The sequence below is a fragment of the Hypanus sabinus genome, chromosome 12, assembly GCF_030144855.1.
Source record: "Hypanus sabinus isolate sHypSab1 chromosome 12, sHypSab1.hap1, whole genome shotgun sequence".
Classification (NCBI taxonomy): Eukaryota; Metazoa; Chordata; class Chondrichthyes; order Myliobatiformes; family Dasyatidae; genus Hypanus; species Hypanus sabinus.
The window spans coordinates 106,815,146-106,874,654 of record NC_082717.1 but is presented as its reverse complement, the minus strand read 5'-3'; the positions used below and the strand labels follow the sequence as shown (position 1 = coordinate 106,874,654).

The 59,509-nt window shown below is 44.2% G+C and overlaps 6 protein-coding genes across 7 annotated transcripts in view; 4 read left to right on the top strand and 2 right to left on the bottom strand.

Annotated features, from left to right (window-relative positions):
- Positions 1–5,673, top strand: part of LOC132403239 (zinc finger protein 239-like) — a 6,514-nt gene extending 841 nt beyond the window's left edge. The window contains exons 1-2 of one of the 2 annotated variants that reach the window (XM_059986667.1): positions 393–417; positions 3,834–5,673. In XM_059986667.1, coding sequence (XP_059842650.1) covers positions 4,439–5,455 — 1,017 coding nt within the window. In that variant the 5' untranslated portion in view covers positions 393–417; positions 3,834–4,438 and the 3' untranslated portion in view covers positions 5,456–5,673. Of the gene's footprint in view, positions 1–392; positions 418–3,833 lie in introns of those variants that run through there. The other variant, XM_059986666.1, reaches the window with a different exon arrangement.
- A 9,488-nt stretch (positions 5,674–15,161) lies between these two features.
- LOC132402421 (histone H3-like) lies at positions 15,162–15,573 on the top strand. The gene has a single exon (XM_059985278.1). It carries the CDS (start codon positions 15,162–15,164, stop codon positions 15,570–15,572), a length of 411 nt encoding a protein of 136 aa, XP_059841261.1. The 3' UTR covers position 15,573.
- Positions 15,574–28,494: 12,921 nt separating this feature from the next.
- Positions 28,495–32,477, bottom strand: LOC132403247 (late histone H2A.2.2-like). The gene is made up of 2 exons (XM_059986674.1): positions 32,092–32,477; positions 28,495–28,794 (listed from the first exon to the last, which is right to left on the bottom strand). The coding sequence occupies exons 1-2, from the start codon at positions 32,471–32,473 to the stop codon at positions 28,775–28,777; spliced, it is 402 nt and encodes a 133-aa protein (XP_059842657.1). The 5' UTR covers positions 32,474–32,477; the 3' UTR covers positions 28,495–28,774.
- An 11,688-nt stretch (positions 32,478–44,165) lies between these two features.
- LOC132403250 (late histone H2A.2.2) lies at positions 44,166–44,646 on the top strand. Its single transcript, XM_059986678.1, has one exon. The coding sequence runs from the start codon at positions 44,170–44,172 to the stop codon at positions 44,557–44,559; it is 390 nt and encodes a 129-aa protein (XP_059842661.1). The 5' UTR covers positions 44,166–44,169; the 3' UTR covers positions 44,560–44,646.
- A 4,502-nt stretch (positions 44,647–49,148) lies between these two features.
- Positions 49,149–49,564, top strand: LOC132403261 (histone H4). Its single transcript, XM_059986689.1, has one exon. It carries the CDS (start codon positions 49,164–49,166, stop codon positions 49,473–49,475), a length of 312 nt encoding a protein of 103 aa, XP_059842672.1. The 5' UTR covers positions 49,149–49,163; the 3' UTR covers positions 49,476–49,564.
- A 7,536-nt stretch (positions 49,565–57,100) lies between these two features.
- On the bottom strand, positions 57,101–57,716 carry LOC132403254 (histone H2B type 1-O-like). The gene has a single exon (XM_059986682.1). The coding sequence runs from the start codon at positions 57,536–57,538 to the stop codon at positions 57,167–57,169; it is 372 nt and encodes a 123-aa protein (XP_059842665.1). The 5' UTR covers positions 57,539–57,716; the 3' UTR covers positions 57,101–57,166.
- Positions 57,717–59,509: the final 1,793 nt, after the last annotated feature.

Sequence of the window (59,509 nt, the reverse complement as noted above, 5' to 3'; positions counted from 1 at the left end):
GGACATACGGGGTTGCACTCCACTTTGGCACTTGTTGTTAAACATGGGAATGGGTGGTGTGATTTTTTTAAGGTCCCAGAGATGGTGGAATATGGGATCAAGGTGTGGTGTACCACAGATATATGTTGTGATGTGGGAAGCTGTTTGGGCAATTATTGGGGAGCTCTGGGTACCTAGTTTGCAAGATATTCTGGCACCTGAGGCAGGGATGATTAAGTTGCGTGGGTCCCTGGTGAGCTTTTTATTTAAAACAGGTTTAGATCTGATCCCTGTCAGAGCTCCCCTCATTCTCCCCTACAGTAGGAGGCAGTAATGCAGCTTCCTGAGAGGTGCAAGCCGCTATTAGCACAAAAGAAGAAGGAGGCAGGATCGGAGCTCCGAGTGGGTGTTTCATCAGCATCGGTGTCTGCACCACAAGTGAGAGACAATTGCTGTGAGCTCCGGACACACTGTGGCCCTGCAAATCCAGGACAGACCTGGTCCTTTCCCCTCGATCCATACCCAGGCCCTGGATAGATGTGTCTCTCGCTAATGGGTTTTTCTGGTTATAGAGGTGCCATGGGTGACACTTCCAGTGTTTCCCTACCGGTCTGGAAACACAGGTGGAGGGAATAGGAGTGGATGGATCTCTCCAATACTGTGGAGCTCCAACTATCTCAATCCAAGGATTAGGAACTTGGAACAAAATAGTTCCAAGATAGTCTCTGATAAAGAGTCTACCTTCCACTTAATAAAAATACCAAAAAAAAAGCACCAAATTCTTTCCATGAGCTTTAGTTCTTGAGAAAAAAACCTTTGTTCTACCTCCTCTTGTTCTGGGCCTTTGTACTTGTGAGAACATGTTTTGTACCATTCTCTCTGAGTGAAAATGATATCAAACTCCTTTGTCCTGGGTAACAAGTGACCTGTAAATTTCACATCACTAAAGTGCCACACTCTAATGAGAAAAAGTTCACCAGTGTTATTCAGCAGGGTGAGGGGGGAGGTCAGAGTAATTAGGAAATCTGCTCGAGCAGCCATATAATATCATGTGATCTTTGTAGCACTGAGGCATGTGATCTCAACATGAAATAATACTAGTGGAGAGAGGCAAACTGAGCCAATTCACAGACTGAAGACAGTCTTATAGGGGAGTATTATAGACCAGCTAATGGGGAGTGAGAATTGGAGGAGCAAATTTGTAAGGAGTTAGCAGATATTTGTCGTAAGCACAAAGTTGTGATTGTGGGAGATTTTAATTTTCCACACATAGACTGGGAAGCCCATTCTGTAAAAGGGCTGGATTGTTTGGAGTTTGTAAAGTGTGTGCAGGATAGTTTTTTGTAGCAATACATAGAGGTACCAACTAGAGAAGGGGCAGTGTTGGATCTCCTGTTAGGGAATGAAATAGGTCAGGTGATGGAGGTATGTGTTGGGGAGCACTTTGGGTCCAGTGATCACAATGCCATTAGTTTCAATATAATTATGGAGAAGGATAGGTCTGGACCCAGGGCTAAGATTTCTGATTGGAGAAAGGCTAACTTTGAGGAGATGCAAAAGGATTTAGAAGGAGTGGATTGGGTCAATTTGTTTTATGGAAAGGATGTAATAGAGAAATGGAAGTCATTTAAAGGTGAAATTTTGAGGGTACAGAATCTTTATTTTCCTGTTAGGTTGAAAGGAAAGGTTAAAAGTTTGAGAGAGCCATGGTTTTCAAGGGATACTGGAAACTTGGTTCAGAAAAAGAGAGAGATCTACAATAAATATAGGCAGCATGGAGTAAATGAGGTGCTCGAGGAATATAAAGAATGTAAAAAAGAATCTTAAAGAAATTAGAAAAGCTAAAAGAAGATATGAGGTTGCTTTGGCAAGTAAGGTGAAAATAAATCCAAAGGGTTTCTACGGTTATATTAATAGCTAAAGGATAGTGAGGGATAAAATTGGTCCTTTAGAGAATCAGAGTGGACAGCTATGTGTGGAGCCAAAAGAGATGGGGGAGATTTAGAACAATTTCTTTTCTTCGGTATTGACTAAGGAGAAGGATATTGAATTGTATAAGGTAGGGGAAACAAGTAGGGTAGTTATGGAAACTATGATGATTAAAGAAGAGGAAGTACTGGTGCTTTGAAAGAATATAAAAATGGATAAGTCTCCGGGTCCTGACAGGATATTCCCTAGGACCTTGAGGGAAGTTAGTGTAGAAATAGCAGGGGCTCTGACAGAAATATTTCAAATGTCATTAGAAACAGGGATGGTGCCGGAGGATTGGCGTATTGCTCATGGTTCCATTGTTCAAAAAGGTGGATAAATTAATGGAAAGTATTCTTAGAGATGGTATATTAAATTATCTGGATAGGCAGGGTCTGATTAGGAACAGTCAACATGGATTTGTGCGTGGAAGGTCATGTTTGACAAATCTTATTGAATTTTTTGAAGAGGTTACTAGGAAAATTGATGGGTAAAGCAGTGGATGTTGTCCATATGGACTTTAGTAAGGCCTTTGACAAGGTTCCACATGGAAGGTTAGTTAGGAAGGTTCAATCATTAGGTATTAATATTGAAGTCGTAAAATGGATTCAACAGTGCCTGGATGGGAGATGCCAGAGAGTAGTGGTGGTTAACTGTTTGTCAGGTTGGAGGCCGGTGACTAATGGTGTGCCTCAGGGATCTGTACTGGGTCCAATGTTGTTTGTCATATACATTAATGATCTGGATGATGGGGTGGTAAATTGGATTAGTAAGTATGCAGATGATACTAAGATAGGTGGTGTTGTGGATAATGAAGTAGGTTTTCAAAGCTTGCAAAGAGATTTAGGCCAGTTAGAAGAGTGGGCTGAAAGATGGCAGATGGAGTTTAATGCTGATAAGTGTGAGGTGCTACATTTTGGTAGGACTAATCAAAATAGGACATACATGGTAAATGATAGTGCATTGAAGAATGCAGTAGAACAGAGTGATCTAGGAATAATAGTGCATAGTTCCCTGAATGTGGAATCTCATGTGGATAGGGAGGTGAAGAAAGCTTTTGGTATGTTGGCCTTTGTAAATCAGAGCGTTGACTATAGGAGTTGGGATGTAATGTTAAAATTGGACACGGCATTGGTGCGGCCAAATTTGGAGTATTGTGTACAGTTCTGGTCACCAAATTATAGGAACGTTGTCAACAAAATAGGGAGAGTACAGAGGAGATTTACTAGAATGTTACCTGAGTTTTAGCACCTAAGTTACAGAGAAAGGTTGAACAAGTTAGGTCTTTATTCTTTGGAGCATAGAAGCTTGAGGGGGGACTTGATGGAGGTATTTAAAATTTTGAGGGGGATAGATATAAATTGACGTGGATAGGCTTTTTCCATTGAGAGTAGGGGAGATTCAAACAAGAGGACATGAGTTGAGAGTTAGGGGGCAAAAGTTTAGGGGTAACACGAGGGGGAACTTCTTTACTCAGAGAGTGGTAGCTGTGTGGAGCGAGCTACCAGTAGAAGTGGTAGAGGCAGGTTCGATATTGTCATTTAAAGTACAATTGGATAGGTATATGGACAGGAAAGGAATGGAGGGTTATGGGCTGAGTGCAAGTATGTGGGACTAGGTGAGAGTAAGCATTTGGCACGGACTAGAAGGGCCGAGATGGCCTGTTTCCATGCTATAATTGTTACACGGTTACGTAGGAAAATTGTTGGAGAATTTGATGGTCAGTCCTGATGCCTGATCTGTGCCCAGTTAGATAATGACTTCTTTGAACTTAGGCTGAACTTTGCTGTAAAAGTGTGATGTCAGAGCTCAGCATAGTGATTAAAATTATCTTATTTGAAATGTTGACCTTCTCCCATTGATGCCTTTTGTGAATCTTTTTACAGGTTAGAAACGGCAAAGAATGTGTGAAGTGGAATCTCAAGCAAAACAACAAGGGATTCTCTCACTCAGTCGAACTGCAAACACACCAGTGAGTTCACCGTGTGGAGAGAGGCCAGTCACCTGCTCTGTTTGCGTGGGAAGGGACTCATTAATTCTGCTGACCTGCGGTCACATCAGTGAACTCAGTGGGGGAAGGCCAGTCACCTCCTCTTTTTTGGGAGGGGATCTACTCAGTCATCCAGCCTGAAGATACATCAGCAAGTTCACACCACAGGGAGAGGGTTCACTTGTTCTGACTGAGCAAAGTGATTCACTCTGTCATCCAAGCTGACAATACATCAGAAAATTCACACCAGTGAGAGGCCTTTCATCTGCTCCTTGTCTGAGAGTAGATTCACTCACTCAGTCGACCCACAGACAAACCAGTGAGTTCACAAGGGAGAGAGATTTTCAACTGTTCCGTGTGTGGGAAGACATTTACTCAGTCATCTGATCTGTTAACTCATGAACGAATTCACTCTGGGGAGAGGCCATACATCTGCTCAGTGCAGGAAGGGATTCACTCACTCATCCCACCTACAGACACACGTCAGTTCACACTGGTGTGATGCCGTTTACCTGCTCAGACTGTGGGAAGAGATTTTCTTACTCATCTCAACTGAAGTCACATCAGCAAATTCACACTGGGGAGAAGCCGTTCAGTTGCTCAAGCTGTGGGAAGGCATTCTCTCAGTCTTCTCATCTGAACACACATCAGCGAGTTCACACGGGGGAGAGACCGTTCACCTGCTCAGACTGTGGGAAGAGATTCTCTCAATCATCACAACTGAAGGTACACCAGCGAGTTCACACTGGAGAGAGGCCATTCACCTGCCCAGAGTGTGGGAAGGGATTCTCTCAGTCATCTCAACTGAAGGTACATCAGCGAGTTCACACTGGGGAGAGGCCATTCACATGCCCAGAGTGTGGAAAGGGATTCTCTCAGTCATCCCAATTATTGGCACACCAGTCAGTTCACACTGGAGAGAGGCCTTTCATCTGCTCAGACTGTGGGAAAGGATTCACTCTGTCATCCCACCTACTGACACACCAGTCAGTTCACACTGGGGAGAGGCCGTTCACCTGCTCAGAATGTGGGAAGGGATTTTCTCGGTCAAATCAACTGAAGGTACATCAGCGAGTTCACACTGGGGAGAAACCATTCAGCTGCCCAGATTGTGGGAAGGGATTCTCTCAGTTACCTCAACTGAAGGTACACCAGCGAGTTCACACTGGGGAGAGGTCATTCACCTGCTCAGACTGTGGGAAAGAATTCACTCAATCATCGCACTTTTTGGCACATCAGTCTGTTCACACTGGGGAGAAGCCATTCACCTGCTCAGACTGTGGTAAGGGATTCACTTGCTTATCTCAGCTGAAGGTACATCAGCGAGTTCACACTGGGGAGAGGCCATTCAGATGTTCTGTGTGTGGGAAGGGATTCACTCAGTCATCCAACCTACAAACACACCAATCAGTTCACACTAGGGAGAGGCCATTCACCTGCTCTGAATGTGGGAAGGGATTCTCTCGGTCATCCAACCTTGTGAAACACTACCGAGTTCACACTGGGAAAAGGGTTTAAATAAGTTGCTTGCTGGATATTTAACCATCACAGTTGTTGAATCCAGAAAAGTTCAAAAGTGACTGTCGAGGTTGAACTCTGCAATTGTTGTTGCTACTTATCGCACCCAGTTCTGCACCCTGGTCACTGGGCATGGGAGGAGTTTCTTCTGCTGATGTTCACCTTTACTGGGACTGGAGTTTCATATTCTTGATCTGTGACTAATAAATCAGTTCTATTTTAAACTCCGTCTCAGGTGCCTAGTGAATTTCAACACACCTAGTGTACATTCGGGGGTCAACTCAGCCCAGTTGGTCCCTGCCAGTGTTTTCGTTCCACAATAATCCCTTTAAATCCATCCCTGCCATTCGTCCCTTGCTCTCCGTGTGGTGATGGGTTCCAAACAGTCACCAGTCTGTGGGAGTAGAGGTTGCCCTTGAATTTCTTGCATGACTTTCTGCAGACTGACAAAGAAGATGAGCTGACTGCAGTTACATCTGACTTTTTCTTCATCCCTCAAATCTCTGGGCTGAGGAAGAATAACATTGGTCATTAACATCCTGATCCTCAGATCTACTTAACATTATGGGTCATTGCAATGCTTCCAAAGGGCTGTGTCTCATACAGCTGGGTTGTTAGAATAGAGCACTGTCTTCCAAAATATGAAAGCAAGATGGTGAAACATTAGTTGGATATTTAATGGAGCAGCGTCAGAAACCAAAGGTTGGTCAGCACAAGGCAGAGTTCAGGACTCTGGACAGTGAAAGGGGTAAGAGCATATGATGAGGAGCAGGAAACTGAGTGGGCGTTTATGGCAATGAATGATAGAGTAGCAACATTTGGAAGATGATTGAGGAAAAAAATTGCTTTGACTGTTGACACAAAGAGTGCCTTTTGACATCGAATGCATTGCTTGTGGGAGCTCTGTTAAACCGGCTACTGAGTTCTCATAAAAACATTGACTGGATTGGTGGCATTTGGCAGGGGGGAGGCTATGCTTGTAAATACAATGAATGGCACTGTTCTTACCCAGAAATCTCTGAGCTTCAGAATTTCCTATCACTGCGAATCAAGTGTGCAGGGACTGGGTCTGTTGGATCCATCTGTTTAATTTGAATTGTTATTTTCTTTCCTCTTCAACAATTAATTCTCTGCCTATGCTTTAAGTAGCCTTTGTATGCATACAGTTTAAGATGCCTCTCGTGGCTGTACAAAGTATAATTCAGGAAGTTTCTTTGTACTTTATTAAGTGAGGAAGTATTTTCTCATTTTTTTGATTTTTACTGCTGTATTGACGAAGTGGTTTCTAACTGGTTTAATAGTTTCTATAGATGTTATTGGTATTTTTCTTATCTTTGGGTATGATAGTAGCTGTTATGTTAGGCACCATCTCCAGTTTCGCTTTCTTCAAGTACTAGACCCCTGTCACTGTTCTGTTCCTGGTCTATCAACTTTATATAAAATGATCATGAAGAAACAGTTTTATGCCTTGTACCTGACTTCCAAAGGTTTAAAGACCAAAATCAATCAATTAGCTGAGCTGGATTTAGAGCTCAGACCAATGCAAGACAAAGAGGGAATTTTTAGTGTGCAACAAAATGGGTAAGAACTTCCTTTTATATCCCAAATTGTCTGAGAAAAAAATAATTCTGGCTTTTTCATTATCAGATGGAAATTAGGATTGAGGACTTCCTTGCTATTTTTAAAAATAAAATTGAAAAAAGAAAAGCAAGCTGGTAGAGCCATATTTAAACTTGCTAATTTATTATGCAAGTCATTAGAGTGTCAAAAATTAGTCGTACAAGCAGTTTGGCACAGAAAAAAAATTAATAAATTTGTGCAAGTTAGTGAGTTTGTGGAAAAACTTAAATGTATCTCAGCAGTGAATGGGGGAGAAAACTTAATCTTGGTTTTCAGTAAGTTGTGAAACCTGCTAGAAACTCTTACCCAAGTAGAACATTTAGGTTTGATAAGTTAGTGAAAAAGTCCAAATGAAAAATGCCAAAATGTTAAGTTTAAGAAATAGAAAATGGTTGGTGCTGATTTGGAGATAAAAACATGAGGTCGGTTTGATCGAATGTGAGTGAGTGGAAGTTAGCAGGATGAGTAAAGTTTTTTGGTGATCAAAGGAAATGTGAAACTTGCAAAGAACTACAAAGACAGCATGATAGAGACAGTAAAAATTTGTATAATTGCATATCTTTGCATGAACCAAATTAGTGAAAGAACACAAAGGTAATTTGATTGAAGTCACACACAGAAAATGCTGCAGGAACTTGTGTTTTTGTGTGTTGTTCAGGATTTCCAGCATCTACAGAATCTCTTGTGTTTTTGTTTTAATTGATGTGCATTGCTCGGGGCTCAAAAACAATGTCTCCGGATGAAGGGTTTCGGCCCGAAACGTCGTCACCACCTCCTCCCATAGATGCTGTCTGGCCTGCTGAGTTCTGCCAGCAGTTTGTGTTTTTATTTGTCAAGACTTCAAGTGGACAGTCCTGCTAGTGAAGCTCTATGGGTGGTCCAACAAGGGAAACGCTCACTACTGAAGCCCCACTGGAGGACTGACAGCCTACATTAAACAGCCTCCCTATACAGTGTCACATCCAAACTCCAGAGAATTACAGGTTGCATGGGCTGTCCGAGAGAGTAACATCATCTGAACTCCAGAGAATTACAGCCCACATGGGACAGTCAGCGTAACACCATCTGATCTTCAGAGAATTACAGCCCACATGGGACAGTCAGCATAACACCATCTGAACTTCAGAGAATTACAGCCCACATGGGACAGTCAGAGTAATACCATCTGAACTCCAGAGAATTACAGCCCACATGGGACAGTCAGCGTAACACCATCTGATCTTCAGAGAATTACAGCCCACATGGGACAGTCAGCATAACACCATCTGAACTCCAGAGAATTACAGCTCACATGGGACAGTCAGCGTAACACCATCTGATCTTCAGAGAATTACAGCCCACATGGGACAGTCAGCATAACACCATCTGAACTTCAGAGAATTACAGCCCACATGGGACAGTCAGAGTAATACCATCTGAACTCCAGAGAACTACAGCCCACATGGGACAGTCAGCGTAACACCATCTGAACTTCAGAGAATTACAGCCCACATGGGACAGTCAGAGTAACACCAGCAGAACTCCAGAGAATTACAGGCTATATGGGACAATCCAAGAAAGCGATCACCATCTAAACAGAATTACAGCCTACATGGGACTGTTTGACACAACGATACCATCCAAACTCTGGAGAATTACAGGATTGACATGATATAGACTCCACAGTGGACCCTAGTGACTCAGGTGAGAATGACAGTGATGAAAAAATATACGGCACACTTCAAAATATTCACCAGTGCTAAGCATTGCTGCAGATCCAGAACAAAGATACGTCCTCTTTACTAAACATTCCAGCAATACCGATGTTGACTTTATACCTATGACTGACTGTTTATATATACACGATCATCAGATCTCCTTCGTCTTATATTAAACTGAATCGTCTGTGTCAATACAATTAGCAAGATATAGGGAAAATCATATCTGACCATATTCATGTCTTATTCTGGGATATACCACATCCAATGTCATGACTAAGTTACTAAAGCTTTTCATATGTTTTTTATATAAGCTACCTTTTGCTTGAGTTCAGAATGTACCATTCCAGGAAGGAATAGTTTATGAATGGGGAAAGGATTCTGGAATTTTTGTTCATAATCAGAAAAACATTACAGTTCATCAGAGCTCTTGTCAAGTGAAATTGAATGAGTCTAAGTTCATTGAACAATATGTACTTTATGTACGGATATAGAGCTGACGTCACTCTTCTATATTCATCATTATCATTTAATGTGTTTCCCTGCCTTGAGACATACACACACCTTGCCTTTACCCCTTGAAGCTAGAAGTAAATGAGACAATCTAGGAGATCATTTAGCATCAATTTTATACCCATCTCATGGTTTTGCGTGAAATATCAGAGATTAAAAATCTTGCTGCAGTCTTAGAAAGGCTAAACAATGACACTGCTGAAGCCTTGGGGAAGGTAGCATCAGAAATGGTCGCCAGGTGCAAGATAGTTCATCAAAATCATGTGGCATTAGACCTCTTAGCAATGGGAGAAAGGGGGAATGTGCATCTATATATCTATATACATATTTGATATTTCATAACCCATTTTAAATTATTTTATATATAACGTTCCTTAAGGTTGTTACCTTGTTGTTGTTACAGCTGGGGTAGTAATGCAGACAAGCTCCCATGACCCATTAAATGGCGTGTGTCTCAAATAGCCTCTGACAATAAAGTCAGCTACTGGTCTTTACATGTGGCTTAGCGACTAAACTTGGCGGAACAGTTTCTACTGACAGAAGGGGCAAAGGTGGGTTACTGATGCCTTAAAATCGGTTGCTTCGGGTAAATGGGGCTCATCAGCTGTGGCTGGAAGCTCCTCTTGGAGCAGGAAAACTCTGATCTCAAACCTCCACTGCCTTGCGGCTATACCCACTCGTGGAGAAAGCTTCGGGAATAAACCCCAAGGGCAAAATCCAGAGCTGGAGTCCCTCAGGCAGTCTTACATCGAGTTCAATCTGACTGGTAACTCCTACGATGCTGCTGTACCAAACTGTATTGGTCTCTGCTGTTCCTTTATGTTCATCAGATGCTGGAGTGGAGGAGCTTGCTATATGGGCAACGGCTTGCTCTCCATATTGTACTGTTACGAGCTGCTGGGAATCCTGCAAGTATTGTAAATAGATCCCTGTATCTTTCCTGGCAAAAGGGGGCTTCACCTAGAGACATTTCAATGTAAAGTCCTTAACTGAGGAAGGGAAATGGAAGCTGTCACCGAGGGAGAGGATTACAGTATTTGAAAAAGAGAACAGCATGAGAAAGAAAGATAGTCAGAGCCCATCAGAAAAATGAAAAAAGTAAGTTTATCCTGAGATTTTTTTCTAAAAATACATTCAATAAGTGGGCGTGTCTGCTGAATTACTCTTCAAAAATCAGGAGATAACAGAGACCCTCTGGTCAATACCGAGCAAGATGACTGACTAAACTCATCCCATTGCTAACTATTGGTCCATATCTGTATTAACTTTCCCTATCCATGAAACTGACTAATGTGTTTTAAATACTAATACTGTACCAGTGACCACTTTCATCTCAAATCTATACCCTTTGGGTTTTGTTCCTCTGCTCTTGGGGAAGAAGACTATATGCACTCACCCATCTATTCCCTCATCATTATATGCATTTTTGTAAGGTCAAACCACAATTCCTACACCCCAATCTAAATATTAACCCTAACACTAACCTGCCCAACTTCTCTCTATAACTGTGAATATTCACTGCTCGGCCAGTAGGCCTCCTCCTTGGTTTTTTTTTGGTAACCTTGCTTTCTTAACACAGCATCAGCCATTTAAGTCCAAAAACAGATGTAAGTAAATGTTTCAACTAAATTGCTTTGTTTAGTTTCTGGTCGTAAATGGAAGTCAGCCTTTAATTATTAAGAGGTATAGTGACTGGAAAGCAGTAATCAGCTTGGAGATTAAAAAGCAATCTTTATAGAACAGCTTTGCAAATAAGGTCTGTCTAAAGCATAGACACTCTTTGTCTATGAAAAGATGCTTGGTCACTACGTATGCTTTATTATTGCTCAAGAATAGAGTATAAGCCAATGTGTTATTTAATTTGGGTTGATTCAGACAGGTTAACTCTTAAGTTGCTTAGTTCAAGGAAGCAGAACAGACATAACATTTAGCAAATTAACAACTGATACGTTTATAGTTGGGAGTTTTATATTAGCTTTACAGCATTAATTGTGAACTGTGAATATTAAGCTGAGGTCTATGTCTCCAACTGCTTTTAGGCTATTTATGTTGAAAGGATATCTGGGGAAATATCATATGTGAAGTCACCCAATTGGTGGAAAAGAGGTATAAATGGAGAGAGCAGTTCAGGCATATTAGGAATGTGGTAAGGAACGTCATAAATCGTAGAAGAAACAGAATGAATGAGAAGCAATTCCCCCAGCTTTGGTTTCTGTGGCAGAAGATTCATTTGTCAGGAACTGATTGATATGTCTTTTTAGTTTATGTAGGAATTGTACCTTTGTTTTTGGAAATCCTTAATGCCTTATCCTTGTTTAAGAAGTGCTTTATGCTTTGGAAATGTTTTGTGCTTTAGAAATGGTTTGTAATTTGGAATTGTTCCACCATCTGATGTTTCAAGATTCAAGATAATAATTTAATAATTGAAGATAAGATAGGAATCCTCTGTGAGAATTGGGAAACGTTTAAGATAGAAATCACATGAGTTTTCTAAGTGTTTGAAGATTGTTATTTGGATTTAAATGGTTACCAGTGGAAATAAATGAACTGTGTTTAAAATTATATCATTCTCTACAACTTTCACCATTTCCAAGAGGGATGCTCCTAGTAAATGCATCTTTACTTCCCTACCACCTTCTGCTTTCTATGGGGATCACTTCCTCTATGATTCCCTTATTCATTCATCCCTCCCCACTAATCTCCTCCCAGGCATTTATCCCTATTAGCGCCGTAAGTGGTATACCTGCCCATTCACCTCCTCTCTCATCTCCATTTCAGGGAAGGCAACACTTCACCCCTGAATCTACTGGGGTTGTCTATTATATCCAGTGCTCCAAATGCAGCCTCCTCTACATTGGTGCAATAACTGAGGGGAGTCTGTCGTCACGATAAAGAAGGTTCTGGTCGCCAATGGCATCAATGCAGAAAAGTTTAAAAGTCAGATCAAGATGGTTATTAAAAGGAAATTGAAAAGCAGCTCGCTGGTTCACACTAAGGACGCACGTGCCTCTGGTTCCTCGAAGGCTGCTAAAAAAGACAGCTCCATGAAAATAGTGGAAAAAGTGAAGAAGCCAGTGGCCAAGATGCCTTAGACCAAGAAGCAAGCGATTGAGAAACCTACGGCCAAGAAATCAGTAGCTAAGGAATTTTCCACTAAGAAAAAAACAAGGGGTAAAGAAACCAATGGCTAAAAATGCGACAGCTAAGAAACCAGTGTAGCCCCCAGTAAGCCTCAGGCTCGCTCAGCCTTAGCAGTAACATAAAAGAAGAAACCCCTTACACCAGTAACTAGGAAGAATGTGCAGAACCCCACCAGTCCCAAGAAGATATTCTATCCGGGGATTTTCTGATCACATCCACGATATCCTGAAGTGGGAAAGAGAACAACCAGAGGTTGGAAAAGGGAGAAGATCCTGAAAACAGACTACACAGAGTTAGGAAGGAAGTTGAGAAGCAGGACCACAAAGGTAGTAATCTTGGGACTATCGCCTGTGCCCCGTGACAGTGAGTATAGGAACAGAATAAAGTGAAGGATAAATGTGTGGCTGAGGGATCGGAGCAGGGGGCAGGGATTCAGATTTCTGGATAATCGGGACCTCTTTTGGGGGAGGTGTAACATGTACAAAAATGATGGGTTTCAATTGAATTCCCGGGGGACCAATATCCTGGCGGGGAGCTTTGCTAAGAAAATTGGGGAGAGTTTAAACTAGAAGTGCTGGGGCCTGGGAACTGAACTGAAGAGATGGAGGAAGAGGTGTTGACTCACAAATAGAGAAAGCTTGGAGACAGTGCTAAAGGGAGAACAGGCAGATGATAGAGAATGGACACACTCAGACCGATGGTTTGAGATGTGCCTATTTTAATGCAGGGAGTATTGTGAACAAAGCAGATGAGCTTAGAGCATGGATCAGTACTTGGAGCTATGATGTTGTGGCCATTACAGAGACCTGGATGGTGCAGGGGCAGGAATGGTTACTTTGAGTGCCAGTCTTTAGACGTTTCAGAAAGGACAGCTAAGAAGGCAAAAAAGGTCGGGGCGTGGCACTATTGATCAGAGATAGTGTCACAGCTGCAGAAAAGGAGAAAGTCATGGAGGGGTTGTCTACGGAGTCTCTGTGGGTGGAAGTTAGTAATAGGAAGCGGTCAATAACTCTACTGGGTGTTTTTTTTATAGACCATCCAATAGTAACAGAGATATCGAGGAGCAGATAGGGAGACAGATTTTGGAAAGGTGTAATAATAACCGGGTTGTTGTGGTGGGATATTTTACTTTCCCAGATATCAATTGGCATGTCTCTAGAGCGGTGTGGGAGAGGGGTTAGATGGGATGGACTTTGCTGGGTGTGTTCAAGAAGGTTTCTTGACACAATATATAGATAAGCCTACAAGAGGAGAGACTGTACTTGATCTGGTATTGGGAAATGAATCAGGTATGGTGTTAGATCTCTCAGTGGGAGAGCATTTTGGAGATAGTGATCATAATTCTATCTCCTTTACCATAGCATTGGAGAGGGATAGGAACGGACAAGTTAGAAAAGTGTTTAATTGGAGTAAGGGGAAATATGAAGCTATCAGGCAGGAACTTGGAAGCATAAATTGCTAACAGATTTTCTCAGGGAAATGTATGGAAGAAATGTGGCAAATGTTCAGGGGATATTTGTGTGGCATTTTGCATAGGTACGTTCCAATGAGACGGAAAGGATGGTAGGGTGCAGGATCTGTGGTGTACAAAGTCTGTTGTAAATCTAGTCAAGAAGCAAAGAAGAGCTTATGAAAGGTTTAAAAAACAAGGTAATGATAGAGATCTAGAAGATTATAAGGCTAGCAGGAAGGAGCTTAAAAAGGAAATTAGGAGAGTCAGAAGGAGCCATGAGAAGGCCTTGGTGGAATGGATTAAGGAAAACCCCAAGGCATTCTACAAGTATGTGAAGAGCAAGAGGATAAGACGTGACAGAATAGGACCAATCAAGTGTAACAGTGGAAAAGTGTGTTGGAACCGGATGAGATAGCAGAGGTACTTAATTAATAATTTGCTTCAGTATTCACTATGAAAAAGGATCCTGGCAATTGTAGGGATGACTTACAGTGGACTGAAAAGCTTGAGCATGTAGATATTAAGGAAGAGGATGTGCTGGAGTTTTGGAAAGCATCAAGTTGGATAAATCACCCGGACCAGACGAGTTGTACACCAGACTTCTCTGGGAGGCGGGGGAGGAGATTGCTGAGCCTCTGGCGACGATCTTTGCATCATCAATGGGGACAGGACAGGTTCTGGAGGATTGGAGGGTTGCAGATGCTGTTCCCTTATTCACAAAACAGAGTAGAGAAAGCCCAGGAAATTATAGACCAGTGAGTCTGTAAGTTGATGGAGAAGATCCTGAGCGGCAGGATTTACGAACATTTGGAGAGCCATAATATGTTCAGGTATAGTCAGCATGGCTTTGTCAAAGGCAGGTCGTGCGTTATGAGCCTGATTGAAATTTTTGAGGATGTGACTAAACTCATTGATGAAAGTAGAGCCATATATGTAGTTCATATGGATTTTAGCAAGGCATTTGAAAAGGTACCCCATGTAAGGCTATTGAGAAAACAAGCAGGCATGGGATCCAAAGGGACATTGCTTTGTGGATCAAGAACTAGCTTGCCCACAAAAGGCAAAGTGTGGTTGTAGTCGGGTCATATTCTGCATGGAGGCTGATGACCTGTGGTGTGCCTCAGGGATCTGTTCTGGGACCTCTGCTCTTCGTGATTTTTATAAATGATCTGGATGAGAAAGTGGAGGGATGGGTTAGTACGAGGGGGTTAGGCAGCCTTTAAAAGCCAGACGCGGAATCCCTCTGGCATTCCAATCCCAGTACTCGGACTGCTGAAAGAGAATGGCGCAGACCAAGCAAACGGCGCGCAAATCGACCGGAGGGAAAGCTCCCCGCAAACAACTGGCCACCAAAGCGGCGCGGAAAAGCGCTCCAGCCACGGGCGGAGTGAAGAAGCCCCATCACTACCGGCCCGGCACCGTGGCTCTGAGGGAGATCCGGCGCTACCAGAAAACCACCGAGCTGCTCATCCGCAAACTGCCCTTCCAGCGCCTGGTGCGGGAGATCGCTCAGGACTTCAAGACCGACCTGCGCTTCCAGAGCTCGGCCGTCATGGCCCTGCAGGAGGCCAGTGAAGCTTACCTGGTGGGGCTCTTCGAGGACACTAACCTGTGCGCCATCCACGCCAAGCGAGTCACCATCATGCCCAAGGACATCCAGCTGGCCCGCCGCATCCGTGGGGAGCGCGCCTGAATCCGGCCTCGGCACCAAGCACAACAAAAGGCTCTTTTCAGAGCCACTAACTCAGCAGTGGAAAGGGCTGTTATTTCCTATTCACTCAGCTTTTGTGTTATCGACACGCCGATTTCCTCTGACCTCTCCTGTGTGTGATTTGTGTAATATAAGACATCCCGGATTTTACACAGATTCCAACGCGGCCGAACACCATCAGCACCGAGAGTCAGCAGTTCTGAGCAGTTAACGGTGCGCGAACACCAGAGAGAAACTTCTCCCTCGCCGTCAGGGTATCTCTGTCCCCATACCCCTGCCGTGTACAGCTGGTTGTTTTGGGGAAGGTTTCCAGGCATTTGTGGTTGTTACTGTTTGGGGAATGAGTTTTAATAAATGTAGCCTTCGAGTCCCATTTCTCGTCGAGACCGTGATCGGGCCACAACAGTCTGCAGACACTGGAATTCCGGTTCTCTCAACTTTTTTTTTCACGTTGCAAACTCGCCTTAGACCGAGTTTGACCGCGAATATAAACTGGAGCGACTTTTGGAAGCTAAATGACCAGAAACATTCAAACTGGTGAGTTAATTAAGACTTAGGCTGTTACTATAAAATAAACCTTCACCGAATTAATGGGTCAATGCTTATTTTTGTAGACTACGGTTCAATAAATAACCTTTTCAAATTTCAGGCCATCCGGGATACTGAGGGACTTTCGCAAACACGAGGAAATCTGCAGATGCTGTAAATTCGTCTCAGCCCGAATCGAAGACTGTACTTCTCCCTACAGATGCTGCCTGGCCTGCAGCGTTCCACCAGCATTTTGTGTGCGTTGCTTGAGGTACTTTCGGCACTTTTCGTTCCGCTCTCTGATTGGGTTATTGCGCTTACCACAAAAGAATGGGAATTTAATCTCCAGACCCTTAATGTAACAACGACCGTTCATGACCCAATACTGTTCATGTTGTGCTCAGTGATTTCAATCCCGTGGCATAATTGTCAGTAATTACCTGACAACCTCGTCCCTTTGTTTTAAATTTAATCGCATAACACTGCTCTCCCCGGTCACTGCTCTCTCCGTGAGTTGGTGGGCGGCTCTGAGAAGAGCCTTTGTTTTATGTTTGGAAGAACGAAGAGTTGCTCAACCGCCGAAGCCATAGAGAGTGCGGCCCTGGCGTTTCAGAGCGTACACCACATCCGTGGCAGTGGGGTGGGGGGGGGGGGGGGGGAGAAGGAAGGAGGGAGGGAGGGAGAGAGAGAGAGAAAAGACGAGACAGGAACTTCAGGAACTTTTAAGTGTAAAGGGCAGAAAGATATTGTGAGAGGACAGAGACTTTAAGGACAGCATATCTCACAGAAGGATACGTGGAGGAAGCTGTAGAGATAGGTATAGTCACAATATTTAAAATATGTCTGGGCAGGTACATGGAGAGGAAAGATTTGGAGTGAAACAGCCTTACTGAAGACAACTGGGTGCAGTTGAGTTTGGCAGCTTGGCCGACATGAATGAGTTGGGCCAAAGGGCCTATTTCTGTGCTGCATTTATCTGTGTCTCTGTTTTGGGGAGGTAACCCAGGGAAGCTGTTCACAGGGTCCTGAGGAGTGTTATTGAACAGTGGGACCATTCGGGTTCCTGCCTCCGTCATCTCCTGGCAGCTCATCAGCTTTTCTGTCTGTGAGAAATTTACCTCTCAGATTCCTTTGAGCCTCCACCCAGTCACTTTGAACCTACAGCCTCTAGGCTGAGAAATTACTAGCATGGAAAATAGACTCTGATCCTTTCTCCATTAATGTCACCTCTCAGTCTCCTTCACTCCAGGGAAAACCCCAGCCTTTTCAATCTCGTATAAGTGAAGCCAACCAGTCCACATTGTCTGGATTTTTTTCTGCAGTCTCTCAATTGTAGTCACATCTCTTCAAAGATTCACAGTTCATTTATTTAATACAGATTAAAGCTCTGAGATGTGCCCTCCTACAGGCAGCAACAAAAACTAAAAAAAAACACAATACGACCCGCTGAGAAAACATGAAACACCCAATGAGAGCAGATTGTACAAATGGCAGAAAGTGAGTGCACAACACAAAGAACATCAAACCAGGAGAATTCAGTTCAGTTTAGTTCAGCACCATACCTCCAGCCAATGCAAACCACAGGATCATTCTTTGCTGAAGTGCCCCAGTCTGCATCAATTGTCCCAATCAAACTGCTCAAAAGCAGTACCCAGGAACACATGCAACATGAACGTCAACTCCAAGACAAGTCCACGACCTCTCTGATCAATCCTGCCAATGTGGATTCCAAGACTGCTTCACTTTCTTCCAACAGTGGCTAGTGAGAAAGAGAGAGGAAGACCAGGCAAACACCTACCTGTCTTCATTGGCTTCAGCCTTGCTTGATGCTTTAATCAGAGAGAAGTAATGGTGTTGATCATGGGCTCCAGGCTACCAGGCCACACATTCTGCTCCAAACCTCATCGAACTCTCTCAGAGACAGCAAAGTGCCAGATCACTCAATTGGCCCAAAATCACACCACCAAACTGTAAATCACAGGTTCCAATCACACACAGCTTCGTAGTAGAATCATATTTGAAAGTGGTAGTAAAGGAAGTAGTTTTGCCAACTGTCAGTCGGACATTGCTGTTGGTCACGTTGTTTGCTGGTGACATGTTAGAGCAGCAATCAGGTTTGGTGTGGTGACCAGAACAGGATACAATGCACCAATTTTGTGTTATCTGTGAGCTTGGAACCCAGCACCTATCCCTGCCATTTATCACTGATCACAGATATCCCGCATCAGAGGCTACCATCCAACATCACCCTCAATGTCACAAGTCTATCTGATAATATGGTAACTGGGATGTTATTGTTACAGTTGTACATGATATTGGTGAGGCCACAACTAGAGTACTGGGTACAGTTTGGGTACAGTGTTATAGGAAGGACACCATTTACATGGGAAGAGTACAAAATTTATGAGGCTGTTGCCAGGACGACAGAGACTAGCTTATAGGGTCAGGCTGGACAGGCAAGGACTTTATTCCATAGAGCACAGGAGACTGAGTGGTGATCTTATTAAACTGTATCAAATCATGAGTGGCTTAGTGGTTGTTCTGTCATTTTTCCCTAGGGTAAGGGATTAAAAAACTAGACAGCATAGCTTTAAGGTGAGAGGGGAAAGATTTAAATGGGACCGCAGAGACTCAGATGGTATTAAGTACATAGTTCAAGATGCCAGAGGAAATAGTTGAGGCAGTCGCTATCACAACATTTAAATGTCATTTGGAAAAGTAGATAGGAGTACATAGATGGGTTTGGGACAAGATCCAGACACAACTTTCCACCAACAATATATGCCGCTTATGGCAAGGTTTGCACACCGTCACAGACTTCAAAGCTAAATCCAGTGGAGTTTCCAACATTGCTGCCTCTCTCCCAGATGAGCTAAATCATTTTTTATGCACAATTCGATGCTGCCAATACTGAGGTCCTGAGGAGACCTACAGTTGATGCGACCTGCAACCTGGTCATCTCTGAGGCTGAAGTACACAGGTGTTTCCAACGAGTGGACAGTCGCGAGGCTGCGGGACCAGACGGCATCCCAGGGCGGGTACTCAGGACGTGTGCGGCATAACTGGCAAGTGTGTTTACAGACATTTTTAATCTCTCCCTCTCCTAGTGTAGAGTGCCTCCTACAATTGTTCCAGTACCTAAAGAGACCAATGTAACATGCCTGAACGTCAGGTGTCCGGTCACACTCACCTCAATAATAAGCAGATACTTTGAGAGGCTGGTTTGAGAGGCTGGTTTGAAAAGTTATGGAGACCATTTATTCAACATTTTCATATGATGTAATATGACCCTGTGCCAAGTACATTTGATTTCCTAGCTTTTAGCTTATGTATTTTGAGAGGACCGGAAGTGACGGCATTGATGAATACTTATTTTTGTGAGATATTATAAACAGCCCACTTTTTTTTTCTCCTTCTCTTTTGTTTGTTTTTCTTTCTTTTATATTACTTATTAGTTATAGTTATTAGATTAGATTAGTTAGTTTTGCATTATATAAATTTTTTTTTGTTTTTTTTCTTTCTTTTTTCTGTTTTTTTTCTATTATACATTATGAAATATTTAGATTTACTATGTCCATACATATATCTTATGGCTTATGTCTTGGTAAACTCATTTATATTGTAACTATTATGTATGTTTTTTTTTCATATGTAATGGAATGTGTATGTTGGTAATTTCTTTATCAATATATCATCTGTATTCTGTCCATATTACTAATATTAATAAAAAGATTTAGAAAGAAAGAAAGAGAGGCTGGTCAAGAATTACATCTGAAGCATGCTACCATCCACACTGGACCCCCTACATTTTGCCTACCGATTGACAGATGGCGCATTAGCTTCAGCTCTACATATCACCCTTATACATCTGGAGAAGAAACATGCTTATGTGAGAATGCTGTTCTTGGACTACAGTTCACCATTCAACACCATAATTCCATCCAGGGTCGACAAGAAGCTCAAAGACCTCGGCCTTCACCCTGCCTTGTGTAGCTGGATCCTGGACTTCTTGTCTGATCGCCAACAGGTGGTAAGAGTGGGTTCCCTCACCTCTGTCTCTCCGACTGTCAACACAGGTGCCCCTCAGGGCTGTGTATTAAGCCCCCTCTTTTACTCTCTGTACACCCATGACAGTGTCATCACCCACAGCTCCAATCTACAAATTAAATTTGCTGACGACATTACACTAATTGGCCTAAGTTCAAATAATAATGAGGCAGCCTACAGGGAAGAAGTCATCACCCTGACACAGTGGTGTCAAGTAAACAATACCTCCCACAATGTTGCAAAAACAAAGGAGCTGGTTGTGGACTACAGGAGGCATGGATACAGGCTAACCCCTATAGACATCAATGGGTCTGGGGCTGACAGGGTGAATAGCTTTAAGTTCCTCAGTATAAACATCACTGAGGATCTCCTGTGGTGTGTACATACCAGCTGTGTGCTGAAAAAGCACGACAGAGTCTCTTTCACATCAGATGGTTGAAGATGTTTGCTATGGACCCCCAAATCCTAAGGACTTTCTATAGGAGCACAATTGAGACCAGCTGCATCACTGCCTGGGATGGGAACTGTACCTCCCTCAATTGCAGGACTCTGCAGAGAGTGGTGTGGACAGGCCAGTGCATCTGTGGATGTGAACTTCCCTCTATTCAGGACATTTACAAAGTGCATAAAAAGGGCCCAAAGGGTCATTGGAGATCCGAATCACCCCAACCACAAACTATTCCAGCTGCTACCATCTGGGAAATGGTACCACAGCATAAAAGCCAGGACCAACAGGCTCTGGGACAGCTTCTTCCACTAGGCCATCAGACTGATTAATTCATGCTGACACTACTGTGTTTCTATGTTATATTGATTATAAATTACTATAACTTGCACATTAGACAGAGACGTAACGTAAAGATCTTTACTCCTCATGTATATGAAGGATATAAGTAATAAAGTCATTTCAAATGCAGGCAAATGTGACTGCCTGGATCGGCATCTTGGTCAGCATGGATAGGATGGGCCAAATGGCCCATTTCAATGTTGAAATACTCAATGACTATCTCCTCGTTACTGAGACAGTTTCAGATCCTGTGCACTTAAAATTGTGGACCAGCCTTCCATGAGGGAATTTCTCAAAGTTCTTAGTGAAATCTGTGTGAACCACATGACACAAACTGCCGGAATCAATACACTTGTTTATCTCTAAAAAAAAGGCATTAATTAAATGCCAACTAATCAATCTGTTCTGACCATGACTAATCAACCCTTGTCTTTCTAAGTGGAGATTATTCTGGTCTCTCAGAATATTTTTCTAATATTCTTCCTCTTGCAGATTTGATAATAACTGGTTTCTAATTAGCTGTTTATGCTGGCTGGTAGTGTAGCAGCATCAGTGCCAGACTTCGGAGCGAAGGCTCCCAAGTTCGAATCCAGCTGGCTCCCTTGCACACTTTCCATCCGTGCTGGGTTGAGCGTTGAGCTAGCAACTCGGCCTCATAAAAACAAGAAAGCCTGTGAAGCATCATGACGGCATCCGGATGATCCCACTTGGAGTTAAGGGCAAAAAAAAATTATCTGTTTGCCCCTGTTACTGTTCTTTGATAAAAATCCCACATCTGTTGTCTTCCAGTCATCTGGCACCTCATCTGTGGCAATGTGAATTCCTTTTAATTTCTAAGATCTGCCCCCACCCCCCAATGTTATGTGAAGAGCCTTTGAAACATCCATCCTTATTATTGCAGCACCCACTAGCTGCTGGAGGAACTCAGCAGTCCAGGCAGCAGCTATGGAAAAAGAGTAAAGTATCAACGTTTTGCGACTGGGCAAAAAAAAGATGAGAGCTCAGACCAAGAAGGTGTGGGGAGGGGAGAAAGAAGTGCAAGATGGTAGGTGATAGGTGAAACCAGGAGAGGGGGAGTGGTTAATTAACAAGCTGGGAAGTTGATTGGTCAAAGGGATAAAAGGTTGGAGAAAGAGGTATCTGATAGGAGAGAGTAGAAGACCACGGAAGGAGCACCAGAGGGAGGTGATGGGCTGGGAGAGAGGGGAATGGGGAATGTGGGAATGGTGAAGGGGGGGTTGAACTACCCAAAGCTCAAATGGGACTGCCTGGATCTTCATCTTAGTCAGCAGAGATGGGATGGGCCAAATGGTCTTTCCATGCTGAAATAATCAATGACTCTATCTCCTTGTTACTGAGACAGTCTTGGATTCAATTGCTTTAACATTAATGTTTCTGCCTTCTTGCTCATTACTGCAGTGACGGTCTCCTTCATCAATGATGCTGTGCCATCTCCTCTTTTCCATCCCTCCCTATCACGTGTGAACTGCGGAGTGGTCAGACTTCAGGGTGAAGACAGTGCAGGCGGTGCACATGTGATGGGAGGAAAGCCGGATATTTTTCAAACATTGTAAATTTATCTACATTTTCAGCTCCTCTGGCAGCTCACTCCGTATACTCACCACCCTCTGTGTGGAAAATCTTCCCCTGTTGTCGCCTGGATAACTTTCCCTGACCGCTATACCACTGACTTTGGTGTCATCTACAGCTTTACCAACCATTGAGCTCGGCCAGTGGGTCTGAGATTGTTGCTCCCTGTGAGCATGGGGGCCGTGGGAAGGATGAACAACTAAAATATAGCACCATGGTTCAAGGAACCATTTATGATGGGGGAAAGAGGAGAAACATAATTGTGATTGGGGATAGTATTATCAGGGGAATGGACACATTATTCTCCCATGACAATTGACAGTCCTGAAGGCTGTGTTGTCTTCCTGGTGTCTGGATTCAAGACACCTCATCTGACTTGCAAAGAAATTTGAAATGGGAAGGAAAAGATCCAGTTGTCATGGTCCATTGATGTACTGCCAATTAGACAACTTGAGCAGCTGGGGACTACAGTAAAATGCAGAACCAAAAAAGGTAATAATCTCTGGATTATTACTTCAGCCATGTTAAAACTAGCACAGAGTTAATGGGATTAGACAATTAAGTATGTGGCTCAAAGACTGGTGTAGGAGATGTGGATTTTGAGTTTGTGGGGCTTTGGCTCCAGGATTGGGGAAGGATGGAGCTGTTCCAGTGGTCCCAGTTCCATGCTGGGACCAGGATCCACATGAGTCACTGTGGATAAGGCTTTAAACTAAATGGCAAGGTGGTGGGGTGGGTTCTACTGTTTGGAAAAGTGAGGATCAAGTAAAAGTGAAGGGAGTTCAGGAGAGATTACAGAACTTTCCAGAATTAATAAACTGACAAAAGGTTCAATTTCAAAATAAGTTTCAAACCAGTGCACAAAAGAGAACAAAATGCATGAAAAAAAGAAATAATAATAATAATAATAATAATAATAATAATAAAATAAGCAATAAATATTGAGAACATGAGATGCAGAGTCCATAGGTTTATGCACCAAGTAGTATTTTGTAGGCTCTTCTGTTCAAGGGTATTGGAGTTTCCATATTGAAAGGACAGGCTAGTGGGCAGAGAGAGTGGTATGGCTCCACTTGTTAAAAATAATTAAATCAAATCCTGAAATGGACATATGGTCAGAAGTTGTAGAATCCTTGCACTGAACTGTTGTTAATAAACAGCATCCTGAAGTAAGTAAGGCTGCAAACAAGATAAGAGTCTATGGTATATTGTTGAAAAGATTAAAAGCAGATTATTTTCTAAATAGGTTTCAAATCAAGCAATCAGAAATACAAAGGGATCTGGGTGTCCTTGTGCAGGATTCCCAAATGGTTAATTTGCAGGTTGGTCGGTAGAAAGGAAGGACAATGCAATGTTGGAATTCCATTTTGAGGGGATTAGAACATATAGAAACATAGAAAACTTATAGCACAATACAGGCCCTTCAGCCCATGATGCTGTGCCGAACATGTAAATACTTTAGAAATTACTGAGGGTTACCCAAAGCCCTCTATTTTTCTAAACTTCATGTACCTGTCCAGGAGTCCTTAAAAGACCCTATCGTATCTGCCTCCAGCACCGTCGCTAGCAGCCTATTCCACACACACCCCTCTCTGCGTAAAAAAACTTACCCTGACATCTCTTCTGTACCTACTTTCAAGCACCTTAAAGTTGTGCTCTCTCGTGTTAGCCATTTAAGGCATTGGCTAGAGAGACTTGGAGCACTGTGTGTAAGTTTGGGCCCCTTATCCAAGAAATAAGAAGGAAGGGTGGCAGGGTGGAGATACATCTCTGCCAATGAAGGTGTAATATGCTCCTTCCCTCTGCTAGCCTGCAGGCCGCCCTTGGACAAGATGTAGCACCTGTTTTGCCCCCTGTTCAGGACCATATGAAGCCATGGGAGCAAGAGGTGGATGGTCCTATGTGCAGCTGGTGCATATCACGTCCTGGCTATATGACCACTGATGCCAGGCAGACAAACTCTGAAGAGTATTAATAAAGGTTGGTGTCACATTCTTGTAAAGACACTGACAAGAAGACAATGGCACACCACATCAGTTCAAAAATTTGCTGTGAACAATCATGGTCATGGAAAGATCACAATCACCTACACCAACCATAATGTAAGAAAGGATGTGCTGGCATTGGAGAGATTCATGAGAATGATCCGGTGGGGAAAAGGTTAATGTATCAGGAGTGTTTGATGGCTCTGGGCACAAACTCGCCGGAATTTAGAAGACTGGGGGTGGGTGGGAGGGGATCTCATTGAAACCTTTCAGCATTATAGTGGAGTAAACGGAATTACCAAGGCATGAGAGAGGAGCTGGCCGAAGTTGATTGGATGGGGACACTAGCAGGGATGAAGGCAGAACAGCCATGGCTGGAGTATCTGGGAACAATTCAGAAGGCACAACTGCTGGTGACAAGAGAGTCAAAGACAGCATAAAACCAAAGAACAGCATACAATACAGCAAAAATTAGTGTTAAGTTGGAGGTTTAGGAAGCTTTTAAAAACCAACAGAAAGCAGCTGAATAAGCCATAAGTGAAAAGATGAAATTTGGTTTGCCAATCATATAAAAGTGGATACAGAAGTTTTATTATTCATATTCATGAAGAGCGAAAGAGAGGACAGAGTGGATATCGTACCACTGGAAAATGATGTTGAAGTGGTGGTAACATGGAAATAGAAATGGCAGATGACCTTAATAGTATTTTCACTGTGGAAGACTCTAGGAGTATATCTGAAATTTGAGAGTGTCAGGGATCAGAAGTGAGTGTGGTTGCTATTACTATGGAGAAGGTGCTTCGAAGGCTGAAAGGTTTGAAAATAAATAATTCACCTGGACCAGATGAACTATACCTCAGAGCTCTGAAAGTGGTAGCTGAAGAGATTGTGGGGGCTTTTGTAGTGATCTTTCAAGAATCACGACATTCTGGAATGGTTCTGAAGCACTGGAAAATTGTAAATGTTTCTCCACCCTGGTGGTGGACCTGAGGAGGGCTAAGGCACCAGTGACCCCTGCTTCCATCCAAGGGGTCAGTGTGGACATGGTGGAAGATTAAAAATACCTGGGGATATGAATTGACAATAAGCTGGACTGGTCAAAGAACACTGAGGCTGTCTACAAGAAGGGTCAGAATCATCTCTATTTCCTGAGGAGACTGAGGTCCTTTAACATCTGCCAGACGATGCTGAGGATGTTCTACGAATCTGTGGTGGCCAGTGCTATCATGTTTGCTGTTGTGTGCTGGGGCAGCAGGCTGAGGGTAGCAGACACCAATAGAATCAACAAACTCATTCATAAGGCCAGTGATGTTGTGGGGGTGGAACTGGACTCTCTGACGGTGGTATCTGAAAAGAAATTGCATGCTATCTTGGACAATGTCTCCCATCCACTCCATAATGTACTGGTTAGGCACAGGAGTACATTCAGCCAGAGACTCATTCCACTGAGATGCAACACTGAGCGTCATAGGAAGTCATTCCTGCCTGTGGCCATCAAACTTTACAACTCCTCCCTCGGAGTGTCAGACACCCTGAGCCAATAGGCTGGTCTTGGACTAATTTCCACTTGGCATAATTTACTTATTATTATTTAATTATTTATGGATTTATATTGCTGTATCTCCTATTCTTGTTTGGTGTGACTGTAACAAAACCCAATTTCTCTCAGGATCAATAAAGTATGTCTGTCTGTCTGTCAGTTTTGGTTACAGGAAGGATGTGGAAACCATAGAAAGGGTGCAGAGGAGATTTACAAGGATGTTGCCTGGATTGAGGAGCATGCCTTATGAAAACAGGTTGAGTGAACTTGGCCTTTTCTCCTTGGAGTGATGGAGGATGAGAGGTGACCTGATCGAGGTCTATAAGATGATGAGAGGCATTGATCATGTGGATAGTCAGAGGCTTTTCTCCAGCGCTGAAATGGCTAGCATGAGAGGGCACAGTTTTAAGGTGCTTGGAAGTACAGAGGAGATGTCCATGGTAAGTTTTTTGCACAGAGAATGGTGAGTGCATGGAATGGGCTGCCGGAGCAGTGATGGAGATGGATACAATAGGGTTTCATGAGACTCCTGGACAGGTACATGGAGCTCAGAAAAACAGAGGGCTATGAGTAACCTAGGTAATTTCTAAGGTAACGACTTGTTCGGCACAGCTTTGTGGGCTGAAGGGCCTGTATTGTGCTGTAGGTTTTCTATGTTTCTATGACATTAGTCAGACTGTACTTGAAATAACGTGAGCAGTTTTGGGCTACTTATCTAAGAAAGGATATGCTGGCACAGCCTCAGAACAGAGGAACATCCATTTAGAACAGAGATGAGAAAGAATTTCTGCAGCTGGAGGGTGGTGAATCTGTGGAATTCATTGCCACAGGTGCCCATGGAGGCCAAGTCTAGATGACAATGCCCCTCTCTTCAGTGAGAACAGCTGAGAACTATACAATTCAGTCCACACCCTCTGGTACTACAGACAAATTAACACTTTGTTCCTAATGCTGGGTGTGTACAGGCCTGTGTGCTCACTGCATAGTCTGGAGAGTTTTTTGTTGTGGCGGATGGAGCAGAGGTGCTCGACAAAGCGGACCCACAATCTGCGTCGGGTCTCACTGATGTAGAGCAGGCCACACCGGGAGCACCGGATGCAATAGATTACACCAACAAACTCAGAAGTGAAGTGTTGCCTCACCTGGAAGGACTGTTTGGGGCCCTGTAAGAAAGGAGGTGTAGGGACAGGTGTAGCACTTACGTTTGCAGGGATAAGTGCCAGGTGGGAGATCCGTGGGGAGGGACGTGTGGACCAGGGAGTCGCAGAGGGAATGATCCCAGCAGAAAGCGGAGAGGGGTAGAGAGGGAAAGATGTGCTTAGTGGTGGGGTCCTGTTGAAGGTGGCGGAAGCTGCGGAGGATACTGTGCTGGATCCAGAAGCTGGTGGGGTGGTGGGTGAGGACAAGGGGAACTCTGTCCCTGTTGTGGTGACGGGAGAATGAGACGAGGGCTGAAGTGTGGAAGATAGAGGAGATGTGGGTGAGGGCATCATTGATGATGGCAGAAGGGAGACCATGATCCTTAAAGAAAGAGGACATTTGAGATGTCCTGGAACAGAAAGTCTCATCCTTGGAGCAGATGTGGCAGAGACGGAAGAACTGGGAATAGGGAATAGCATTTTTACATTTGGCAGGGTAGGAAAAGGTGTAATCAAGGTAGTTATGGGAGTCAGTGGGTTTATAGAAGATATCAGTGGACAGTCTGTCTCCAGAGATGGAGACCGAGAGATTGAGAAAGGGGAGAGAAGTGTCCGAGATGGATCAAGTGAATTTGAGGGCTGCGTGGAAGTTAGAGGCAAAGTCGATGAAATTGATGAGCTCAGCATGGGTGCAGGAAGCAGCACCAACGCAGTCATCAATTTAGCGAAGGAAAAGTTGGGCAGCAGTACCAGTATAGGTTTGGAGCATAGATTGTTCCACATAACTAACAAAGAGGCAGGCATAGCTGGGGCCCATGTGAGTGCCCATAGCTACACCCTTGGTCTGGAGAAAGTGGGAAGAGCCAAAAGAGAAGTTATTAAGTGTGAGTACCAGTTCCGCCAACCAGAGGAGGGTGGTGGTGGTGGGGAACTGGTGAGGTCTATTATCAAGAAAGTAGTGGAGGGTTTTGAGGCCTACTTGATGGGGAATGGAAGTGTATAAGGATTGGACATCCATAGTGAAAATGTAATGGTCGGGACCTGGGAACTGGAAGTTATTGAAGAGGTGGAGGAGCAGGAGTCACCCACCTGGCCCCTCACCCTGCCCCACCATACCACGTGAACCTGGCTGATCAGTCCCAGGCCTCACCGCCTCTCCAGTTCCACATCACTCAAACCTCCTGATCTTTCCAAAATGTATCTCCATTCTCATTACATCCCTCCAGTGACTTGGCCTTGTTACGTATTCAGGCAACAATAAATATATGAGATCGGCAAGGGTTTCTTATAACAAACAACACGTTTATTAAACACAGAAAGCAAACCCCCCAAAAGTAAACAAACACTACCGTAACCGGAAACAGCTGCTGAGCGGCTGTTCAAACAGTTCTTTAAAGTGGTATTCCAAAAGTTCGATATGCTCACAGTCCATTTAAAAGGAGAGACTTTACAGGACGATTTAAATTCTCTTTCACGTCGCTTGCTTCGATCCCCGACGTCGAACTTCCCACGAAGAATTTACGAAACAGAACGGCTTAAAGGCACTGACCTTTCCTTCTCCACTACCTTCAATCCTTTCTAGGTAAACCTAGGGATTAACACGAAGATAGTCAACGAAATCCTTCCAAATAAGGATCAAACAAAGGTCGCCCCCGTTTCACCGTAGAAAGCGATTCTCCTCGATCTTTAACTTCCAACTTTGAATCTTCACTCTCCTCTAATTCTCAAACTAACAGAATCATAAAGAACCTGCTGGCAATGACCTTTTAAACTTTAGACATTAAATAAAAACTTCATCCTTCAACTGAACTGCGTCATCACTTCAAACACGCAGTGGCATGAAGTCAACTTGGCAAATCCAGCCACGAACTGCCCCTCCTCACAGGGTGGGGTCTACCTTTTATAACCTGTAAAAAAAAACCTGTCACATGATCTCTACTGGCGGGAAATGACGTCATTCCACCATCACAAGACCATCACCTCAAGTCCAGTACAGCTTCAACCCCAGTCACATGACAAGGGCTCCACTGTCATGTATCACGAGTACGTAACAGCCTCCACACCCTCCGGGATAGAGAATTCCAAACATCCCCTCCCCTCCATGAGATGATCCTGCATATTAGCTTTAAATGGCTCTCTGACCTTGTAACTTTGGAAATATCCCAACAGCTCTCCTGTCAACACTCCTAAGGGCTTTGTGTGATTCAGGAAGTTCACCCCTCACTTTTCCAAATCCTGAAGGACTTGTATCTGGTTTCTCAGTGTGAGCTCAACAACTCCCTGTACATTTATATTAATACTTCCCTTTTTCTGATCTCCAACCCCTGTGATAAAAACCAATGTACCAGTTCCCTCTCACTTGTCAAGACTGAATTCCATCTCCCATTCCACTGCCTGATGAATATCATGTTCTGTCCAAGTCAATTTTTCTCACTCTCTACACTTCCACAGATTTTCATGTCACTTGCAAACTTATCAATCACATCACCTACTTTAACATCCAAGTTGTTGTCTGTCACAAACATAAAGGATCCTAGCACCGATTGTGTGATACACCACTGATCACAGACTTCCAGTGAGAACAAATCTCCACCACCACCCTCTGCCTCCCATAAACCAAACTGATTTCAGTTCCAGTTTGCCACCTCACCTTCTATCTCATGGGCTCGAATAGTTTGGACCAGACTCCTGCCAGTACCCCCAGCTGAACTTTGTCTTTTTGTGTGATTTCCTCCTAGCCATCAGTCTGTGGCTTTGTATTGCCATGTGCTCTTATTTGTTTTCATGCCCCATGTGCTCCTGTCTCTGCTCCTGCTCTACTCCAGCCCCTGTATTACTGAGTACTCCGCCTCTCAACTGTTTCTCATTATTACCTATTTTGCTGCACTTCTGTCTCATTGGGCTCCACCTATCATCTGCCACTCTGTTTATTGCTCAGTGTATTTCAGTCCCGTGTTTTCCCCTGTTTGTTGCCTGATTGTGCCAGTGAATTTTTTTGAGCCTTTCCAGCATTCGTATCTGTCCTCTGTCTGTCTGAGTATCGATTCTGCCTGTTTCCGGTTTTTAAATTTCTCTGAATGTTTTGATCTCTGCCTGAACTTTGACGCCGACTTTGTTGCCCCCGCGGATTTGCTACTCAGTAAATATCACAGTGTGCACAATACTTGGGTCCCTGCTTCAGCGCCCTGACAACTCTGATGCCTCAAACGTTAAAGTCCTCACCGAGGTCTATGTAAACAACATTGCCCTCATTAACATACTCTTTTCTACTCACAACGTTGATTGTGTGAGCCTCCAGAATCAGTGGGCACCACAGCAGAAATAAACAGTCTGGAACAAACAGCTGGTCCAGTGTGGCGAGTACTGGCCTGTGGTGAAAGCTTATCTGTCCACGGGAGGAAATCTGCTGTCATTTCCCCGGCCTCTCTAACACCCGATACGCTACGGCGTCGCCGACCCTTCTCTGCCCTCTGAAATGGGCTAGAAATCACTCCGGAACGTCTAGGGATTTGGGGATATTGGTGTCCCTGCTGGCGATGCCATCACGCTGGGAAAGAATAAAACCATTCCAGGAATGACTGGCGCAGAGTGAGGCCATTCAGCCCGCACAGGACAATACCGTCTATTCAGACCCATCCCCTCCGTCGGCTCACAGCCTTGTACGTTCAGAATTCCCGTGTGTCGATTTTGCATTTGAGCAGTTTCACGCCCCGGGTATAAACAACTCGATCAGATCTGAGATCTGCAGCCACTGTTGCAAGAAAAGCAATGATTCTCGGCGTCAGCTTCTTCCAATTCCGCTTCCACCGCCCTGCCAGAGTTACCGGGCTCCGGGCGGGTTGCGATTGGTTCTCCCACCCACTGTACTGATTTTAACCTTTCCTACGTCACTTGGTTCGATCTTCAGACACGCACACGCAACTTTACACAAAGAGCTTATTCTTGTGAGGCAGATTTTTGTTGTTGCTGATGCGGTTTAATTGCCGTGAAGGTGGTTATTTAGGTACTTTGAAGTTGTCATGAGTCTTATTCTGAGTCGACTCGAGATTCAGAATAGGCTCACGGTCCTTTCACAAAACAACTTCACATTACAGTCTCGGCCCCGACCGCAGTTTGTGAACCGTCCATAACATAATACGCTTTACATAATAAAAACCTGTCATGTTCCATGAATCAGCATTTGTACTAATCGGTGATTCAATATGCAAATCTCTCGTACCGGAGAACTATTTTTCGGGGATTCTGAGGGTCATGCTTAATATTATTTTTGTTTGCACGATTTGTCCTCTTTTGCACATTGGTCGTTTGTCGGTCTTTGTTGTGTGTAGTTTTTCATAGGTTATATAATTCACTTTGGGATCCTACAAGATGATGAAATTAAAGGTTGTGTGGCGTCCGTATTTTAATAAATTTACGTTGTCTTATGTACATTGATCAGGGTCATGTGACGGCTCCTATTGGCACACATCTGTAGTTATTTACTTTTAGACCGTACTATAAAATTATTTTACTCTTGGGAGGACTTCACGGTTTTCGGTGAATAAGGCCGCACTGATTGGGCATTTACACTCGCCAATTAAATTAGGCGATTTACCGCCAATCAAATCTCTCTCTGTATTAACCAGGAAGCGGGGCGATTTTCATTTTCGGTAAAAATGGGCAGAAAATTGGTAAATCTAAATTAAGTGCACGGATAAATTCCTTTTCTTTTCTGCGGAGAAAATACACTTTAGAGTTGAGAGCTTAAGCCCTTGTCTACGACAGACACACAGAACGGAAATCCTCGGACCCACCCCAGCCGGTACTCAGCCCTTCCACAGACAATCTGAGTGGCTCTGAAAAGAGCCTTTGGGTTTCTAAATTGTCGCTTTGTCTCTTTACTTGCCCTTGGGGTTGGCGGGCGCGCCGCTTTTCTTGGGCAACAACACGGCCTGGATATTGGGCAGCACCCCGCCCTGAGCGATGGTCACCCCTCCCAGCAGCTTGTTGAGCTCCTCGTCGTTGCGGACGGCCAGCTGCAGGTGTCTGGGGATGATGCGGGTCTTCTTGTTGTCCCGGGCCGCGTTACCGGCCAACTCGAGGATTTCAGCCGTCAGATACTCGAGCACAGCGGCCAGATAGACCGGGGCTCCGGCACCCACCCGCTCAGCATAGTTACCCTTTCTCAGGAGCCTGTGAACACGGCCCACCGGGAACTGCAGTCCGGCCCGGGACGAGCGAGACTTGGGCTTGCTCTTGGCCTTTCCGGTTTTCCCTCGTCCACTCATTTTAGCCGATCTTTCACAAAGAATGAGGAAATGATTCCGCATTCGTCAATTTTATAGCTTCTCGAGGACTGCGGAAGGACACTTACGATTGGTGGGGCAATGCTTTCTCCGATTGGTGATGTGGAATCACCCAATCAGCGAGCTGTCTGATTCTCCAATGATCAGACCGCAGCAAGAGAAGCGCGAAAAATAACTGTCACTCCCCGACAGGATATGAAATTTGAACAAACTTCAAGGTATTTTTTTATCAAACAGCCTTCAGCTTCATCTCCTTAGAGACAGTCACAAAGCTAAGAAACCCAACAGAGCTCATTAAAAAAGACTCAAACACTCAATGTGCAAAAAAGAACAAATCGTGCAAAAAATAAAAAATAAATAATATTCAGAACTAAAGTTCATGAAAATGAGTTCACAGCCACGAAGCCCGTCCAGGAGCCTGTTAGTTACAGACCACAGCCTCAGTTCAGCACAGGGACAAATAAACCCCACCGAGCAGCAAGCTGAACACCTCCCTCACCCCAGCCCTGACCGACTGACACTTTCAATCTGGCCTGGTGCTCATTCCTGGTTCTCGGATCCGGGCCCTGCTGCTTTGATATGCTTGGGTGATGACTCAGCCTCCTCAGTTTGGCACTAAAGAAAAAATTAAATTAAACAACAGACCAAAGGAAAGCAATTAGAACCTCTCTGTGAACGTGGACTCCCTGCATGGCCACTCACGTAATCCAGGTTACTGTCCGCACAGAATGTGAATTAATTCTACCGTAACTGTCTCTGGGAATGTGTCCCTCTTTGCAAAAACACATCACATCATGGAAGGGTCACTTCATGATCTGTGGTGGAAGCACAGAAACAGCGATATCACCGTTAATTTATTCTGATGTAGATTCAGGGCACCTTGGAAATGGAGTAACGAAAAGGCATTCACTAGAACATGAAGAACAGAAAGCATACAAAAATCCTGTTCAGTGTCTTCCTCTGTCAATGGAGAGTTCAGTGGGACAAGTATTTGAAGATGAAGACAAACTAACGGGGCAGAAGAAGGGGAAGATCCATGTTAGTTCAGTGTGCAGGATTGTCACCAGGCAGGGGGATGGCTAATTGTCATCAACATGATCCTGATGAATATTATCTCTCGAAAGAGAAATATTGAAGCAGATATAGAAAAGTATTATCGAAATATTAAGACAACTCTTCCATGGAAACTGTGTGTGGCATTTAATAGAGCCATTGGGTTTTCAGTTTGTTTTGTCAGGATCCTGCGGAAATACACTTTGAGCTGGTGTACTTGGTCACCACCTTTGTTCCTTCTAACACGACGAGACTGGACAGCTTCTTGAGCAGTGGTAGCCACATGGCAGTCTGGATCTCCGGGGAGCTGATGGTTGACTGTTTCTTGTAATGGGCCAGGCAGGAAGCCTCACCTGTGATGCGCTTGAAAATATCGTTCATGAATGAGTTCATGATGCTCATGGCCTTGGAGGAGATGCAGGTGTTTCTCCAGAGTCTCGACATCCTTCCTTTAATGGTGTAACCAAAACTGTATACAATACTCTAGATGTTGTCTAACTCGAGTTTATAAAGCTGCAATATAGCTTCCTGACTTTTGAACTCAGTGCCACAGGGAGCATGCCATATCCTTCTTAACCACCTTATCAACCTCTGTAGCCCCTTTCATGGAGCTATGAACTTGGACTCAAGATCTCTCTGCTCATCAACACAGTTGAGGGGCTTATCCTTAACAGTACAGTAAATCTTTAATTTTGACTTACCAAGGTGTAACACTTAACATTTAGCCGGGTTAATCTCCATCTGCCATTATCTGCTACTGATCTATATCCCACTGTATTCTTTGCCCATCTTCTACACTATCCACAACACTACCAATCTTTGCATCATCTATAAACTTACTAACCCACCCATCTATATTTTCATCTAGGTCATTTATATATATGAGGTCCCAGTACAATCCCTGTGATCACTACCCTCTATCTTCTGTGGACAAGCCAGTTCTGAATCCAAATGGCCAATTCATCTTAACCTTCTGATAAGCTTCTCATGAGCAACCTTGTCAAACTCCTGACTAAACTTCATGTGGACAAGAGATCTATAGTACCTTCATCAATTACCCTCATCACCTCATCAAAAAACTCAGTCAAGTTAGCAAGACAGTACTTGTCCCACACAAAGCCGTGCTGGTTTTCCCTAATTAGGCCATGATTTTTCAAACGCTCATAAATCCTATTCCAAAGAATCCTCTCCAGTATCTCCCCTACCACTGACATGAAACTCTCAATAATTTCTCTTCTGGCTTCTCCCACTTCCTTCAAACAAAAGGTGTAGCCATGGGTATGCACATGGGACCCAGCGATGCCTGCCTTTTTGTCGGCAACACTGGTATCACTGCCCAACTTTAATGATGCTACATCAATGATTGCATTGGTGCTGCTTCTTGCAGCCATGCTGAGCTCGTCAACTTCATAAACTTTGCCTCCAACTGCCACCCTGCCCTCAAGTTTACCTGGTCCATTTCCAAAACCTCCTTCCCCTTTCTCAATTTCTCTGTCTCTATCTATGGAGATGGTTTATCTACCATTATCTTTTGCATTTTGGAAGGACAAACCAGAAGACTGAGTGCAGGATTAATGGTCAGTTACTTAAGAGTGTGGATGAACAAAGGGCCCTTTTTTGTTCAAATCCATACATCCCTCAAGGTCGCTGCACAGGTTGATAGGGTGGTTAAGAAGGCCTATTGGATGCTATGCTTCATTAACAGGGGGATTGAGTTCAAGAATAGAGAGGTCATGTTTAGTACTTTTTTTTAAGGATTATATGGGTCAGCACAACATGGAGGGCTGAAGGGCCTGTACTGTGCTGTAGTGTTCTATGGTTCTAAACTCACAAATTCTCACAGCTGCCTGGACTATACCTCTTCCAAACCTGTCAATGTAAAAACAAGTGCCATTCCCTACTCTCAATTCCTCCATCTCTGTCGTGTCTGCACTCAGGAAGAGGCTTTTCATTCCGGAATGAAGGAGGCTTTCCTTCCTCCACCATCACCACTGCCCTCACCCCATCCACCCGCCACCCTACCAGTATCAGGTTCCTCTTGTTCTCACCTACCCTAGTGCAGCCTCTGCATCCAACACATACTTCTCCCTAACCTCCGTCATCTCCAGTGGAATCCTTCCACCCAGCACATCTTTCCCATCCCACTTCCCACAGGGATTGCTCCACATGCGAATCCCTTGTCATTTGTCCCTTCCCACTGACCTCCCTCCTGTTACTTATCCTTGCTAGCAGAACAAGTGCCAACCTGCCCTACACTTCCTCCCACTCTACCATTCAGGTCCCCAAACAGGACTTCCAAGTGAAGTAACACTTCACCTGTGAGTCTGTTGGGGTTATATACTGTGTCCAGTGCTCCTGGTGTGGCCTCCTTTTTTATTGGTGAGACCCAACGTAAATTGGGAGACAGCTTCACCAAGCCAGAAAAAGTGGTATCTCCCAGTGGCCACCTACTTCAAATCTCCATTCTACTTTCCATTCCCATTCCAACATGTCAGTCCTGCTGCAGTGAGACAACACTCAGGTTGGAGAAGTATCACCTTATATTCTGCTTGGGTAGCCTCCAACCTGATGGCTTGAACTGCAATTTCTCGAACTTCCAGAAATTCCCCCTCCCACCTTCACCATTCCCCATTCCCATTTCCCTCTCTCCCCTTATCTTCTTACCTGCCTATCACCTCCCTCTGGTGCTCTTCCCCCTTCTCTTTCTTCCAGGACCTGCTGCTCTCTTCTTTCAAATTCCCCCTTCTCCAGCCCTTTATCTCTTTCACCAATTAACTTCCCAGCTGTTTACTTCAGCCATCCCCCTCTCCCGGTTTTACCTATCGTTTACCACCATGTACTTCCTCTCTTCCCCCCCACCTTGTTGCTCTGATTGCTCATCTCTTTTTTCCAGTCCTGATGAAGGGTCCAGGCCTGAAATGTCAACTCTTTCCTATAGATACTGCCTGGCCTGCTGAGTTCCTCCAGCATTCTGTGTGTATTACTCCAGCATCTGCAGATTTTCTATTTCTCATGATTCAATCCACATATCAGGTATGGACTTGCCCAAAACAAAGGCTGTTCCCAATTAACTCCCTAGATTAAAGGGCATGTGTTGTAATGACCGGTTGGACAGCTTGGGTTGTTTTCTGTAGACTGCTGGAGGCAGAGGTGTCACACTTGATTGGTCCTATTCTCTCACGTCTTATCCTCTTACTCTTCACATACTTGTAGAATGACTTGGGGTTTTCCTTAATCCTGCTTGCCAAGGCCTTCTCATGGCCCCTTCTGGCTCTCCTAATTTCATTCTTAAGATCCTTCCTAGCCTTATAATCTTTTAGATTTCTATCAATATCTAGGTTTTGGAACATTTCATAAGCTCTTCTTTTCTTCTTGACTATATTTACAACAGCCTTTGTATACCACGGTTCCTGTACCCTACCATCCTTTCCATCTCATTGGAACATACCTATGCAGAACTCCATGCAAATATCCACTGAACATCTGCCACATTTCTTCCATATGTTTCCCTGAGTACATCTGTTTGCAATTTATGCTTCCAAGTTCCTGCCTGATAGCCTCATATTTTCCCTTGCTCCAATTAAACATTTTCCTAACTTGTCAGTTCCTATCCCTCTCCGATGCTATGGTAAAGGAGACAGAATTGTGATGTCTATCTCCAAAATGCTCTCCCACTGGGAGACCTGATATTTCTGGTACTTCTGGAATTATTTTAGACACAGAGATACATGGACACTCTCAGAACTGGACCAGTGGAACATACTTGGATTTACACAGAGACAGGTAACTGACACTGCTGTCCAGATGCTCCAGGATTTTGTGAAGACCCAACGAGATAGCATCTGCTGTAGACCTGTTGCTTCGGTTCACGAATTGGAGTGGATCCAAGTCACTACTCAGTCAGGAGCCAATATGCTCTCAAAACAGTGAACAACTGAGGTCAAGACCCAATCCCAGGGATACTCCAAAAGTTACCTCCTTTCAGTCTGAAACTGACCCACTGATTTGAACCACACACAAAACACTGGGTTGTCATCCTCAAATGAGAAAGCCTAATCACCTACTCCTGAAGTTGAATGGCATTGCTGACTCTGAGTTTACCACGGTCAAATGTCAGGAGAGTTATAATAATCAGAAAATCTCCAGAAACAGCCGTGTAAATACAATATGCTCTTAGTATGTCTGTGGGACAGGCCCAGAATGTGAAGCTATACTAATTGAGACAGACAGACTGAGCCAAGTCACATGTTGATGAAGGGGAGAAATTACCCATTTTGATACAGATAGTAAGACAGAGAATTTGATGTTGTGTCTGGATGCCTGAACTTGTCCAGTTAGAAGATAAAGCGTTGTTCCTCCTAAATCGTGTTGAGCCTTGCTGTAACTGTGACAGCAGAGATCAGCATAGAGACTAAAATTATCTCAGCTGAAATGTTGTCCTTTACCCACTGATGTCACTTACAAACATCCTACAGGGTATAAAAGGCAAAGGATTTGTGTATGGGAATCTCAAACACAATAGCTTGTTAGTTCTGCTGTGTCTGTCAGTTCACCAGCACCTGAATGCCGCTGATCCCTGACCATGGGGGAGGAGCTGTTTGGAAGACAGCACACCAATTGCAACAAGGAGAACCCGAATACCTGTACATGTCCGTGATCTAAGCTGGTAAATTCCCAGAGAGTTGATAGGAGTGAGATGTCATTCACTAGCTCTCAGTTTGTAAGGGACTCACTAGGCCATCCTAGCTGTAGATAGGAGAGGTCATTCACATGCTCTGGAAAGGGATTCATCCAAGCATTCAATCTGCAGAAACACCAGAGAGTTCACACTGGAGAGAGTCATTCATCTATTTCAAGTGTGGAAAGGTATTCATTTGGTTATCCCATCTTGTGTGGATCCAGTGAGTTCACAATAAGTAGAGACCACCATTATGTCCTGAGTGAGCAAAGAGATTTTCTTAATCATCCAAGCAGCAACTTCACATCAGGGAAGAAGTTCAAAAAAGCTATATTTATTTGACACTGCTCTTCCCTTTCTTAAACTCTCTGTTTCCATCTTTGGGGACAAACTATCAACCTATATATTTTATAAATCTATCGCTTCACATGATTATCTTGACTAGACCTCTTCCCACTCTACCTCCTGTAAAAATGCTCTTCCTTTTTCTCACCTCCTTTGCCTCCACTGCACCAGTTCCCAGAATGTGGCTTTTATTTCGAGGATTTCAGAGATGTCCTCCTTCTTCAAAGAACTGGGTTTCTCTCTCTCCACTAATGATACTCCTCTCACTCCCATCACCTCCATGCAGACTTCAAAGCTATACATTGTGGAGCCACCAACATTGTGGCCTCTCACAGATGAGCTCAATTGCTTTTATGCTAGGTTCAATGTCAATAACTCTGAGTCTCTGAGGAAAGCTACCGCTATAACCTGCAACCTAGTCACTTCTGAGGCTGAGGTACGCAGATGTTTCCGACGAGTGGACAGTTGCAAGGCTGTGGGACTGGACGGCATCCCGGGGCAAGTACTTAGGATGTGCGCAGGTGTGTTTACAGACATTTCCAGTCTCTCCCTCTCCCAGTGTGAAGTGCCCTCCTGCTTCAAATTATCCACCATTGTCCCTGTACAAAAAAGCCCAAGGTAACATGCCTGAATGACTGGCGTCCTGTCACCTCATTAATAAGCAAATGCTTTGAGAGTCTGGTCAAGGGTTACATCTGCAGCTTGCTACCACCCAAACTGGACTCACTGCAATTTGCCTACTGACAGATGATGCAATAGCCACTGCTCTACATACCATCCTCACACAACTGGAGAAGAAGGATGTTTATGTGAGAATGCTGTTTTCATGGACTACAGTTCAGCATTCAACACCATACTTCCATCCAGGCTCAACAAGAAGTTCAGAGACCTCGGCCTTCACCCTGCCTTGTGCAGCTGGATCCTGGACTTCCTGCAAGATCACTAGAAGCTTGTAAGAGTGGGCTCCCTCACCTCCAATCCTCTGACTCTCAATAGAGGAACCCCTTAGGGCTGTGTTTACTCCCTGTATACCTATGACTGTATTGCCACCCACAGCTCCAATCTACTAATTAAATTTGCTGGTGACACTTCATTGATTGGCCTTATCTCAAACAATAATGAGGTGGCCTACAGGGAAGGCCAATCAATGTAGTGTTGTCAGCAATTTTCTCTCTGACTCAGTGGTGTCAAGAAAACAACCTCTCCATCAATGTCGCAAAAACAAAGGAGCTGGTTGTGGATTACAAGAGGAATGGAGATGGGCTAACCCCTAGTGACATCAATGGATCTGGGGTTGAGAGGGTGAACAGCTTCAAGTTCCTTGGCGACCACATCACCGAGGACCTCATGTGGTCTGTACACACCAGCACTGTGGTGAAACAGGCACAACAGTGCCTCTTTCACCTTGGACAGTTGAGGAAGTTTGGTATGGGCCCCCAAATCCTAAGAATTTTCTACAGGGGCACAATTGAGAGCACCTTGACTGGCTTCATCACTGTCTGGTATGGGAGCTGTACCTCCCTTATTCGCAGGATTCTGCAGAGAGTTGTATGGACAGCCCAGTGCATTTGTAGTTGTGAACTTCCCAAGATTCAGGACACTTACAAGGATGGGTGTGTAAAAAAGGGCCCGTAGGATGACTGGGGACTCAAGCTATCCCAGCCACAATCTATTCCAGCTGCTACCATCCAGGAAACAGTACCGCAGCATAAAAGCCAGGACCAACAGGCTCCAGGACAGCTTCTTCCACCAGGCCATCGGACTGATTAATTCACGCTGATTTGAGTGTACTCTATATTACATTGACAATTCTATTTATAATAAATTACTTTGATTTCACTTTGCACATTTAGATGGAGACATAACAGTGAAGATTTTTACACCTCATGTATGTGAAGGATGCAAGAAATAAAGTCAATTCAATTTCCCAAACATCTGTGTTCACTGCCTTAACAGTTCCTTTTGTCCTTCCCTACCACCACATGGTTCTACCCATCCACCACATTATCTTCTTAAACTTCAGCCATCTCCAAAGGAACTGTACCACTAAACATATCTCTACTTTCCCCACTCTGCCTTCCACAGGGATCACTCACTCTGTGATTCCCTGGTTTATTCATCTCTGCCCACTAATCTCCCTCCTCTATTTCTGCAAGTGTCCAAAGTGCTAGATCTGCCCATTCACCTCTTCCCTCACCTCAATTCAGGCTCCAAAACTAACTTTCTAGATGAGGCAGCAGTTCACCTGCAAATCTACTGCGGTCACTTATTGTGTTCGATGCTCCTGTTACGGCCTCATCTACATTGGTGAGACCTGTTGTAAATTGGGTGACTGTTTTGTGGAGCATCTATGCTCCACCCATCAAAAGTGAAACTTCCCAGTGGCCAAACATTTTAATTCCCATTTCGACATGTCAGTCTGTGGTGCCTTCATGTACCAAGATGATAAGCTCCTCATATGATATGTCTTTCAATCCTGGAACCATTTTCATGAACCTCCTTTGAACCGGCTCCAGTGTCAGCATATCTGTCTTTAGATAAGGGTGCTAAACCTGCTCACAGTACTCCAAGTGAGGCCACGCTCGTGCCTGGTGAAGTCTCAAATTTGCATCCTTGCTTTTATATTTTTATCCTCGCTAAATGAATGCTAACATAGCACTTCCCTTCCTCACCTCCGACTCAACCAACAAACTGCATAATGACTCCCATTAAAGAGACCCTTTTCTGGGCGACTGTTGGTTACTAGCTGTGTTCCACGGGGTTCTGTATTGGGACCTCTTCTTTTTATGTTGTATGTCAATGATATGAATGTTGGAATTGATGGCTTTGTGGCCAAGTTTATGGACGATACAAAGATAGGTGGAATGGCAGTTAGTGTTGAGGAAGCAGTAAGTCTACAGAAAGACTTAGACAGAATGGAAATGGCAGATACTGTTGGGAAGTGTATGATCTTGCTTTCATATTTTGGAAGCTGAGTCTGGGTCCATTTGTTTGAGCAAAACCAAATAGTTGCAGCATCCACTTGTTACGGTTATACTTACCTGGGTATCAGTTTTGTGGAACACTTATCTGTCTCTGTGTAAAAACCAAGTATGTCCCACTGGTCCAGTACTGAGAATGTCCATGTATCTGTCTGACAAAAAGTAAAACCAGAAATTGTTGAGAATACTTGTTCAATGTAGAAAGAGCTGTGAGTTATTCTAGCATTTTACATTTTTATTTCAGATTATCTGTTGTAAAGGTCTTTGCCATTATTTTACAGTGCCAGCTGTCGTAACTTCCTATACCCTTATTTTATGGTACTGGATGTTGTAACAGTCTGTGTCCTTTCAGAATGGTACTGGTAGTTCTAACGGTCTGTGGCCTCACTGTACCATACCAGCTGTTGAACCAGTCTGTGTCCTTACTGTGCGGTACCAGCTGCTGTAACATTTGGTGCCCTTACTATATAGTGCCATCTGTGGTAACATTTTGTGACTTTACAGATTGGTATTGGCTATTGTAATGGTCAGTGCTCCTAATGAATGGGGTCAGTTGTTCAAATGGTCTATGCCATTACTGTATGGAACCAGCTGTTATAATGCCCTGTGCCATCTGTAATAAAGGCCTGTGCCCTTACAGATTGGTATCAGTTATTATAACAGTCAGTGCATCTTAACTTACAGAACCGGCTGTTGTAATGGTCTTTGCTCTTACTGTACAGAGACAGCTGTATAACAGTTGGTGCCCTTACTGTATGGTGCCATCTGTTGTAACAGTCTGTGCCTTTATTGTATTGCACTGCCTATTGGAAAGAAATATCCCTTTTCTGTATAGTGCCACCCATGATAAAGCTCTGTGCTCTTACAGATTGGTACTGGCTGTAGTAACAGTCAGTGCTCTTACTGAATGGCACTGGTTGCTTGAATGGTCAGTGCCCTTATTACTCGGAACTGACTGTTGTAATGGTCGGTGCCCTTACTGTACTGTTTAGTTTGTGATAATGGTCTGTGCCCTTACTGTATGGCAATGCCTGTCGTAACTTGTTGTGCCACTACTGTACGGTACCAGCTGTTGAAACTGTCTTTGCCCTTACTGTACAGTATAAGCTGTTGTAACGGTCTGAGCTCTTATTGTACATTGCTGGCTGTTGTAACAGTGTGTGCCCTGACTGTATGGTACCAGCTGTTGTAACGATGTGTGTCTTTGCTACACGAAAACAAGTGTTGTAATGGTCTTTGCCCTTACAGATCAGTGCTGACTGTTGTAACATTTCTGCCCTTACTATAAGGAGCTGGTTGTTGTAATGGCCTATACTCTTACAGTATTGTTGTGGTCTGTGCCCTGACTGTGCGATACCAGCTGTTGGAATGGTCTGTGCCCTTACTGTATGGAACCAGCTGTTGTAATAGTCGGTGCCTTTGCTGTATGCTGCCATCTGTTGTAATGCTCTGTTTAAAAGGTACACAAGTTTCCAAAAATAGATCTCCATTTAACTAATTATGTGACTTCTAACACTAATTGGCTGAACCAGTAATGATTTGGTGTGTCATATTAAAAGGAGTGAATACTTATGCAATCAATTAGTTTGTGTTTAATAATTATAATAAATTTAGACCAATTTGTACAAATTTGTTTTCACTTTGATACAAATATCTTTTTCTATTGCTCAGTGTCAAAAAAGCAAAATTAAATCCACTGTGATTCAACGTTGTAGAACAATAAAACATGAAAACTTACAAGGGGTGAATACCTTTTATAGGCACAGTATGTCCCTTTTCTGTATGATGCCATCTGTGGTTAATGTGTGTGTACTTATAGCCAGTACCAAATAGTTGTAATGGTCAGTGCTCTTACTGAATGATACCATCTGTTTGAATGGTCTGTGTCCTAACTGTATGGAACTGGCTAATGTAAAGGTCTGTGCCCTTCCTGTAGAGTTCCACCTATGGTAACGGTCTGCGCTCACTGTATGCTGTCATCTGTTTTAAAGGACTGTGCCCTGACTGCATGGTGTCAGCTGTTGTTAAGGTCTATGCCCTTATTGTATGGCGCCAGCTGTTGTGAAGTTCTGTGTACCTACAGCACAGTGTTGACTATTACATAGAACAAAGAGAAGCACGTGGGGGATAGGGAGATCAATACCAAGTGAATTGATATGCTAGCACATTTCAAGGTAAAGTAGAAGTAAAGAGCATTAAGTTGGATAAGTCCCCATGGCCTGACTCTAATTCTGACTTTAATTTGTTTACTTTTTAGAGTTTACACAATTTGTTCATTTTTGCACATTGGGTATTTGACGATCTTTTTTAATGCGTTCTATCGAGTTTCTTTGTTTCGTGGCTCCCTCTAAGGAGATGAATTTTAAGGCTATAATAAATATACTTTGAAGTTTTTTTCCCAAATGTCATATCCTGTTGGGGAGTGACAGTTATTTTTCGCGCTTCTTTTGCTGCCGTCTGCTTATTGGAGAATCGTCAGCTCGCTGATTGGGTGATTCCACATCACCAATCGGAGAAAGCATTGCACCACCAATCATAAGTGTCCTTCCGCAGTCATCTAGAAGCTATAAAATTGGTGAATACGGAATCATTTCCTCATTCTTTGTGAAAGATCGGCTAAAATGAGTGGACGAGGAAAAACCGGAAAGGCCAAGAGCAAGCCCAAGTCTCGCTCGTCCCGGGCCGGACTGCAGTTCCCGGTGGGCCGTGTTCACAGGCTCCTGAGAAAGGGTAACTATGCTGAGCGGGTGGGTGCCGGAGCCCCGGTCTATCTGGCCGCTGTGCTCGAGTATCTGACGGCTGAAATCCTCGAGTTGGCCGGTAACGCGGCCCGGGACAACAAGAAGACCCGCATCATCCCCAGACACCTGCAGCTGGCCGTCCGCAACGACGAGGAGCTCAACAAGCTGCTGGGAGGGGTGACCATCGCTCAGGGCGGGGTGCTGCCCAATATCCAGGCCGTGTTGTTGCCCAAGAAAAGCGGCGCGCCCGCCAACCCCAAGGGCAAGTAAAGAGACAAAGCGACAATTTAGAAACCCAAAGGCTCTTTTCAGAGCCACTCAGATTGTCTGTGGAAGGGCTGAGCACCGGCTGGGGTGGGTCCGGGGGATTTCCGTTCTGTGTGTCTGTCGTAGACGAGGGCTTAAAACTCTGTCTAAAGCGGATCTCTTCCTCTGAAATAAAAAAAAGTATTTATCTGCCCACTTTAAGAAATTGCCTCATTTTACCGAAAAATTAGTTTTTTTGAAACCGTCGGCGGCGGTTGATTGGCGGTAAATCGCCTGATCTCATTGGTGAATGAAAAGCCCAATAAAGAGCTCAATCACCAATGAACGGGCGGCAACTGGACAAGCGCCAAAACTAACCGACAGACCACCGGAAATCCTGAAATTTGAAAAGTCCGCCAAGAGCAAAATAAATCTGTAGATCTGTCAGAATGTAAATAATTACAGATGTGTGGCTAGGAGCCGTCACATGACCCCGAACCATTGATAATATCGAGTTAATTAAGTTTAATCTTCGAAGTATATTTATTTCTTACTCCAGCCCCAGAGATATCCTTGTCAATATTTTCTACTCCCTTCCAAGCTCAAATGACACATTTCCTGCAACACTGTGACCGAAACTGCACATAGTTCACCAACTCGTCTCAGGACTGTCTTGTGCTCAGTCACATGACCTCCAAGGGATTGTGCTCGTGCTCTGACAGGTGAAGGCAAACATATCAACTGTCTCTTCACCACCCTGTCTACCTACGTACTCACACCCCTTTGTCTCTCTGTTTTACAACACTCACCAGGGCCCGCCACTTCTGAAGCAGGCACCACCACAATCTAAATGACCAAACTGGCTTACTTTGTCCTTGTCTGAGTTAAATTCCATCTGCCATTTCCTTGCTCATGTTCTTAATTAATCTATATCACAAACTTCAGAATTGTCCACAATACCACGAACTTCGTGTCATCTGTTAAGCTATTTACATTCTGATCCGAATCCCCAATGCATATGAGAAACAAGAGAGAAGAGTGCTCCAATCTAAAACCAGAAGGGAGAATTCAAAAGGGGCCAAGCGTGGAGAACAGACATTTCAGAGGGTCACAAGAACTGGAGGAAGGTACAGAGTGTTAGTGTGAGGCTGCAGAAGAATTTATGTCTGATTGTTTGTCTGTGCATGATTTAATAAACCTCTTTAAAATCAAACTCAACTTCCTGTGCTCCAGAGAAAACAGCCTATCCGTGCTCTCATTGGAACTCAAGCCCTCCAGTCACTTCTGTGTGAACTTTTCTGCGCCCTTTCCAGCTGAATCACATCATTCCTGTAGCAAGGGGACTAGAACTACACACAATACCCCAAGTGCCGTACAACCAACATCCTGTACAACTGTAACATAACATCCCAGTGCATGTAATCAGAAGCCTGATCAAAGGCACACAAAGTCGTGCAATTTCTTCACCACTGTGTCTACCTTTGTTGGCACTTTCAGGAATTCTATCCTGAGGTCCCTCCATTGTGCAACTCTGTCCAGGGCACAGCCAGTTACTGTGTAGTCTTTTGCTCTGGTTTAATGGACTAAAATGTAATAATCAGCATTTGTCCAAATTAGATTCCACCTGTCATTTCCTTGCCCAATTTCACAGACAAACAAAATATACAGCACCTTCCCCAGCAGTACCACTGGTCACAGGCCTCCAATCTACTTCATTTAAAAAAGTAAATTTATTTATCAGCATACAGACCCATACCATTAATATAAAAGACAAACAACATGGGACCAGGCACGGATCCCTGTAGCACACCACTGTCACAGGTCTCTGATCTGAAAAGGGTACGGAAATGTAGAGGCAGAAGAGGCCACAGGAGGAGGACAGCACAGCTGTGAGAGCTTGTCAGGATGTGAAGAGAGATTGAGGGGGTGAGGACCAAGGAGGGATGTGAGCCCAAGGATGAGAATGGGAAACCTGCACTATGGAGCTGGTGCAATAAGGCACTGACAGACACTCACCATTTCCAAATTAGCAGACGGGATGAGATTACGCCCACTGTGGAGAAACACTCGTCCTACCAGACCCTACCAGTCTGCTTGCACGTCTGCTTGGCAATGGCAGAGAGTAAGGAGCAGCTCACCTGATCCATTTGCTGTCTTATCCGGCTTTCCACATTAATCTGCAGAACCCAGAAGCCAATTACATCACATCTCATCCTTCAAAACCTCAGCACGTACAGACCAACCCCACTTCAGGTCAGCTGTACGCCCACGCCGAGTAAATCCTCACCTCCACCTCCATCCCAAGCTAAACCCCCTACATGGGCCACACCATCCCGTTGCCACAGGAACGTCAGTCAGTGAGGTCACACACAATTCTTCTCGGGAAGTGACCTCACATCACATGACATCCTGTCCACATACCGTGGGTCAGGTCAGAATGAACTATCAATCAGAGAGCTACTGTGGGCAGTCACTTTACAAAGGGGCTTCTTGGGGATATTTTGGAATCTCATGTGGATAGGGTGGTGAAGAAAGCTTTTGGTATGCTGGCCTTTTTAAATCAGAGCATTGAGTATGGGAGTTGGGATGTAATATTAAAATTGTACAAGGCTGAATTTGGAGTATTGTGTACAGTTCTGGTCACCGAATTATAGGAAAGATGTCAACAAAATAGAGAGTACAGAGGAGATTTACTAGAATGTTACCTGGGTTTTAGCACCTAAGTTACAGGGAAAGACTGAACAAGTTAGGTCTTTATTCTTTGCAGCGTAGAAGGTTGAGGGGTGACTTGATAGAGGTATTTAAAATTATGAGGGGGATAGATAGAGTTGATGTGGATAGGTTTTTTCCATTGAGAGTAGGGGAGATTCAAACAAGAGGACATGAGTTGAGAGTTAGGGGGCTAAAGTTTAAGGGTAATATGAGGGGGAATTTCTTTACTCAGAGAGTGGTAGCCGTGCAGAACGAGCTTCCAGTAGAAGTGGTAGAGGCAGGTTCGGTATTGCCATTTAAAGTAAAATTGGATAGGTATATGGGCAGGAAAGGAATGGAGGGTTATGGGCTGAGTGCGGGTCAGTGGGACTAGGTGAGAGTAAGCATTTGGCACAGACTAGAAGGGCCGAGATGGCCTGTTTCCGTGCTGTTATTGTTATATGGTTATATGTTTAAATCTCTAGTTAGGAAAGGGAAAAAACAATTTGGCACTAGGACAGAAAGGACAATAATTCCAATTATTTGTGTTTTGAAAGAGAGAAAAAAGTCAAAAATGTCGAAAAATAAAGCAAGTTTAATTCAGCAAGGTTGATTTCTTTTTCAGAGCATGTTTGATTTAATTAGTTTTAAATGACTAAATGGTTGAAATTTAAAACTAAAGCAGAGAATGCTGGATATCCCCAGCAGCTCAGGAAGCATCAATGGAAAGAGGAAGAGTGTGAACATTTCATGTACAATTTGAAAAGTGAGGGAAAAGAAAGTTCATTTTAATTTGCAGAAAAGATTGACAGAGAAATGCTTGGGATGATATAAGTATCTATATAAACTATGGCCAGGTGTAAAGGGTTAATGGGGATGGAGCAATGATGAATACAATTATCGTATTGACCTGGTTTACATGATTCTAGTGGTAGGGGTTGGTTGATTCTCACTATAACAGAGTGTTACAGTACTATAACAGTCCATTTGGCCCACCATCTCTCTACCAGCCAGTGGGAAATCATCCATATTCTGATACTTGGCCTGTAGCCTTGAACATAGAAAACATGGAAGCATAGAAAACCTATAGCACAATACAGGCCCTTCGGCCCATGATGCTGTGCCTAACATGTACTTATTTTAGAAATTACCTAGGGTTATCCATAGCTCTCTATTTTCCTAAGCTTCACGTTTGATGAGACATTTCTGAAATACCACCAACGACTCTGACTCTATTTCCACCATTCTCTCTGGCAGTGTACTCCAGGTACTCACTGCCTGGGTGAACCAGGACCTCCTCAGAACCTCTCTCGCCCTCTTGCCCCCTCAACCTCACACCGCACCGCACCCTGTCCAGCACATCTATCTTCTTCTGATATGGGGGAAGCTCTCTGCAACCTACCGGAACTCTACCCCACATGATTTTCTTTATCCAGAATCATATTCCATCTAAAACACGGATCAATATTTGTCTGTCATCAATATCAAGGATCTGGATGATCATGTGGTAAAACGGATCAGCACATTTGCAGATTTTTCCAGAATATCATCGGTTAATTTTCAGAGCACTGAGCACACATTTCAAAAGGTTTGGGTCAGTTATCCAGGGCGTTAGCTGGTAATGTCACTGACCGACCTTCGATATCTCCTGTGCATCTGTTGCTTTTTTTTCCGGGAGCTGGGTTTCTGTTCCGTTGCGGCCAAACCGTTGGAAAGTGGCGGTTGCAGATCATGAAGATGAGAAGCTGCTCTCCACTCTGTCTGTCACGGACTGTCTCCACCCCTTCCCTCTCTCTCTCCCTCCCCGCACTGCCCGTCACTCTGTCTCCTCCCCTCTCACTCTCTGCGCGTTTCTCGGACAGGTCGGGGCGCTGTGTATAAAAGGCGACAGCAGCAGACAGCTCGTTACAGAACAACGACGGGAGTGAAGCGGCATTATGTCTGGCAGAGGGAAAGGAGGCAAAGGACTGGGCAAAGGCGGAGCCAAGCGGCACCGTAAAGTGCTCCGTGATAACATCCAGGGCATCACCAAACCGGCCATCCGCCGTCTGGCTCGGCGTGGCGGCGTCAAGCGGATCTCGGGTCTGATCTACGAAGAGACCCGCGGGGTGCTGAAGGTTTTCCTGGAGAATGTGATCCGGGATGCGGTCACCTACACCGAGCACGCCAAGCGCAAGACGGTCACTGCCATGGATGTGGTGTACGCTCTGAAACGCCAGGGCCGCACTCTCTATGGCTTCGGCGGTTGAACAAACCTTCGTTCTTCCAAACCCAAAACAAAGGCTCTTTTAAGAGCCGCCCACCAACTCACGGAGAGAGCAGTGACCGGGGATTTATTAGGCGATAAAATTTAAAACAAAAGTGTGGTCAAATTGTCATGAAATTATTGACAACTATCCTATGAAGGGGGAAGACTGGAGATTGGGGCTGAGGGGGAAATGAATCAGCCATGATGAAATGGTGTGGAGCAGATTCGATGGGCCAAATGGCCTAATTCTGCTTCTATATTTTATGGTCTTATGGATTTGAACCCGCTCCGAACAGTCTGGACGGCATCGGGTTACGAAGGGCACTGTTGTTACATTAAGGAGATTAAATTCCCATTCTCCTTTGGGCATAATGACACAATCACAGAGCGTTGACAGTACCCCGGATGGCTTGAAATTGAAAAGTCCGCCGGAAAGTTTTAAATGGTAAGTCTTCAAAAATAAGAATTGACTCATTAATTCCATCAATATGATTTTAATTAACTCACTAGTTTGAATGTTTCTGGACATTTAGTTCCAAAAGCCGATCCACAGTTTATACTCGCGGTCTGTCTTGTGTATATACGTCATCAGATTCTGCATTGGTCTCTTAAACTCGGTCTAAGGCGAGTTTGCAATGTGAAAAATAAGATGTTCTGTGAAAGAAACTGTCTGCAGGCTGATGTGTCCCCGTGAATTGATCATGTATAGTACTGGACTAGAAATGGTACGGGGAGAGTATTAAAACCCATTCTCCAGGACAGTAACAACCGCAGATACCCGGAAAACTTGGCGATAACCAACTGCACACGGCAGGCGTGTGGGGACAGAGACACCCTGACGGCGAGGGTGTTCGCGCTGCCGTTAACCCAACGGCACCAAAGGGCTGATTCAGTGTTGATCGGGTCCGGCCGTGTCGGAGTCTGTAGAAACCGGGATGTCTTGTTGAACGAAATTTCACAAAACAGCAGAAGGTGAGAGGAAATCGGCGTGAAAATTGTTTTTCAACACAAAAGCTGAGTGAATAGGAAATGCCAGCCCTTTCCACTGCTGAGTTAGTGGCTCTGAAAAGAGCCTTTTGTTGTGCTTGGTGCCGAGGCCGGATTCAGGCGCGCTCCCCACGGATGCGGCGGGCCAGCTGGATGTCCTTGGGCATGATGGTGACTCGCTTGGCGTGGATGGCGCACAGGTTGGTGTCCTCGAAGAGCCCCACCAGGTAAGCTTCACTGGCCTCCTGCAGGGCCATGACGGCCGAGCTCTGGAAGCGCAGGTCGGTCTTGAAGTCCTGAGCGATCTCCCGCACCAGGCGCTGGAAGGGCAGTTTGCGGATGAGCAGCTCGGTGGATTTCTGGTAGCGCCGGATCTCCCTCAGAGCCACGGTGCCGGGCCGGTAGCGATGGGGCTTCTTCACTCCGCCCGTGGCTGGAGCGCTTTTCCGCGCCGCTTTGGTGGCCAGTTGTTTGCGGGGAGCTTTCCCTCCGGTCGATTTGCGCGCCGTTTGCTTGGTCCGGGCCATTCTCCCTCAGCAGTCCGAAAAATCTGAACGACGGAAATTTAAATGCCGGAGAGGAGTTAGTGACTGGCTTTTAAAGGGTTGATGAAGGGCCGCCCAATTCCCTCTAATTGGTTCTAAGGGAGCTGTCCATTACGGGGTTTCAGTGCTGCAATTGGCTGCACGTTTTCCTTCATTAGTTTGAACCTGACTGGGGGTGGGGAGGTGGTTTCAGTTTTGGGTATTCTCTCCGTTGAAAATTTACCGGAAGTCTTTATTCCTTCTACCAGAGTGTATCGCCCCCGTTATTTTCCAGCTGCCATTCTCTGACCATTCTCCCAATCTGTCTCAGTCCTTCTGCGACACCCTGCCTTAACAACTCTCCCTGTAACACCACCTAGCTTCATATCATCCGCAAACCTGATCACAAAGCCACCAATGTCATCGTCCAAATTATTAACATGTAATGTGAAAAGAAGCGGTCCGAACACTGACACGTGTGGAACACCACTCGTCTCAGGCAGTCAACGAGAAAAGGTCCACTGTATTCTTCCTCCTTTCCTCCTGCCAGTCAGCCAATCTTCTATCCATGCTGGTACCTTTCATGTATTACCATGGACTCATAACTTGTTAAGTTATGAGTGGCACCTTGTCAAAGGCCTTTTGAAAATCCAAGTAAACAGTGTCCACTGCTTCTGCTTTGTCTATCCTGTCTGTTATTTCCTCAAAGAATTCCAACAGACTTCCCTTGCAAGAAATCACGCTAACTTGACTCCAAAACCTCATCCTTCGTAATGGAAACCAGCATCTTCACTACCACTGACGTGTGGTCAATTGGCCTATAATTTCCTTTCTTCCGCCTTTTACCTTTCCAAAGAGTGGAGTGATATTTGCAACTTTCCTGTCCTTCTGGACCATTCCTGAATCTGGTGATTCATGAAAGATAATTTCTAATGCCTCTACAATCTCTTCAGCTTCCTCTTTCGGAATATTGGGGTGTGGTCCATCTGGTCTAGGTTACCTACCTATGTTCAGACGGTTCAGCTTCCCAAGCAGCTTCTCCTTAGTATTAGTATTTGCACTCTTCTGTCCCATGGCACTTGAAATTCTGGCATGTTGCTAGTATCATCCACAGTGAAGTCTGACGCATTATTAAGTTCATTTGCCATCTTTTGTCCCCCATTACTATCTCTCCAGCATAATTTTCCAGTGGTCTGATATCCACTCTCGTCTCTCCTTTACTCTATATTCCTGAGAAATGTTTTGGTATCCTATTTATAATATTTACTTTCATACTTAATCTTTTCTCTCAAATGGGTTTTTAGTTTCCTCCTGTTTGTTTTTGAAAGCTTCCCAATCCTTTAACTTCCCACAACTTTTTCTATATTATCTGCTCTCTCTATTGCTTTTATGCTGTCTTTGATTTCCCTGGTCAGCCATAGTCACCTTATCATCTCTTTAGAATATCACTTCATCTTTGGTATGTTTCTACCTTACGCCTTCTGACATGCCCCCAGAAACTCCAGACCTTGCTGTTCTGTCATCATTCTTCCTTCAATCAACTTAGCTGGCTCCTCTCTCAGGCCTCTGTAATTTCCCTAGCACTACAGTAATGATACATCTGACTTTAACTTATCCGTCTGAAACTGCACGATGAATTCTACCATATAATGATTACTAGCACTGAAGGGTTCCCTTACCTTAAGCTCCATAATCATATCTGGTTCATCACAGATCACCCAGTCCAGAATTGCCTTTACCTGAGTGGGCTCAACCATGAGCTAATCTAAATAGCAATCTTATGGGCTTTCTGCAAATTCCATCTCTTAAGATCCAGCATCAAATTGATTTTCCCAATCTACCTGCATACTGAAATCCCCCAGACGACCATAACATTTCCCTTTTTACATGCCTTTTCCATATCCCATTGTAATTTGTATCCTACAGCCTGGTTACCTTTTGGAGTCCTGTATTTTATGATCTTCTTTCAGTCATGTCTCAAAGATGGGGTTAAATTATAGGAGCCAATATAAATGTTGGACAGACTTATATTTTTCATAGAATATCAGAGGCAAAGGAAGGAAGCAACAGAGGCTTTTAAAATTATGAGAGGAATAGATAGTGGTAGATCATTGGTATCTTTTCTGCAAGGTAGAAATGTCAAACACCAGAGGACATGCTTTACGGTTAGCTAGTAATGGAAACAGACAGTTTGCTGGAGTTTAAATGTCTTTTAAATGGACGTGACAAGTAGTATAAATTGACATCCTGATTAGCACAATATCATGGGTCTAATGGCCTGTATTGTTCATTGTTCCTAGAGCTCAAGAAGGAATTAAGATGGTCAAAAGGGAAAAAGAAAAGTCATGAGGAAGGTTCAAGTAAATTTTATATGTAACCCTCAGGCTCCGCCTGCATGTGTTTGTCGAGGGGAAGACAGCTTCTAGCCCCACCAAACTAAGAAATCTCATTTCTGTGGATGCTGTGTGATGTGTTGCCCATTTACAAAGAACCAGGAAGTCCACGAAGTTGAATGAATCAACGGTCAACTTTCCCCCTTTTTCCAATAGTTTCTCCTCAGCTTGTCTCACAGAGACACTAGACATTACTGTCACTGGGAACAGATGGACTGGGACATCCCCCGCTTGAAAGTGACCTCCCTCTTCACAGTGTTCCTGACAATCACTGCCATCCCGCTTGCCTGTACAACCGAGGGCTTCTGCAATTCGGGCCTCACCAGTACCCCAGCAGGAAATCCAGATTCCCCCTCAAGGTCTTCCCCAGAGTTCACTAAGGGGGCCTTGCCCTCAGGCACATCGGGAAGTTTGCTACTTCACTTGCTACTTCCCTGAGCCGGACCACCAATGGCTTTGACTGGGTGAACCACACAGTCCCTCACTTAAATTCGGTATCCGGCCCAATGCAGCCGTGAATTCAGATTAAAGAGAAATGGAAGACCATGATCACCAACATCATACGAAACAGCACATAACGATGATGCGACAGGGAAAGAGCATTGAAGAATAGGGAGGCCCTTCAGCAGTATGGAGAATTTGCAGTGTTTACATGCCATGTGTTTGCCTGTGCCATGAGTCGAATTTATGCCCCTCTCCTTCATGGGTAGAGAAATTCGAAGGACAATGACAAGTCACAAATTATCAGTGGCAACCAGATTAAGGGAATGCTCAAATAAATGTTAATAAAACCATTGATGAGTTGGGTTGGGTCCAATATTGGCAATTTACTTACAAACTTTTCACAAAACAAGGGGACATCATTGGTGAGCTGTAAATTGTGGTGTGCCATCCGAATGCCTGGTCTTTATATACTTATCAGTCAGCTGACTGGTCACCATTTCAGTAACTTACTTGAGTTATGGAGAGGGAATCTGGTTGCTGATTGGTTTCGTGATGAATTCCATGCATTGTAGTCTGGCATTTTGCCTGCGTTGTCTCATAAATAGGATTGTGGTCTACAGGTTGGTTCATGCTTCCATGCTTCTAGGAATTCTCTTGCCGTGTTTGCTTGCACCATGATGTTCACTGATGCCCAGTCCAATTTGTGCCCTTTTGTTCTTCATGGATAGAGACTATGAGAGTTGGTCAACCAGTTGATGTTCATGGATATGTGTGGTTAGTTTTCTCCCTGTTTGGCAGACATAATATTTGCTGCAGTCCCCACATTGGATTTTGTAGACCATATTTTCTCGTATAATAGCTTAGCTCATTCATTTGGTCTCTCCTTAACATTGCTATTAGCTTTTGCACGACTGCAGTTCTATGTTCTTAGAGTAGCTGGCCCATCATTTCTGAGATATTGTGAATATATGGAAGGACAAACCATTCAGTCACCACTTGGCTGGAGAATTCTCAACCTCAGGCATCTCCCTATGAAGTTCAGTCTGTGTCTGTTTCAGAAGAATCCTTTAAAGAAGTGTTTCTCCTCATCAGTCTTCAGTTACGCCATGCTGCAAGTTGTCTCTGCTCCTTGGAGCAAGGTTTTGACGTGGCTCATTTGGGTAGTTTGCTATGATAATTAACGAGTGTATGAAGATGAAGAGAGTAACTAAGGAGAGAGTGGAGCAAAATAACAACTTGTGTACGGGACAAGAGGAGGTGGGCAGGGCATGAAGTGATAAGTTCTCAGCTGTATTCATTAAGGAGAAAGGCCACGTATTTGGTAATTTCATTTGGTGCAGTGATTAGATCCCTCACTGCTGTGACCATTTCAGTCAAATCTCTCTAAAACTGTTCCACCTTTCCCAGACATGGACATGGTTCTCCAGCTGTGACCATACCAATGGTGTAGAAAGGTTCACCGTCTCTATGCATCCTCTACAAGCAAAGGTATTGTGGACTTGTACTTTGTTCCCTGGAACATAGAAGATTTAGGAGAGAACTGATTGATGTATACAAGATTATGAGGGGCATATAGAGGGTAAAAGTGCATTCCCAGGAAAGGGGTATTAATAACAAGAGAACAATAGATTCAGATCAGAGATGTGAGATTTATAAGGAGATCAGAGGCAGCTTCTTCACACAAAAAGTGGAGTGCATTTGGAATGAGCTGCCAGAAATGGTGGTTGAGGCAGGCACATGAGCAATATTTAAAAACAATCTAGATAAATAGATGGCAAGGAGACATTTTGAGGCTATGGGCTAAACATGAACAGGTAGGACTAGCTCACTGGAAACACAGAATGGACAGGTTGGTTGAAGGGCCGGTTTCCATGCTCTTTGACTCCATTTATGTCTTAGAAAACCATCTGAAAGAATACACCACGTCCACTGGGCTTACTTATTGAGTTTACTGGTACCCCCTTGAGAAAGGAAACTTGAGTCTGCAGATGCTGGAACCTGGTGCATTGAACAATCTCGGCTGGAGGAACAGTGGACTGAGCAGCATCTGTGGGGGTTGATGAATTGTCAAAGCTTTAGCTGCAGTGGGTCACCCCCACCAGCCACATCTCCTGATCCCTATCCCTTTGTCTTCCGCAGAGGCCACTCATCCTCCTGTTCCAGCCACAGTTTGAGAAGAGTGACCTGTTCATAATATTCTGTAACTCCATCCACAGTTTGAGAGGAGAGACCTTTCCATAATCTGATGTGTTTTCACAGAAGTCCATGATCATACAGATTTGTAATTGATCGAGGCTTTAGCGTATAGGTTAGTTTCATTTTTCCTTTGGCGGGCTTTTCAAATTTCAAGTGGGGCAAGGCAGTTATTTTCCGCGCTTCTTTGGCGCCGTCTGATCATTGGAGAATCGGACAGCTCGCTCATTGGGTAATTTTAAATTGCTATTCGGAGAAGGCACGGCACCGCCAATCTTAAGTGTCCTTTCGCAATCCTCCAGAACCTATAGAGGGGGATCGCGGGATGATTTCCTTAATTCTCTGCGTGGTGATTTGCGAGATGTATCGTTCTCTTTATCAGATATTTTACCAATAATGAGTAGATAATCTCGCGCTCGGCCATGAATTTCCTGGAGCATTGTGGAGCGGTGTAATCAGCGAGCGAACAGGCTCAGAAATACTCCAAACTAATTTTAGACCCCTGTTTATGAAAAGCACGCCAAGTTTAACCCTTTAAACCAAAAAACATGTAAATGCGTGAATACGATTGATCATCACATCATCACCGCTCATTTACAATAAGGACAGGGTGTAACACCCTCACGTATGTGATTATTACAGTATTTGATTTTAATCTGCACCTTCATTACTTTAGTAACCGATTAGTACAAACTGATTCGCAGGATACAATAGCAGCCAAGTACAACGCATCAGACTGGATGGGTCACCACATACGATCTACAGTCGTAGCGAAGTCTGCGTCGGACTGTAGTGTGAAAGGAGCCCGAGTGAACCTGTTATGATCTTGAGGATTCAGGGTTTTTACACAGGGTCACATCTGCACCTGTCTTTGTGCAAAGACTTGTGAGTGGGAAAAAAATCGCGACAAGCTGACGAATGCAAGAGGGCAAAATGTCAGTGTTAGAGCAGTGAAGCAGGGACGCGACACAAAAGGATTGTATGGTGTGATGGAATATTTACTCAACAGAAACAAAATTTGAATTACCTTTTGTGTAAAAGCTTTTAAAGTTCGTTGCAATCCAATGTCGAAATTTAGTAAAACTCTTCCATGGAAATTGTGGGTGGCTCTTAAAAGAGCCGTTGGGTTTCCGTCAGCACTTCCTGCGACTTCACTTGGAGCTGGTGTACTTGGTCACCGCCTTTGTCCCTTCCGACACGGCGTGCTTGGCCAGTTCCCCGGGCAGCAACAGGCGCACGGCGGTCTGGATCTCCCGAGAGGTGATGGTCGAACGCTTGTTGTAATGAGCCAGGCGGGAAGCCTCGCCCGCAATGCGCTCGAAAATATCGTTCACGAACGAATTCATAATGCCCATGGCCTTCGAGGAGATGCCGGTGTCGGGGTGAACTTGTTTCATTACCTTGTAGACGTAGATGCAGTAAGTCTCCCTTCTTGCCCTCCTGCGCTTCTTGCCGCCCTTGGCTTGCGCTTTGGACACGGCTTTCTTACCGCCTTTCTTGGAAGCTTTCGACTGGTCAGGCATTTTTTCAATCAGCTTCGGACCTGGAAATAAGCGGAGCCAACTCACAGCGCCGATTAAATAGACAGTACGCTAGGCCCTATGCTAATAAGGAATCGGGAAAAGAACGTTCTCATTGGTCAGTTTCCATCTAACCTTTTAATGTGAACAGACCAAATGCACCCCATACCCATTGATAATGACAAAGCGGATCTCCCGGTGGCTACCCTTTTCAATTCTAAGGGTGAAATCGTGGACTCAATCTTCTGTTATGCTCGGGTAGATGGTTTGACACGTGTGGATTAACCCTTATGCAAAACCTTACAGTTCTTATGCAATAAAATACTTGAGATGACTTTATCAAGCCAGATGGAATAATCATTTGTCAGTTTTCAGGTCTGATTAACTGAACAACCTTCAGGTGAGGAGGGCCACGGTAAGATTACAGTTCTCAGGGATGATTCTCATGTGAATATTGAGTGGGGCGGTCATTGATACAAGAGGTAAATCGATTGGAATGGCCACACCAAGCATTTCTCAAAGGTTGCTTCCATCATTATAAACTGTCCACAGGAGGATCTGGTACATGGGGAGAGGAGAATGAAAAGGGAACTAAGGGACATGGGTAGAGTTTCTGTCAGGACCTCGGCCCTTTCAGAGCTTTCAAATCTACTAGGAAACTGACCACCCCACAACCTCAAGATGCTGACACTACACAAACGCCTAAATGTAATGAGACCAGCATTACACAAAGGGGGTAGGATTCATGTTAAACATGCGGGGAAATTTGTCACTTGGGTACCAGGATACCAGCGCTTGCAGGTAATTTTTACTCTAACTGAAATAATGGTGTTCACCTACGAGACAGTTATTTACTCATCTGCTTGGGAGCCTACCTCACAGGAGTGAGTTTAAACAAGTTAGAAATAGAAGGAAGAGGCCTGTTGGAATCAGTGGAAGCTAGTTATGCATCGGGCTAACAATGCTCAATACCTTAGATTTAGCAGAATTAGAAAATCAGATACAGTGCCTCAGCAGAAAATGCGGGGTATTACTGGGGAAAAGAATCAAGATCAGATGCAAGCAATCAGATTGTTCATGGTGCATCCCAGGTTACTCTAGATGCACTTACATTTCTGAAGCTCATTCAAGATACAATGAATCAGATGACTGACCATATTGACCAGATTTTTAAGGAAATGTATAAAACTGAAGTTTGTGCTACACATGCTAGTTGGTTGCTTGCCATGATTGACACAAATTTATTACAACAATACAAATCAAATACCAACTAAAATGATAGAAGTAATTTAACCTACCCTTTGAAAAGGGTTCGCAATGTGGACAAATATCATGCAAATACCATACCCACCAGCACAAGCTATTGTTAGGAATGGCACTACGAAAGTGATAGATGTATCAATGGCAGGACCACTGGGGTTTCTCACGTTATATGGATTACTCCTTAGTAATAATGATCAGAGAGGCACCGAGAGAATTTCTATTTACTGACAAGTAAACATATTTAAGACACAGTTCGGTAGATTTTTACATTGCAGGGGAATTAAGGGTTATGGGCAAAAGGCAGGTAGGTGGAGATGAGTCCATGGCCAGATCAGCTGTGATCTTATTGATTGGCGGAGCAGGCTTGATGGGCCAGATGGACAGTTTATAATGATGGAAATATGATGATGACATTGTGATTCTGCATCAAGTGTTTCAGAAGGCAGATGGTACTCAATGCGGTCAGTCCCATCTGATGTCTAAGTTCCTCCCATATAGTCTCACTGGACAACCCCACAGGAATATCCTCTCTAAGTACCATCGTGATGTTCTCCCCAACCAAAAACACAACTCCTCCTCTACTCTTATTTCCTTCTCCATCCTGACTGTGGCTCTGTACCCTGGAACATTGAGCTACCAGTCCTTCCCCTTCCTTAAATGTTTTCTGTAATGAATATCTGCATCTCATGTACAAATCCATGTCCTGAGTTC

Coding starts and splice junctions, on each gene's coding strand:
- LOC132403261 (XM_059986689.1), top strand. CDS start 49,164: ATGTCTGGCAGAGGGAAAGGAGGCAAAGGACTGGGCAAAGGCGGAGCC.
- LOC132403250 (XM_059986678.1), top strand. CDS start 44,170: ATGAGTGGACGAGGAAAAACCGGAAAGGCCAAGAGCAAGCCCAAGTCT.
- LOC132403247 (XM_059986674.1), bottom strand. CDS start 32,473: ATGAGTGGACGAGGGAAAACCGGAAAGGCCAAGAGCAAGCCCAAGTCT. Junction 28,795..32,091: donor CGCGCCCGCCAACCCCAAGG/GCAAGTAAAGAG, acceptor GTTAATCCCTAG/GTTTACCTAGAAAGGATTGA.
- LOC132403254 (XM_059986682.1), bottom strand. CDS start 57,538: ATGCCTGACCAGTCGAAAGCTTCCAAGAAAGGCGGTAAGAAAGCCGTG.
- LOC132402421 (XM_059985278.1), top strand. CDS start 15,162: ATGGCGCAGACCAAGCAAACGGCGCGCAAATCGACCGGAGGGAAAGCT.